The sequence below is a fragment of the Garra rufa genome, chromosome 22 (assembly GCF_049309525.1).
Source record: "Garra rufa chromosome 22, GarRuf1.0, whole genome shotgun sequence".
NCBI lineage: Eukaryota > Metazoa > Chordata > Actinopteri > Cypriniformes > Cyprinidae > Garra > Garra rufa.
The window spans coordinates 41,553,771-41,616,600 of record NC_133382.1 but is presented as its reverse complement, the minus strand read 5'-3'; the positions used below and the strand labels follow the sequence as shown (position 1 = coordinate 41,616,600).

The window sequence follows — 62,830 nt, the reverse complement described above, 5'->3', positions numbered from 1 at the left end:
TAACCAAAAATACATTGTACAGATCAAAAATCATAAGGATATTAAGTAAAGATCATGTTCCATGAAGATATTGTATACATTTCCTACAGTAAATATATCAAAACCTTATTTTGACTGGTAACATGCATCACTAAGAACTTCATTTGAACAAATTTAAAGGCAATTTCCTCAATATTTAGATTTTTCCAGCCTAGGATTGCAGATTTTCAAATAGTTGCATCTCAGCGAAATATTGTCCTATCCTAACAAACCATACATCAATGGATTTATTTATCAATTTATGACTGGTTTTGTGGTCCAGGGGTTAAAAGGGTTAATCTCAGTCTGGAGTATTCCGGTCAAACGGGCATCTTCCCCAAAACACCGCCACTGACGCCCACCGGAGGAGAAGCAAGTGGGCAAACACTGAAATCAGTTTCACGCTTCCACATTACGAAACCTCCAGCTGTGCGCCAACAATATTCATGCCAATTTCAGCTTCCATCCATGCCATAATGCATTCATTTCCTTTGGGTTTTTTTTTTAGGACTAGTTTGCTGAGTAAATTGCTGTAGGTGTTGGTTGATAGCTCATAATTTTCGGGAATGCACAGATATGATTCAGCGTGTTTGACACATCGGTTCGGCTTAGAACCTTTTTAGCGGCAGCGAAGGCGTCTTCACAGACTCCGAGCTGATTTTAGGTCAGTGATTAAGGCTTTTGGAAACGTGAGGGTTAAAAATAGAGCTCCACGCCCGACTGACTGAGCGGATGGACAGCAGAGTTAATCATCTATGATGGATGCAAAACAAACAGGATGTTGGTGCAACTGCATTATATATATTAAGGCTTTTACAAGATGAAACATTGGTTTTGTTTGTTGTTTTTGGAATAGTTAATGAGATTCTTAACAACTGTGTGAATCTGGGGAGAACTCACTCATACATCCAACTATAAAAAACAAAACACTAATACAAATGAAGTTAGTTCTTATAAACACATAAACAGAGGACAAAACTGATGGAAAGATGTGCATTTTTAAACAATATACTTTAAACATTTATATTTTAACAAATGCATTTTTTTTTTTAACTAAGCAATTTAGGAATGTATAATATATATATATAATTTACAAAAAAAGAATTATAATAATAATAAACACAACATATATTATAAAATAATTGTATATAAATATTAATATATGATATTTATTTATATAAAATTAATATATATATATATATATATATATAAACAAAAAATATAACGAATATAAAAAATTAGAAAATTGACAGCAATATTTTGTATGTGTGTGTGTGTGTATGTATATATATATATATATATATATATATATATATATATATATGTATACACACATGCATGTATTTATATATATATATATTGTAGTGGACCACGCATTCCAGGGCCCAGTTTATGGCGAGGGCCCCTCCCTGGCCACAATAGTGGACAAAGGTTTGCTACATTTTGATTGGATCTTGGTGGACTAACATAAGCAAACTGTCCAACGCCATCAGATAAGGATGCCAGGACAACTGCCAGACACCTCTTAGAGGGCAAGAAGAGACCTTTGGGACAAAAACCCAGGAAGAACAGAACTTCCTATTGGTCAAGACGCAGTTTCTGCCCTTCACCCACCTTGATACTGTTTCCTAAGTTTTGGCCTGTGGTGGCCATAAAAATTCCTTAGGATCTCCAGACGCAGCACGCAGTGGGGGAAACAAAGAGAGATCACAAAGATCCATCCAAATCCATTCATAACTATGTTTTCAAACCTTGAACTGATGCGAACCATAACACACACATCTTATACTTATTCAGAGAAATAAGTATTCTCACTGACAGCGATGTGTAGTGCAACATCTTACACAAACTCAGCTGTTAATGGACAAATGAATGCATGCATGACAGTTCAATCTTTTCCCATCATGTTTGGACTTAATGTGTTCATTACATGACCAAATGTTTTCTGATTGTGTTTTGGAAAATGAGAAATGCACCAGTAAAACATTATTGACACCTTTTTTAACTTTGTATTTGGACTATGCAAATGACTTCCACAAGAGGAAAGAAGGGTGGGCTACCCCATGTCCCCCCGCTCTGATGGAACCAGCCAATCACAGCATGGAAATGGAGAAGCACAAAATTGCAATCTCCTCCTCATCGGAAAGTTATAATAGGTACCTCTCCAAAAGACACTCCTCGTTCTGAGTCTGCAGCCTGTGAAGGAAGAGACACTAACAGAACACCAAAAGTTCTGAGTCTGCAGCCTGTGAAGGAAGAGACACTAACAGAACACCAAAAGTTCTGAGTCTGCGGCCTGTGAAGGAAGAGACACTAACAGAGCAACAAAGTTCTGAGTCTGAGGCCCGGCAGGGTGAGACACTAACAGAGCACTAACAAAGTACTGAGTCTGAGTCCCGTCGGGGAAAGACATAACAGTTACACCAGTTCTGAGTCTTAGGCCGCAAGGGTGAGACAGTAACAGATCAAACTTCTTTCTGAGTCTGCGGCCCATTACTGGGAAGGCAGCTACAGATACCTCCATTCTGAGTCTCTAGCTCCACAAGAGAGAGACACTAACAGACACAACCATTCTGAGCCTACGGTCCAGAGAGACAGAAACAGACGCTCCACGCTTCAAGTCTCCAGCTTTGAGGCAGCAGCAGATATGACCACGTTCTGTCTGTGAAGAAAGAGATATTTTCCACGTTCAGAGTCTTCGTCCAGCGAGGCAACAACAGATGCAGCACGTCCTAAGTCTCCATCCGAGAGAGACAAAGCGGATTGAACAAGTTCTGAGTCTCTAGCCCAGAGAGGCAGAAGACCAACAGACATTTGCAACAAGGTTGAGCTCCAGCAAGCAAACCTTCACTTCAGGTACCTTTGCTTGCGTGTTCCAAGCTAAGAGCCTTCAGCACCTACACCAGGGCCACATCTGCGTGTGCCAGATCTTAGGACCCTTTGGTGCTCCAGGAGAACAGCATCCTACAGCGCTTCATGCTCAAGGCTGTCGAAACGGATTCCTGCTCCTTTTCCCACTGACTGCTCCCAGCACAACCAGTGGAAGAATTCACCGCTACCGGACTGCTCAATCAACCACAGAGAACGTAAATATCACTTCCAATCCTCTTCCAGAGACCTTGGCATCGTTGTGTACTATCAGTATATGATTTTTCTAATTTACATTAGATATTGTATAGCTGATTGCAGTTGATAACAAATAATAGCTCATTTATTTCTTTGATGCAAAATAAGGTTCTTCACCTTATTTGTTTCAGAGTAGCAACAGTTTATCTTTCCATAAGATAACATAGCTATGACATAGTAACACCCAACTGAATCACATTTTATGCATCTTATGCACTTTATTCCTTTTGCATTTATTGTATTCATTTAATAGTTGATTACTCTTGTCTATCATTTGTTAATAAATTTATTTTATTACACTTGTGTCTTCCTTGTGTTGATAATACAGTGAGAGGTTCTACAAGCTAGATATCCCACCAATCTTTCTTATGTGATGTACTCATTACCACACATTAAGTGACATGTGATCCAAGAATCATTACGTCATCTGTGACGCGAGTACCCATCACTACACTATTTCGCTTTTCTAGTGGGCGAAAGCAGAACTCACTTCATAATTGGCGTCCCTAGGTGGACCAAGTTAAAATGAGATGAGTCTCCTGTAAAATTCACTACAATATATATATATATATATATATATATATATATATATATATATAAAATAATTGTTTAGAAAAATATAATAATAATAATATACATCATAAAATTATTAAAATATATTAATTATATTAATATATTAATTAACTGAAAATTTGCATATATCATATAAAAAATATTTATTTTAAGAAAAATAAAATCAATATTCATGTATTTATAAACACACATACACACTTTATATATGTATATATAAAATATTTTAAATAAATAATAATATTAAAACTATACATAACATATATTATAAAATATTAATATATATTAATTAATCTAAAATGAATATATATCAAATCTAAAAAAAATGTAACAAATATTTTTAGGGAAAAAAAAAAATCAACGCACGCACACACACACACACACACACACACACACACACACACACACACACACACACACACACACACACACACACACACACATATAACCTTTTTAGAAAAATTAAATAATAATAATATACATAAGATATATTATAAAATAACTAATATACAGTATATAAATTATATTAAAATATTATATTAATGAATATGAAATTAATATATCAAAATAGTATATTATCAACAGTATATATTATAAAATAGTATATATTTAAACTATTTTGATTAAAATATAAAAAATACACACAAAATATACATAACATATATCATAAAATTATATATATATATATATATATAATTATTATATATCAAAATGTAAAAATATACTAAAATATATCTAATATATAAAATTATATAATCTATATAGAATATAATAATTCATATATTTAATTATTACAAAAACCATAATAATGATATGTTAAATTTACCACGATTATTCATTATTGCCCATTTTTGGACAGTTTTTAACCAAACAATATGCATTCATGTCTGTATAGTGTACTAACTCAAGAAACTTAATTGAAGAAACTTGAAGTAGAAGTTCTAGGAGTGAATTCTATTTATTTACTGCAGTTAAATCCCCGAAAAACATATACATAAATACATTTATACAAAAAGCAAGCAAAAACAAACAAAGATGTTCCATCAGTGTAGTGTGTTATGAAGCAGAGCGTCTTACAGGGGAAGGGAAAGCAGAGGCGTGGCTTAAGCTGAAGTGTCAAAGAGCCTGTCAATCATCTCCTCCACCTGCTCCGGCGAGTAGCGGTGATATTTCTCTGGGTTTTTGGTGAATGAGATGTTTGCGCATCTGTAACAGCATATAGACGTGTGGTCAGTGCATCGGTGTTCTGATCGGCTGGTGTTAAAATAGACTTGATTATATGGATGTAAGTCTGTGAATGTCTCACCGCTGAAGGAAGGCTCTGTACGCCTCTGAAACCACTCTCTTCTGAGCCTGTCTGATGGCGACACGCTGCTCTTTATCAGGAACCGCCCAGCCCTGCTGGATCTTACACAGCTCATCCAGACCATCATTAAAACCCTGCAAATACACACAAAATGGGAAGATTTTTATATGTGATAAATTAGGCTTTTATGGCTCATATAGTCTGATATAGTGAAAATATGGAGAAAAAAAAATGTAACTTGGTGCTCACCTTGAACTTGTCTTTGATGATCTGTCGTTCCTTGTCTTTTAGCTGCTCATATTAAAACATTTAGAAAGCAGGATTGAACTGAGATCATTAAGTAAAAAAAAATATTTACAACACTGTAGCTAAATGCAGAAGCTTTTATGCATCACTGTATTTCGAAAAGCATTAGAATGGCAATATAATAAAGTATTAACTGAGTGTTCGACAGCAAAAAAAATAATAACAATAATTATATTTATATATATATATATATATATATATATAATAAAAATATGAAAAATAAAGAAAAAAAAGACCAAAACTGACTAAAACTGAACTATACTACTCAATAAAAATTTAAGTAAAACAGAAAATATAAAAATAAATCCTTATTTAAAATATTACTAAAACTTAAAGGAATAAATAAATAATAAACACTATTTAGACATTAACACAAATTAAAATGACAAAAACACAATAGAATTTATAATTGTTAACTGAATTCAAATAAACAAAAATTAATCAATAAAAATCAATAAAAACTATTTAGACAAATGAAAAAAAGAGAAAAATAAAAAAAATTACTAAAACTTCACTGAACCGAATATAACTACTTAATAAAATGTTAAAAAAAACAGAAAAAAAAAAAAAAAAAAAAAAATATATATATATATATATATATATATATATATATATGTATTTATATATATATGTATATTAATTTTTTTATTTAAAATGTCCAAGTGAATACAGAAAATATAATAAAAACTAATTCTAAATATTACTAAGACTAAAAGGAATAAATTCAAATGAATAAAAACTATTCAAACATAAACACGAATAAAAATGACAAAAACACTGACTTTATAATTGTTAAATGAATTAAAATAAACTAACATTAATAAATACAAATCAATAGAAACTATTTATACAAATAATAAAAAACTAAAACTTTACTAAACTAAACAAAATAAAACTATATAAAAATTGACAAAAAAACATAAAAATGAAATCTAATTCATTTCTAATTCAAATCTAATTTTCAAATCTATTTCAAAATATGAACAAAAATAATACAGTGTATCAAAAAAATAGTATCTAACTGAAATGACTGAAATGAAAACAGTTTGTATTTGAGTAAAGTCTGTTTCTGGTCTAGTGTGTGTGTGTGTGTGTGTGTGTGTGTGTGTGTGTGTGTGTGTGTGTGTGTGTGTGTGTGTGTGTGTGTGTGTGTGTGTGTGTGTGTGTGTGTGTGTGTGTGTGTGTGTGTGTGTGTGTGTGTGTGTGATGATCTCACTTTGGTTCCAGGCTGGAATGCTGGGATGTTTCTTTCTGTCAGATGTTCTGTGACCTTCAGCCAGCTGTTGAAAAATAAAGGTCAGAAGGTCATTCAGTCATTTATTACAGGACACTTCTTGTGTTTGGATGATGGTGGTGTTACCTGCGCTGGTAATTTTGGATCTCCTGCTCGATGAGCTCTCTGTACGAACCCTCCACCTTCTTATGGGTCACAGCCACCAGCTGAATCAACTCAGACCTCAACAACAAAGACATTTTACCTCTGTAACATGACTTATTTTAAGATAATCAAAATATTCAACGAGGAAAAAAGTAATTTTATCCATAAAGGGAGTGATTATGTGGAGAGCTGTCTTCTGATTGGCCAGTACTGAGTGTGTAAGTGTGTTCTAGCTTCTGATTGGTCAATGAACTTAAGCTGTGCAAAGTATCAAAATAAATTATGTAAATGATGTGAATCAACTCACTTCTCCAGGGATTTGAGGATGTAGTTGTAGTTGTTGTGAAGGAAGACGGCGCGCAGAGCCGGATCTTCATACACTTTAGCTTTGTTTGACAGATTCAGCTGCAGGTTACCAAGGACTTTATCTGAAAACACAGCGGCACAATTTATTTAATAATAAATCTAACATAATTTATTACAAATTAGCTTTGAATTTTAGATTTTTTTTTTCATTTTAATTTAAGTTTAATGTGTTTTTTACATTTAAATGTATATATTTTACATTTAATTTAAATGTTAAAAAAATATTTATATTTCTGATTATTTTCTATTTAGATTTAGTCATTTTAGTACTTCAAATTAAATATTTAATTTACTATTTCAGTTACTTGCCAAAGCAACATTTCTAACTTTTAAGTTTTCAATCAAATATTTATTTTACATTTCAGTTTTTCAATTTTATTTTAGCTGTTCAATTACAATCACAGCTTTGTTTGACAGATTCAGCTGCAGAACTTTATCTGCAAAACACAGCAGCACAAAATGATCATAAACTTATTTAATAATAAATCTAATATAATTTATTCCAAATTAGCTTTAAATTTTAGATTTTTTGTTTTCATTTGAATTTAAGTTTAATGTGCTTTTTTTATTTTTTACATTAATTTTTTTTTTACATTTAATTTTAAATGTCTTTCAAATTATTTTCTATTTAGATTTAGTCATTTTAGTACTTCAGAATAAATATTCAATTTACTATTTCAGTTAATTGCCAAAGCAACATTTCTAACTTTTAAGTTTTCAGTTTTTAATCAAATATTTATTTATTTTTTTAACAGTGTACAGTATATGAGGAATGCTTGAGGAAACAAATTTAAAATGTTTGATGACTACAAAACATACAGTAACTTTCAGGACTCAAAACTTCCTTCTCAAAAATCTCAAATGAGCTGCAAAAGTGACTGAAGTTCTGAACTTCTGCAACTTTCTATACCATATCAGACAGTAAAAATTATCATTTAGACTGCAAAAAATTATTTTCTTACTTAGATTTTTTGTCTTGTTTCCAGCCAAATATCTAAAAATCAAATCAATAAGGACTTTCTAGACAAGTAAAAATATTAGTCTTGTTTTCAGACAAAACAAGTCAAAATTAAGTGCATTTTTGCTTGAAACAAGCAAAAGAATCTGCTAATGGGGTAAGAAAAATAATCTTGTTTTCTGTTTGAAATAATTTTTGCTTTGCTTACCCCAATGGCAGATTATTTAGCTTGTTCTGGAAAACTTAGTTTTGACTTGTTTTTTTTTTCTGAAAACAAGAAAATAATTTTGATTAAAGAATTTTTAGATTTTTGGCTTGAAATTCTAAGTAAGAAAAGCATTTTTTGCAGTGTAAAAATTAAAATAACACTGATTTAGCACAAAAAGAGCACTTTATGAAAAGCTTATACAAAATGCACATTATGACTGTTTTTGTGTGTCTCTTACAGATGTATGTGCTCAGGAGCCTCCGGCTGAACTCTGAACTGTAGCTGCTTGCGGATGAGCTGCTCTCTGAAAACCAAAAGAGACATGTTTCAACAACTTTTCATTTGTTTAACATACAATACACTCTTACTTTAGTCCATCGGAGTCATTCTGACAACTTCTGAATATAATAAACTCATGCTTTGATTTGGTTTTGCCAACAGCTCCTATACTATGCTGTAATATCCTACAGATCTCAGAGAGGAATAAAGATGGCATCTGAGGATTGTTTCATATCCTGCTGTCTTGAGGCGACGATATAAAGAGCTCAGACCCAATAACATGAGATTAAACTCTCTATATACAGAATATTTCAATCAGGACAAGGAAAAGTTTCTGGTAATCATCAGAAAATCATATTTAAAGCCTGTAACTTTCAGAAACATCTGCATGTCTAAAAACAAGTACAGTAAGTGATTCAAAGAGACAGTTTAAAGTCAACATGAAACCAAATTGGCCCTGTTTACTTTCTTAATACATGTTCCTGGTCTTATTGTGAATGACTGAATGCATTCAAGTGATTTAGCAACATTTACATTTATTACATTTGAATATAATATACTATTACTAAATAACAATATAATATATAAAAAATTAATAAACAAATAGAAAAAAAAGTATATATATTTATCTCCAGGCAAAAGTTTGGACACACTTGACTTAATTTTTTTTTTTTACATTTTTTTTTTTTTTAGTTAAATATTAATTAATTAGTTAATTTTAATTTTCTTTTCTTTTATTTGATTGTATTTAATTTTATTTTTAAATACAAATTGTGCCAAGGAATGATTTCTTAAAAACAAACTGAGAATTATTCCTTGGCACAATTTGTATTTAAAAATAAAATAAAATATATATTGTATTATTATTATTTTTTTTATAATTTATATTTTACTAAAAAAAAAAAAAAAAAACATTAAGTCAAGTGTGGCTCAGAAAAGCAAAAACAAAAATGCAATTAAATTAAACAAAACTTTTAAATTTTTTTTTGGAAAACAACAACTTAAAGCAGTATTACACTTATTGTTTTTATGCTTAAGCCCTTTTTATATATATATACACATATATAAATAATTTATATCTGAAATGATATTAATAATAATACTATTACTAATAATTATGTTTATATCTGAATGTGCAAAACAATTTTAAAAATATTAATTACAATAAAATATGATAAATTAATAATAATAATTCATAAAATAACGCATTAAAATTATTAATTATTATTAATTATAATTAAAAATAAATATTAACTATAATAAAATTACGTAAATTTATGAATTTTCAGTATATACAATTACTCTGCTTATATATTAATGAATAATACTTGCAATACATGCAATAATAATAATAATAATAATATAAAAATAATACACTAAAATGAAAAATAAATACATTTTCTTTTATAAATATTATATGAATAAAATTATAGAATTAAATGAAAATACAGAACATATTATATTAATAACAGTAGAATTAATTAGTAATAATTTCAATAAAAAAATTAACATTATAAAAAAATTAAATATCATAAATATTAATAATAATACAATTTTAGAAATGAATAAATAATACAATTCTGTAACTGGGGTCAAAACAGAAAAGCCGTCCATTATACTTCTACAATTTGAAGTATTTCAGCGTGAAACATGTTTGTAAACTTTATTCTTTAGTATCAGGTGCATAGACGAATCATTACCAACATGTATTAAGTCAGTAAATGTAGTCAGCATTGGTTTCACGTTGTCTGTAAAGTCAGAGCCGTGAGTGGCGCTCTACTCATCCGCACCAGCGCTTACCTCGGGGGTCTAAAGGAATATTGTAAGTGTCCCCGAGTACTACAGGACAGAAGCAAAGCAGAACAGAGAGAGAAAGAGAACAAGAGAAAGAGGCAGAGGGCAAGAAGTTAAAATAGTTCTGTTAGTGAAGAGCTTCACCACTAATAGCCAGCCAGGACGGGAGAGCAAGATCATGTGACAGAGAAGCAGAGTGAGTGGGCGGAGCTGAAAACACAGTGGGAGGAGCTACAGAGGGGCATGCACTGCTGTGAACATGAGCGTACAGAACATAATAATGATAATGCTAATAATAATAATGGTTTAAAATGAAAAACAAAAAAACAAAACAAATATATATATATACTGCTGCTTCAAAGTTTGGGATCACTATTTTTAATGTTTTTAAAAAAAGCATTTTTTACTTACCCAGGCTGCGTTTATTTAATTACAAATACAGAAACAAATAGTTATAATATCAAATATTATTGTACTTTAAAATTGTGGTTTTCTATTTTAATATACTTTAAAATATAATTTAGTCACGCAAATCTGAATTTTTGAATTAAAGTCTTTACTATCACTTTTTTAAATTAATTTAACACATCCTTGCTGAATAAAAGTATTCATTTCTTTCAAATGAAAGAATTATAATTAATTATAATATTAATTATTATACATGCATATTAATTAATGAATATACAGAACATAATATTACTTATTGACATACTTTAATAATTTTAATAATAATAATAATAATAATAATAATAATAATAATAAATGGAGAAAAATAAATATTAACTAATAAATTACGGAAATTAACAAATTGTTTGTATATAAAATTACTTTGATTTATTATCAATTAATAATATTTATGTTAAATATTATGTAATAATAAAAAATGTAAAACTAATTAAATAATTATTTGAATAAGATACAATTTAAAAAATAATAAAATTACTTTCTGATTTAATATTTAACTTAATATATATATTTTATTTAAGGCTAAATTAATAAATATTTAGAGCCCCCTCTGCAGAATAGAAGAAGATGCTGCAGGAAAAAACAACAGCTGAGAAGCTTTGCTGAACGTTAGTCTCGAGCAATTTCAGGAAAACCAAAGGAAAAGGAAATGCAGACCACAGGAATTGTGAACAGATGACAAATAAGGAGACAGGAGAACGGCGGTCTGTGTGTTATGAACACGAATGTGATAAAAAACAGACATCTCAGATGTCCTTAATGAAGCTTACATCTGCTTTTGAATTACTTTTGAAATCTTTGGTTCATTGCAGAATGAGAGATTTATAAACACAGAAAATCTGTTGGATCTATCTGCTAGTGTCTGTTTTTTATTTGTCTATGATTTAGTTTCTGCTTTACCCTGAGAGGCCAACATGGCCCCCGCTGTTTCCTGGAAATCCAACAGCTGCTGCAGGAACAGGATGGCCTGAGGAGAAAGAACGAGAGAAAGAGTGTCTTTGTGTGCTTTAATAACAAATCTCTATTATTGTTTTTTTTTTTTTTTTTATGAAATGGGCAATGAAGCGATCTTACATTGCTTGTGAGCTCATGCACGGTTCCGTCTTTCGGCATGTTGTACTCTTTATCTGGATCATTCTGTTGAAGTAGAGAACATAATGACTATAATATAATATATGTATATATATAATATATATATATATATATATATATATATATATATATATATATATGTGTGTGTGTGTGTGTGTGTGTGTGTGTGTGTATGTGTAATATTTAAATATTGTTTTATTATAAAATAAAATACATGTAATTAATAATTCAATTGAACTATTATGAAATATTAAAATTAAGATTTTTCAAAAAATGATAAAAAAATAAAATGAAAATGAAAAACGAATGCATTTATAATATTTTATAAAAATTGTATTATTTTATAATAATAAATGTTTTTTATAAATACATACATATATTTTATTATATATTAGTAGTATAAAAATAATTATAAATGTAATTATAATTATTATAAGTATATATTTAAAATATTACAAATAATTACGTATTTTTATTATTATTAAATTATTAATATTGATAATACTTTAAAATATTAAAATGTATTAAAAATAACAAAAATATACCATATTTTTATTTTAAATAATGTTTTTATGATAATAATACATGTAATTATTAATTAGAAATATTATAAAATATTACGAAATATATATTTTGAAACTTATTAAAATGATCTAATAAGAAATTATCTAAATAAATAAAATAATAAAAAAATGAATGAATTTATAATATTTTATTATTCATATTCTTAAAATTATATTATTTTTAGGGCCGGGACTCGATTAAAAAAATTAATCTAATTAATTAGAGGCTTTGTAATTAATTAATCGAAATTAATCGCATTTTAATCGCATATAAATATTTGACCTGAGAACAGTGAGAAGTAAGTTTTTTCATATGGATATTTAGTATACCATTGAATAATGACTGAATACATAAACTTAAGCAACAAAATATTGTTTATTTTTGTTCAACCAAGTCCAACAGACCAGTGCAATATTGCCATTAAGTGTAGCAATAGGATACAGTGTTTCCCCTAGGTTTCCATACTTTTTTTTTCTCGGTACTTTACCCTACTTTCTGTAATAACGAAAACATTTATTTCAGTGAAAAAATAAATCCAAAACTCTCTATTTTAACATTTTGAACAATAGGGTTTTACAATCTTTTGCTATTTTTTTTTTTTTAAGAAATTCTTGTGTTTTAATTTTTCTCATAATCAAATGAAAGCATAAACATTTATTTATTTTTAATCAAATGAAAAATAAGCCTTTTTAATTTTTGGCAAACAAACAGAGGTTTGCTGTTAAAATCAATAAATAATAATAATTTAACATTTAAATAATAATCGTAGTATTTTTTTCTACAATTAAGAGGTTAATCATGTTGTTTTATTTATTTTTTATCATTGTTTTTTGTCAATTATTTAAATAGGAATATTGTTCTGTTTCATGTTAAACCGTACTTTTATTTTGACAGGTTGCCGTGAAGTTTCTGTGTGTAAAGTATGATATGATGCTAGTTTTCTCAAATGAAACGGTAAAAGTGACACTGACAGTAGCTTTGGAGATTGAGTCTATCTGTTCATGTGAGATGCAAATGCCAAAAATTAACGGGAGCATCACGCGTGCAGTAAAAAAAAAAACGCGTCTCTGCCATTCTAACATACAGAGGCAAACAGTGCAGGATTCATATTAAAACGGTCTTTTTGCATTTCAGTTTTCACAGACACTAGTCCATATCGCGATTTGAATTAAGTGACAGACCAACTTTTGATTTATCAATCCAAAAATCGGCGAATTTACGTGGCATTCCGCACTATAGAATATTCGGTTTTTATGAATGGAGTCCGCGATCCAGTCCGTGTTTTCTTGGAGGAGACATTGTAAACGCGCCCCCCTAAGATAATGGTAGGGGAAACACTGGGATATTTAGAAATATACTAGCCTACATTTCAGAAATTCAGGTACCCTATAAGTAGGTAGACCTTCTGTAAAAGCATTGAGGTGATACATGAGGCTCGATGTGCTGCGGTGATATGCGCATTCCTTTGTCTGAACGCTAGTTGGTGCTCCAGTATAATTGGTCCGCTGAAACTCATCCAGTGAGAAACGTTCCGCGGTGCAAAATTAAGTGCGATTAAAATGCGTTAAAAAAAATTAACGCGTTATTTTTGTGTAATTAATTAATCTAAATTAACGCGTTAAAGTCCCGGCCCTAATTATTTTATAATAATCTAAATACTTACTATATAAATACATTAATATACATAAATATTGCAAATGAATAAATAATTGTTTTTAATTAACTTCATATAAAATTAAATATATATATATATATAATACTTTAAAAACATTTTATCATTTTAATTAATATTAAATGAAATAGTGCATAATTATTTTAAACAATGAATAACATCTATAACTGTTTTTTAATTGGTAAAAAAAATACTTTTAATATATTATTTATACACAATAAATTATTCATTAATTAATAGTAATAATCATAATATAATTATATAAATGAATAAAATAATACAATTGTGCACCTGATGTCACAATAAGAATCATTCCTGGTTGTGTGTGATCTACCTTAATGCTGTCAGCAAACTCCTCCAGCGCTTTAGCTCCGATAGTCTCCATAGAGGTGATGAGAGCTGGGAGCTTGTTCTTGGTGCTGGCCGCCGTTCCCTAGATTTAACACAGGATATGACATCATCAGCTGCGACACTGTGGCAAACATCAGAAAATCCAAAACAAACACTTTATTCTTTTTCATTTGCTCTCTTTTTTACCTGTAGTGTGGCGTCAAAGTCTGGTTTGGTCTGTTTAAGGTGGCGCAGGATGGGGAAGATGGTCAGCACAGCGGAGTAGTCGTGTCTCATGATGGCTCGACGAGCCGCTGAGACGATATTATCGCCTTCCAGCATCAGATTATCCAACGCTTCCTATAGCGAACAAACACTGATTAAATACACACAATGAACACACAAACTGCTCATAAATAGAGATTGACTGATTTCCCGAAATTTGTAATATCGGATTCACAAATAAACGTTGACTTGACTGTGCTTCTAAATGTTTTAAGTTTTAAACACATAAGTAATTTTGATATAACATACCAGTTGAGAAATGCAATAAAATAAAATGTTCTGTTTGTTATATTTCAACATACCAGAGAAGATTATTTTAGTGAACTAACAATATGCAATGAATTATTCTTCACTCTTTAGCCAACTTATAAACGTACTAAAACTGTAGTTTTTAAATAAAGTTGATATGACTCCTGCCCTTTATTTTTTTTCAATTTGAAAACATTAGACATTCTACATTTATTAGTGTTGCAGCTGATGCTTTTTAGACATAAAATGTTTTTATTATTGTAATGTGAAGATTACATTTAAAATAAAAGACTCTTCAAAACTTTTCTTTTAATGAGTATATATAATAAAATGTTATATTTTAAATATTACAAGATGTATAGACGGTTTCATCGGGCGCACGCGCCTGGACCTAAGTTAACTTCCGGTCTGTGTTTGTTTATCTGTCTGGTTCGTGTCGCGGGCTACAAACGCAGCTAATAATGAGTAATGAAGTTGGTCTCAGGTTATTGTGCTGTGGTATGTGTTTCCCAAACATTTATTTATTTGTGGCGACCTGCCACGATATAAAAACCGACTGATTTTCCAATTGGAAATTGGAATTAATAGACTAATTAATTAATCTGTTAATAGACTTCGTTGAATAAACGTAATACACGTTTAAAAATCAAACCCAGGCGTGGGTGTTTTTATATCACTGTATTTCTGAAGAAAGACTGTTTAGAAAATGTCATTTTCATTTCATCCTGCATAAGGCAGCGTTTTTAAATTAAGAGCTGCTTTGTCTATAGCCATTACCGGGGAAACCTCGTTTCTCGTGCTTAAAGCACCTCCTACTGGGAAGTAATGAGTTTGCATTTTTAATAAATCAGTCTAATTTACGCAGCCAACATATTTCGCTTGTTATTAAAAAAATAATCTACTCTAGAAGGACTTAGCTGTTGTTATTGATTCTATTTGGATGTCTACCGGAAGTTAAGTTTGGGCCACAAAAGCGCTCATGCGCAGTAACGTTTGTTTATGTTGTTGTCGTTGAAACCGTCTATATATAAAACATTTCATTTTCATTACAAATATTATAAAATATTAAAATGTATTAAAAATAACTAAAGTATATATAACGTAATTTCATTTAAATGTTTTTGTATTTACTTATTTGAAATATTATACAATATTAAAATTAAGATTTTTCTTAAAAGTTTTATTTAAATGATTCAAAAACAAATGATCTAAATAAATTTGAATACATATAATGAGTAAAAAATTAATGCATATATAATATTTTATTATTCATATTTAAAAAATTATATTATTTTATAACAATCTAAATACTATATAAATACATAAATATATTTAATTATATATTAGTATTATTATTAATAATAATAACAATAATGATACATTTTATAATAACAATTATAATAATTGTAAGTATATTATACGTTTATATTTAAAATATTACAAATAATTAAATAGTTTTTAAGTACCATAATAAAAAATTATTGATAATACTTTAAAATATAAAAATGTATAAAAATAACTACATATATATATATATATATATATATATATATATATATATATACACACACACACACACACATATATATATATATATATATATATATAAAATTTAAAATGTGTTTTTATTAAAAATTATTACAAAATGAATGCATTTATATTTTATTATTCATATTCTAAAAATTATATTATTTTATAATAATCTAAATACTATATAAATCCATAAATATATTTAATTATATATTAGTATTAATAATAAATATGATTATAATTATATATTTAAAATATTACAAATAATTAAATAGCTTTTAATTAATATAAATAATATACAAATTATTCATATTGATAATACTTAATATTAAAATGAATAAAAATAAAAACATACATAAATATATTTAATTTAAAATAATGTTTTTTATTATTAATAAAATATGTGTAATTAATAATTAATTAGAACTATAATAAAACATTTAAATGATTTTTCTTAAAAGTTTATTATTAAAATGATTTAAAAAGAAGATATCATTTATTTTGTTTAATCTAAATACATAAAATGATTTTAAAAATTAATGCATTTATAATATTTTATTATCATATTCTAAAAATTATATTATTTCATCTATTATTAGTATATATTTCAAATATCACAAATAAATAAATCATTGTTTGTAATTAACTTCGTAAGTTTAATTTTAAATGAAAGACTTATTTTTTTAAGCTGATTGAAAGGAGGGAAAGCCATAGTGAAATATGGACTTACTTCGCTCAGTCATATTTTTTACCTTTATAACAGTAAATAAATATCGGTTCTGAATATCGGTTATCGGCACATAAACATGCAAATAATTGGTATCGGAATCAGCTGTAAAATATCAATATCGGTCGCTCACTACTCATAAACACACCGCACTGACCTGTATGAGCGAGTCGAAGGTCTTCTTCTGGTGATGTTCTGGAATGATCTCAGTCAGTAGAGCGTATTCGCTCTGAGCCAGCTTCACAAAGGCGCTGATGCAGTGGATGTACGAATCGATCTCGATGTCCAACACGTCATCCTTACCTGAAACAAACACACAATCACATACACACCTGTCAGAGCTCAAGAAAACTACATTTAAATATGATCAATGTGGACCAAGAGTGATATATTAATAGTATCTTAAATTTAATGTGATTAAAGGACACCAGAAAGACACCAAACAGATTTAAAACCTATTTAATATTTGAAGACTCATTATTTTTACTATTACAGTTCTGTTTGGTGCAGCTAGTGATGCAGTAAATGAATGCTGTAGCTTTAAATATATCCGATCAATATGAGACCAAAAACCTATAAATGAGAAATAAATCAATCAGACATGCTTTTTCCAAAATGTACTGTAGCACATACTTAAATACTTATGATTTAATTGTAACATTATGAAATGATCATTAAAAATGAATGAAAAACAGAATAATCTTGCTGTTTCTTCATAACTAGACACTCCAAATTGCATTAATAATGAGTTTAATAAGTGCATATTAATAATTGCTTTCATGTTGAAATGAATCATGTGAATATTTTAAATAAAAGAACTCAATGTAGGATGTAAGAATGATGTCCTCTTGAATTTTTAAAGTCTGATTCAATGTTGAATGAACTGACAGGATCACTGACCCTTCAAACTTAAATAAACATTTTAGAATAATGAATAATATTATAATGAATTAATAATTATTTAATAATAACAACAACAATAATGCTTTAAAATGAAATGCATTAATGAATTAAAATTAATTTTAAGTAAGATATTTTATTAAAATTAATTGAATTGAAATTATAAATTATATAAATTAATAAATAATAAAATTAATGAAATCTTGAATTTTTAGGATCTGACTTAAAGTTTGATGAACTGTCAGAATCATTCACTCTTTGAAATGTATTTTTTTTTAAATTAAAATTCACCGAATTAAAATTAATTATAAATTATATAAATTAATAAATAATACAACTGTCCATTTAAAATTAATAAAATTAAATAAATCTTGAATTTTTTAGCATCTGATCCAAAGTTGGAAAAATCACTGACTTTAAAATGAAATAAATATTACAATTATATATAATAAAAGTCACAATTTAAAATTAATGCAATTAAATTGATCTTGAATTTTTAGGATTTGACTCAATGTTGGATAAACTGGAAGAATCTCTGACTCATCGAAATTAAATAAATGTAAAAATTAATTGAATAAAAAATGTATTATAAATTATATAAATAATAAAAGTCACAATTTAAAATGAATAAAATTAAGTAAATCTCTTGATTGAATAAGCTAACAGAATCACTCTTCGAAATGAAATAAATATTTTTAAAATAATTAATTACTATTACAATTAATTATTAACTACATTTAATTAGTAGATAATAATAATAATAATAATAATAATAATAATAATTTAAAATAAAATAGAATAGTAGATAACAATAACAATATAAAATAAAACTAAATAATAAATGAAGTTATATTAATTATAATAAAATTATATAAAGAAAAAATAATATGCATACATTTAATTCAAATACAAATGTTTAACTGTATTAATTTTAATTAATATAACTGAATGTAGAATGTTCTACTGAATTTTTAAGCACTAAATCACTCACTCTTTGAACTGAACCCAATATCGCTTTTAAACCTGTATTAATAACCTCTATTAAATGAATATTTATCATTTTGCATCTTTGACAATGTCGATTATGACAGATAATAATAAGTGCAGCCCCTCAGTTAGTAAACATACTAAAATCTTGTTTACAGCTGATGTTTAGTTGAGCCAATGCACCTGTGTAAATGTTAAAATTCACATTATTTTGAACATATAACAACACGATTTACACAAAATGTGTGTCCAGATAAGGCTAATGTAATAAAATCATTATCTGAATATTTTTTGTAGTTTGTTTCAAACTCAAAAAAGTCTTTAAACCTGGTTTTCTATGATAGAGTAACAGTTTTTGTTATAATCACTGAGGTCAGACTCACCTGTGGCCGCCCCATGCTTGTCGTCAGACAGGTGCTTAACCCCACGCAGGTCATGATCGAAACCTGATTGGTTAGGATATAGTCACATGACCCAGGTCACTCTCCCCAGGCTACAGAGGGAGTGCTGAACAAACTCACCCACCCACAAAGCAAGGGAAACACTCACGCGGCACGACCGAGAGCGATTCAGACGCTTGTGCTGGATGTTAGTGGGGTTTGTAAGTGCACCGATGGACCCAGCAGAGCACAGAGACTTATGGGAAACACTGATGTCACAGCAGTTTGTCCTCAGTTTGACAGAGAAAACCAATGACCACAACCTTCCTGCCGCCACACTTAACTCAAAAACTCTATACTTCTTACTTGGAAGTAGGACAAATCTGATTTCTATTAGTATTTTAGACTATTAGAATTTTTTTGTAATATTTGAATACATTTAATTACATTTTTAGTTTTCATTTTAATTTTTTGTAATATTTATATATTGCTTTTATATTTTGTTTTCATTTTGATTTCAGTTTGATTTAGTAATTTAGTTATCTTTTAATTTTTAATAGTTATTTTTTATATATTTTTTTCTTGTTTAGATTTAATTTCTATTTATTTCATTTTTAATTTTAGTCATTTTATCACTTTGACTTTATTTTATTTTTGTTGCCAAAGAATCATTTCATTTTTTTTTAAATGCAAGTTTCTTCATTATTTTAATTATTATTTCACATAATAAAATATTATTTTTAATAGTTTTAGTTAACAGTTCTAATGGTACATAAACATAACAGCACATTTAAATAATCACTTTTTAAGCAAATAAAATTAAGAAAATTAAACGAATCTTGCATTTTAAGGAACTGATTCAAAGTCGGATGAACTGACAGAATCACTGACTCTGAAAAAAAAACACTTATTAAAATGAATTGACTAATTATATTAATTAATAAATAATAAAATTCACAATTGTAAACTAATAAAATTAAATAAATCTTAAATTTTTAGGATCTGATTAAAAGTCTGAATGAAATAAATATTTTAAAATAATTATTAATATTACAATTAATTATTAATTACATTTAATTAAAGTAGACAATAATAATAATTTTAAAATAAAACAAATAATAAATTACATACTATTAATTACAATAAAATAATAAAAAATAAAATTCATAAATTTTATTTCAGTTTTAGTCATTTTATCACTTCGACTTTATTTTATTTTAGCTAATTCGCAAGGCAACATTTCAAAATTTTATATATTTTTTTTATTTATAAAATGTATTTTTTTAATAGTTTTAGTTAACAATGCTAATGCCATATAAACATACCGGCACTCAGAGAGAGGAAGAGATGCAATATATATATTTTTAAGCAAAATAAAATAAATCAATCGTTAAAGTAAATTTTTTGCATAAAATTAACCTTTTAGCAAACTCAGCTTTTGAAACACATTTTACACATAATACTGCAAAATATTTGGGCAATTGTAAAATTGTAAATTAATTTTTTTTAAGTTTCCCAATGTCACTTTAATTCACTATGACCATGTTTTTTAAAAAAAAAATATATATATATAATTTTTAAAAGTAATTCTTTTAACCTTTATTAAAAAAAAAAAGAATGCTATTAATTAGACATCAAAATTAAATATTTTTTAATTATGAATGCGTAACTTTTTTAAATAATTTAAATTTTAATAAATACATTTATATTGCACAGATGAGACAAACAGTGGCTCTCTCAGAAAGGTCGGTCTCTCTCTATTTCCGCCGAGGACGAAACTGCTGCGGCCCATAAGCATCTGTGTAATCTGACTGTTGTTTTCCAAAACCCAGGAACAACAGTTCAAAAACCCAGCAAGAATGAGCGAAAACAGAGATAGAGCTTGAGAGGAGGAAGGAAACCAGAAGACAGCGTGCTTTACCTTCCAAAGGAGTGAGGTTAGAACCCTTTTTTCCATCCAGGCCATGCTGAGAGTACTGTTTGAGCAGATTCTGAGCCTTACGGATCGTGCCTGCACCCATCAACACCCAGAGAAAGAGAGACAGAGAGACAGAGAGAGAGAGAAAGAGAGAAGGGGGAGAGTTGCAGGGATTGCAGGAGGAAAACAGAGGAAGACACCGTGAGGAAGAGAAAGAGGAAGGGCGTCTGAAACCCTGTTCACCGACACCAGAGCAACAACTGAGAGAAATCCAGATCCCTTCCAGACTACAGCGACACCACGGCTATCACACACAGCTATCACACGCACGGTCCAACATTAACCAATGACAAACCAACCTATCTCAAATCATAGCTACACTGATCAAAGTCAATCAAATGGGTCAGAATATTAGGAACCGCAACATTACAGTCAAACGGATTTTAGTACTTTGTTTTAACAACACTGTAAAAAAAAGGTTGTGATTTTAAAAGTAAAAACCTATTAATTGGTTAACTCTATGTTTCTGTACAAAAACCCACAAAATGTCTAATAAAGAAAACACCTTTTGCGACTTTTTATGTTTTATGTTTCATTTTGTTTGATTGAGCAAAGTATATATATATATATATATATATATATATACACACACACATTTAATTTAGTATGTGTTTATTTTGGAGGGAAAAATAGTATGGCAAATAATGTACTTTTATATATTTATTTATTAATTAATTTTTTCTGTGATATTATTATAATGAAGTGTTTTTTATTTCTTTTTTTTTTGGTAAAACTTTAATGCAAAATTTGACTAAAGTGTAAATGGTCAGCAGAATTTTTTTTTTTTTGCTTATTTATTTATTTATATTAAGGTCCATCAGACCTTTATATTGGAAGCCTAACATTTTGAAACTAAAAAGTTTCCGAATTATTAAAAAAAAAAAAAAAAAAAAAAGAATTTAACTTTTTTAATTTAATTTAAAATATTTTTTACTTGGTTTACTTTAAAGCATATCTGAAACATTACTTGTTTTAAATAAATGGAAAAATGTTTTTAACTAATCAAATTTTGCTTAATGTTTTCCAGAAGGTTTTATATGGTAATAAATTATTTGTTATTTATAGTATTTTATAGTATAGTATAGTTATATACAGTATTTATTTACTTCCAAATAATGTATATTTTTAAATAAATTAATATATTATTTTTATATATTAATATATTATATTTACATATATTTATATATATATTTTATTTTTGTTTATAGTTGTGATATTATTATAATTAAGTGTTTTACGTTTCATTTTTTTGTTGATATTGGGTTTTTTGGTTAAAAAGTTTTTCCTTTTAATTTACCAACATGTAAATGGTCAGTGAAAAAACAACAACTTTTATTTATTTATAGCCAGTACACTTTCTCCATCAGACCTTTATATCGGAACTTTGGAAGCCTAACATTTTAAAACTAAAAAGAAAATAAACAAATAATTAATACATACTTTAAAGTATATCTGAAATAATTTGTTTTATATAAAAGGAATTTTTTTAATTAATTAAATACTACTTTTTTAGGTTTTCTAGAATTTTTTATATTGTAATAAATAAAGTATTTGTTATTTATAGTACTTTTATTTAGGAATCTAAATGCATAATGCTTCAGTATTCAAAGTGACTTTACTGTGAAATTAATAGCGCATTTATTTACTTTTAATTGAGTTAGTATATGTTTATTTTGGAAGGAAAATTTGTATGGCAAATACTTGCGAATATATATATATATATATATATATATATATATATATATATATATATATTTTTTTTTTTTTTTTTTTTTTATAAATTATATGTTTATTTTTCCATTGTGTTTTTTATGGTTACCTTTTTATGTAAAATTTTACCAAAGTGTAATTCTTTCTCAACTGACTCTCATGACTCTCTCTGACTTTCATTAGTAAAAGTGGCAGAAAGTTAATTTTGGACCTTGCATACACACTCACAAACACATGCAGTGCACAAACATCACATCACATCAAAGTCTACATCTAAACAGACTAAAAAACACATCAAACACAAACTGAGGAGAAAATACAATGGTTAATCCATCACAGCTATTAAACTACAGCATTGTGTCACATTCAGTGAGGTTAATACAGTCATACTAGTGCTGCTTAAATGCATCAGCCAAACCACCTAAAACCATTTAACATCATAAACTCAAACACATCAGACACTCACTGTGCTACTAAAACAAAAGGCATGTGTCTTAAAGGGGCCATAACATATTTTTATATCATATTAATTCTTCCTAAAATTCATTATAACTGTTGCATGTCCTAATTTCATTTTTACACTTAAACCCTTAAACATGTAAATGTGCATGTAAATTAGCTCTGTTACGATTGGCTACAAATTAAACATGTTTTAATATGTAAATGATGACAGTCAAAAATGCATAAATAATCACGAAGATCGTTCTCGCAGATTAGTTTGCATCAATCTTTTATGTTGCAAGCATAAGCATACAGTATGTTTTCACCTAATTGTACAGTCGTGGCCAAAGGTTTTGAGAATTACATAAATATTGGAAATTGGAAAAGTTGCTGCTTAAGTTTTTATAATAGCAATTTGCATATACTCCAGAATGTTATGAAGATGAATTGCATAGTCCTTCTTTGCCATGAAAATGAACTTAATCCCGAAAAAATCTTTCCACTTCATTTCATTGCTGTCATTAAAGGACGATTAAAGGAGATCATTTCAGTAATCGTCTTGTTGATGAGCACAAGGCTGGAGATCATTATGTCAGGCTGATTGGGTTAGAATGGCAGACTTGACATGTTAAAAGGAGGGTGATGCTCAAATCATTGTTCTTCCATTGTTAACCATGGTGACCTGCAAAGAAACGCGTGCAGCCATCATTGCGTTGCATAAAAATGGCTTCACAGGCAAGGATATTGTGGCTACTAAGATTGCACCTAAATCAACAATTTATAGGATCATCAAGAACTTCAAGAAAAGAGGTTCAATTCTTGTTAAGAAGGCTTCAGGGCGTCCAAGAAAGTCCAGCAAGCGCCAGGATTGTCTCCTAAAGAGGATTCGGCTGCGGGATCGGAGTGCCACCAGTGCAGAGCTTACTCAGGAATGGCAGCAGGCAGGTGTGAGCGCATCTGAACACACAGTGAGGCCAAGACTTTTGGAAGATGGCCTGGTGTCAAGAAGGGCAGCAAAGAAGCCACTTCTATCCAAAAAAAAAACACATCAGGGACAGATTGATCTTCTGCAAAAAGTATGGCGAATGGACTGCTGAGGACTGGGGCAAAGTCATATTCTCCGATGAAGCCTCTTTCCGATTGTTTGGGGCATCTGGAAAAAGGCTTGTCCGGAGAAGAAAAGGTGAGCGCTACCATCAGTCCTGTGTCGTGCCAACAGTAAAGCATCCTGAGATCATTCATGTGTGGGGTTGCTTCTCATCCAAGGGAGTGGGCTCACTCACAATTTTGCCCAAAAACACGGCCATGAATAAAGAATGGTACCAAAACACCCTCCAACAGCAACTTCTTCCAACAATCCAACAACAGTTTGGTGAAGAACAATGCATTTTCCAGCACAATGGAGCACCGTGCCATAAGGCAAAAGTGATAACTTAGTGGCTCGGGGACCAAAACGTTGAAATTTTGGGTCCATGGCCTGGAAACTCCCCAGATCTTAATCCCATTGAGAACTTGTGGTCAATCCTCAAGAGGTGGGTGGACAAACAAAAACCCACTAATTCTGACAAACTCCAAGAAGTGATTATGAAAGAATGGGTTGCTATCAGTCAGGATTTGGCCCAGAAGTTGATTGAGAGCATGCCCAGTCCAATTGCAGAGGTCCTGAACAAGAAGGGCCAACACTGCAAATACTGACTCTTTGCGTAAATGTCATGTAATTGTCGATAAAAGCCTTTGAAACGTATGAAGTGCTTGTATTTATATTTCAGTACATCACAGAAACAACTGAAACAAAGATCTAAAAGCAGTTTAGCAGCAAACTTTGTGAAAACTAATATTTGTGTCATTCTCAAAACTTTTGGCCACGACTGTACACTGTGAAATGTTTTCACCAGTTTCAACTTAAAAACTTTAAAAAAGTGAAAATTTTAAGTTAAATCAACTCATGTGTAATAAGTTAAAGTAACTTGTAGTTTTAAGCTGATTTAACTTAAAAATTTTAAGGCAGCTGCGGAACTTAAGTTTTTAAGTTGAATCTGGTGAAAACTTTTTACAGTGTATGAATAGCAATAAATAGCAGAATGATTAAAACATCAACGAAAATGTGAGTTATCATGATATGACCCCTTTTTTAAGCAGTTAATATGCAGTACATGTTTTCTTCTGCAATATTATAAAAAAGCATTGTGTCAAACACGACCAAGACAGTGTGAGTCTGTTAGTGAGGGCAGATAGTCATAGCGCCCCCGTGTGTTGAGGAGTGGGCATGCAGTCTGTGTTAGAGTGTTAGTAGGAAACAAAGAACTTCCTTTCTCAAGTTAAGACACTAGGTATGCAATACAGAGCTGTTAGTCAACAAAATGTGCCCTCCACATCCAGAAAATACAGTAACATCACTGCGTAAGCCTGTACTTCTTTGACGGCTTCAAACTGACACACAAGTCCAACAGACAGGAAGGAGAACATCTGCTATACGGCTTAAAATATCAGTGCAACATACTTGCTATCCTGATTAATAACAACTAATTGGTAATTAACTGGTCTGGCTGAAACATCAGTCGTGTGTGTGTTCGTCTGCTATAATGTACACTCTTAAAAATAAAGGTGCTTTAAAAGGTTCTTCACAGCGATGGAAAAGAAGAACCATTTTGGTTCCACAAAGAACCATTCCTTCAAAGGTTCTTTAAAGAACTATCTCTTTCTTACCTTTTTATAATCTGAAAAACCTTCTTTCACCACAAAGAACCTTTTGTGAAACAGAAATGTTCTTCAGACGTTTAAGGTTCTTTGTGGAACCATTTAGACAAAAAAGATTCTTCTATGACATCGTGAAGCACCTTTATTTTTAAGTGTATGTGTCAATTTGTATGTGTGTAAAGGTCTCTAAATGTTTCATAAAACACTATTCAAAAGTTTTCAAGTAAAGTAAGATATTCTTTTTAAAGAAATGCATACTTTTAATCAGGAAGGATAACTTTAACTTTTTTATTTTTAAAAAAATCAGACAACATCAGACCTTTGTATTGGAAGCCTAAACATTTTAAACTCAAAAGTTTGGGGGAAAAATATGATCAAAAATTTGAATTGACTTGATTTACTTTAAAGCATATCTGAAACATTATTATCCGTTTAAATAAATGTGAAAAATCTGTGAGCTTTTTAAATGTTGCTTAAGGTTTTTTCTACTGTAATAAAATATTTGCTATTTATAGTATTTTTATTTGGGAATCTAAATGCATAATGCTTAGGTAATCAAAGTGTCTTTACTTTGAAATTAATAGTGGATTTATTTACTTTTAATTTAGTTAGAATTTGTTTTGTTTTTTAAATCAAATAAATGTCTTTAATTAAATTTAACATAGTAATCAATTAATTACATTTAACAGTAAATAATTTAATTTTAAATGGTTAATTAAAAAAAAAAAAAAAAAAAAAAAAAAAATATATATATATATATATATATATATATATATATATATATATATATATGTTAAGATTATTTACATTTTCAAAAAAATTGTGTTTTAAATTATTCACATTATTTTTATTATTTTAAAAATCTTAATGGCCCCAAACCTTTGAACTGTAATGCAATTTTTTTACTTCACCATTAAAGGATTACTCCACTTTCAGAATAAAGATTTCCTGATAATTTACTCACCCCCATGTTATCCAAGGTATCCATGTCTTTCTTTCTTCAGTCACAAAGAAATTAAGCTTTTTGAGGAAAACATTCTAGAATATTTCTCCATTTAGTGGACTTTAATGGTGCTCAATGGATTGAAGACTAAAATCAATTTCACTGCAGCTTCAAAGGGCTCCAAACAAACCCAGCCAAGGAATAAGGGTCTTATCTAGAAACGATTGGTCAGTTTTTTTTTAAATAAGTTCATTTTTATTCACTTTTTAACCACAAATGCACATTTTGTCTAGCTCTGCAATGCGCATGGGTACTCTGTGCACTCCTAGACAAGACAACCATTTAATGTTAAAAAGTATATAAATTGTACATTTTTTTTGTTTGTTTTACTAGACAAGACCCTTCTTCCTTGACTGGGATCATGCGGAGCTGCATTTAAACTGCATTTCCAATCCATTGAGCACCATTAAAGTCCACTATATGGTGAAAAATCATGGAATGTTTCCCTTTAAAAATGTAATTTCTTTGCGACCGAAGAAAGAAAGACATTTTGAATGACATGGGGATGAGTAAATTATCAGGAAATGTTTATTTTGGAAGTGGAGTAATCCTTTAAGGCCAATTTTTTTTCATACGCATTTTGTGTATTTGTGTGTGAATAATTTTTGTATTTTGCCAGCAAATTTTACATTCAAAAAATTCTATATTTCATAGCCTGTTCTGTCTGTATATGTGTGCGTTTGTGTATAATAGGAAGCTCTGGCTCTACAAACAGAAGCAAGCGATGGACGCATCACAAACACAGCTGCGACTTTACCTGGGATGTAGACTGAAATCATCAGACACGAGTGAGACAGAGAAGAGAAACGGGGAGAGGAGACGGTTAGTAAGAACACACACTAGGAATGGGAAAAGAGGAGAACTTCGATGGGAAGTGAGATACACCTGATCGTGATCCATCAGAACCACCAGGAACCCAAAGAGCCCGGTCTAATGAGGTTCAGAGCTAAAGGTCACTGACCTGGTCTTTTCGGAGGCTTCTTAGTGGGCGTCTCCTTGCGTTTAGTCTGTACCGCAGGCGAGTGGATGGCAGAGGTGGCGCTGTTCTTGCGAAAATGCTCTTTTAAACCCTTAATGGACCGATCCAACTGACTGGACCGGACCTGGAAATACACGTTCATGAAGTCTGCAGGTAAACAAACAAACATCAGATTTCAAACATTCATTTTCTCAAAAGAGAATGAAATTAAAACGCATGGATAAAAGCATTTGCGAGTCCACCTTGGTTGCGTCCGTACTCCACCAGCCAGGCCGAGATGCAGATGATGTCCTGCAGGACGGCTTCAGGCAGGTGCTCCAGCGTGACGTCCTCCTGCACCTCCATGTCCTCGTCTCCTCCGATGGCGTCCAGGATGAGGACGGGCGGCACTGGTTTGCTGTAGCGCGTCAGCAGGCTGCGAAACTCTGCCTCCAGCAGCTCCTTCCCCTTCTCGAAGCGAGCTTTCTGCAACACAACAGCCCTCGCTGAGGAGCTTTATACGGACTGAAGAAGCGTTATAGGTGTGTGAGACTGTGACATACGTACCACTGTGTTGAGCTCAGGACTGTCGGGATTGTTGTCCTGAAAATACTCCACGGCTTTCTGGATCTTTGCAATGCAGGCCAGATACTCATCCAGACGACCTGCCGGCCTGCAAGAGTAGAGACCAACGTGAGTCTGTCCATCCATCTATCTATCTATCCATCCATCCATCCATCTATAACTATCTATCTATCTATCCATCCATCCATCCATCCATCCATCCATCTATAACTATCTATCTATCTATCTATCTATCTATCTATCTATCTATCTATCTATCTATCTATCTATCCATCCATCCATCCATCCATCCATCCATCTATCTATCTATCATCTATCTATCCATCCATCCATCTATAACTATCTATCTATCTATCCATCCATCCATCCATCCATCTATATCTATCTATCTATCTATCCATCCATCCATCCATCTATCCATCTATCTATCTATCTATCTATCTATCTATCTATCTATCTATCTATCTATCTATCTATCTATCTATCTATCTATCTATCTGTCTGTCTATCTATCTATCTATCTATCTATCTATCTATCTATCTATCTATCATCTATCTATCCATCTATCTATCTATCATCTATCTATCCATCTATCTACCCATCTATCTATCTACCCATCTATCCATCTATCTATCTATCTATCATCTATCTACCCATCTATCTATCTATCATCTATCTACCCATCTATCTATCTATCATCTATCTACCCATCTATCTATCTATCCATCTATCTACCCATCTATCTATCTATCCATCTATCTATCCATCTATCTATCCATCTATCTACCCATCTATCCATCTATCTATCCATCTATCTATCCATCTATCTACCCATCTATCCATCTATCTATCTATCTATCTATCCATCTATCCATCTATCTATCCACCCATCTATCCACCCATCTATCCACCCATCTATCCACCCATCTATCCACCCATCTATCTATCTATCTATCTATCTATCTATCTATCTATCTATCCATCTATCTATCCATCTATCTACCCATCTATCCATCTATCTATCTATCTATCTATCTATCTATCTATCTATCCATCTATCTATCCATCTATCTATCCACCCATCTATCCATCTATCCATCTATCTATCCATCTATCTATCCACCCATCTATCTATCTATCTATCTATCTATCTATCTATCTATCTATCTATCTATCTATCTATCTATCTATCTATCTATCTACCCATCTATCCATCTATCTATCCATCTATCTACCCATCTATCTATCCATCTATCTATCCATCTATCTATCCATCTATCCATCTATCTATCCATCTATCCATCCATCCATCTATCCATCCATCCATCTATCTATCCATCTATCTATGTATGTTATTTAAAACTAATAATATTTCAGAAAATTAGATTTTTTACTGTATTTTTGATCAAGTGAATGCAGTCTTTATAAGGATAAATTATTACAGCAAAGTATAGTATAGTATATTATTACAGTAAATTATTATTATCAAAGCAAATTCTTAAATTATATTTGAAAGTAAATATTTTAGATAGTTTTATTCAATAATTTTAATAATTTATAATGATTAAACTATTTAATAAAATATTAAAAACATTAAATATCCTCCTATTATTGCATTTTAGTTTGATTTTTATGTGCAATCATGTATTTGTATTTTTTTAGTATTTTACTTTTTATTTCTTATTCTTTGTAGTAGTAGTAGTAGTTATTTTTGATCAAGTAAATGCAGCCTTTATGAGTATAAGAGATTTTACAAAAAAAAAAAAAAATTAAATAAGTAATTTAATTTAAACAATTTATAATATTAAAATGATTCAACTATTTTTGTTAGATTTTTGTTAGATTCATGTATTTGTATTTTTTAGTATTTTACTTTTTATATTTCTTCTTCTAGGTGTGTATATGTGTGTAAGATGCTCTGTTTTTTGCTTTAGGGTGACTTCTAAAGATAAAAAATCTATCTATTGTATAAAACTTTAATATTATTTCACAGTTAATGTTAATGCAGCCTTTATGAGGCTTATATAATAATAATGCTTAAGTATTATTATATAATTAAATAAAAATATATATTTAATAATTTACTTTATATATTGTTTTAATATTTTTTATTATTAAAATTCTAATTCAATATTAAAAAAAGAACATTATAATATATTAACAACATTTAATGAAATATTACAAATATTAAATATCATCTTCCTATTATTGTATTTTAGCTTGATTTTTATGTGCAATCATGTATTCATGACTCACCCTTCCCGGATGATCTTGTCCGTGTCTTTGGCCACGTGATAATAACTGATGACGTGATCCATGCAGGAGAGAGTTTTGTCCACGTTCTCCTGCAGTCGCTGCAGATTCTCAGTCTGCTTATGAACCGGTATGATGGAGTTCTCCAGCTGCATCAGACGGCTCTCGAACGAGGACAGGATGGACACCTTGTAGGAAACAAAACATGCTGCATTCACAACAATAACAACAAAATTATATTAAAAATGTAACAGCAGATAATGGTGTGCAGCAAACATCACTGTACAAACTGCTGAAGTCTGTTATTTCAGTTTGATCATCTTATATCTTATTCCAGTCAAAAGGTTTTGAACAGTAAAATTTGTAATGTTTTTTTTTTTTTTTTTAAAGAAGTCTCCTCTGCTCAACAAGCCTTCATTTATTTGATCCAAAGTACAGTAAAATAAATAGCTAATTTGCAATAGCTGTTTTCTATGTGAATATGTTAAAAAGTAATTTATTCCTGTGATTTCAAAGCTGAATTTTCAGCATCATTTCTCCAGTCTTCAGAGTCGTATGATTCTTCATGAACTTTCTATTCATCAAAGAAACCTAGAAATTCTACTCCGCTGTTTTCAACATAATAATAATAAACGTTTTTGACCGTTTATTATTCAAATCAAAATATTAGAATGACTTCTGAAGGACCATGTGACTGGAGTAATGATGCTAAAAATGCAGGTTTGATCATAAGAATAAATTACGTTTTAACATATATTTACATAGAAAACAGCTATTTAAAATAGTAAAAATATTTCAAAATTTTACTGTACTCTGCATCAAATAAATGCAAGCTGGTGAGCATTTTTAATAAAACATTAAAAATTGTACTGTTCAAATACTTTTGACTTGTAACGTTAGTGCAGAAATAAAACCAGAATAAAACCTCTCACCATTCCTTTAGTGAGCTGATCACTCTTCTCCAGGCTTTCACGAATAAAAGACAGAGTTTCTTGTTCCTGTAGACGAAATATGACAAATAAAACATACAAAGCTCAAGATATATGCATGCTGGAAATGATAATAACCTCTCAAGTGAATACACCCCATTAACAGCATTGAATATTTATTGAAATTATTATTATTCTTTCTTTAGGTTTTTAAAATGCTTTGTAACATTGTTATTTTATGACAATCATGCAGATTCTCCATTTAGAGATGATTAATGACATTAATAACATCCGCTCCCTGATCACGGGATTCTCATGTTATTCTTCATTCTTCCTGTTTTCTCGTCGTTTTAACGGACCTGTTTGAGTTTATCTTCGATTTCCCGCTTCCGAGCGGACGCGTCTTCGGTCGGGATCATCCTGACGGACAGAAATGTGACAGAAATGACAGCTGGATCCGTCCGAAATAATGCAACATCCACAGTAATATTACAACATTAACGTGAAGGCAGCGGAAACAGTACAAACCAAAAGGCAAAATGGCAGAATCACATATACAAAATAAAAGTCCTCGATTTTCGATAAACGTTGCTAGAATGAAATACAAAACTTGATATTATTCCAACAAGTCCAAATAGTAGTTAAATGAAGGAATACAAGAAATACATAATTTTAGTTAATCATAATTAAAAAAAAAGTGAAGTCAAAATACTTTTCCAAAGAATAAATAAATAATAATATTACACAAGGGAATCGTTAATTATAATTTAAAAAGTTAATCATCAAACTACATTTCCAAAATAAATAAATAAATAAATAAATAAATACATAAATAAAAAATATAACACAAGGGAATTGTTAATCATAATTTTAAAAAGTTAATAGTCAAAATACTTTAAATAATAATAATAATATTACACAAGGGAATTGTTAATTAAAATTTAAAAAAGTTAATCATCAAAATACATTTCCAATAAATAAATAAATAAATAATATTACACAAGGAAATCGGTAATAATAATTTTAAAAAGTTAATTGTCAAAATACATTTCCAAAAAAAGAAAAAAAATAATAATAATATTACACAAGGAAATTGTTAATTAAAATTTAAAAAAGTTAATCGTCAAAATACATTTCCAATAAATAAAAAATAAATAATATTACACAAGGAAATCGGTAATTATAATTTTAAAAAGTTAATTGTCAAAATACATTTCCAAAAAAATAAAATAATAATAATATTACACAAGGAAATCTGTATTTATCATTTTAAAAAGTTAATCGTCGAAATACATGTCCAAAAAAATAAAAATAAAATAATAATAATATTACACAAGGAAATCTGTATTTATCATTTTAAAAAGTTAATCGTCAAAATACACTTCCAAAAAAATAAAAATATAATAATAATAATATTACACAAGGAAATTGTTAATTAAAATTTAAAAAAGTTAATCGTCAAAATACATTTCCAATAAATAAAAAATAAATAATATTACACAAGGAAATCGGTAATTATAATTTTAAAAAGTTAATTGTCAAAATACATTTCCAAAAAAATAAAATAATAATAATATTACACAAGGAAATCTGTATTTATCATTTTAAAAAGTTAATCGTCGAAATACATGTCCAAAAAAATAAAAATAAAATAATAATAATATTACACAAGGAAATCTGTATTTATCATTTTAAAAAGTTAATCGTCAAAATACACTTCCAAAAAAATAAAAATATAATAATAATAATATTACACAAGGAAATTGTTAATTAAAATTTATAAAAGTTAATCGTCAAAATACGTTTCCAATAAATAAAAAATAAATAATATTACACAAGGAAATCGGTAATTATAATTTTAAAAAGTTAATTGTCAAAATACATTTCCAAAAAAATAAAATAATAATAATATTACACAAGGAAATCTGTATTTATCATTTTAAAAAGTTAATCGTCGAAATACATTTCCAAAAAAATAAAAATAAAATAATAATAATATTACACAAGGAAATCTGTATTTATCATTTTAAAAAGTTAATCGTCAAAATACACTTCCAAAAAAATAAAAATATAATAATAATAATATTACACAAGGAAATCGTTATTTAAAATTTAAAAAGTTAGTCAAAATAAATTTCCAAACAACAACAATAATAATATTTACAAAAGGGAATTGTTAATTGTAATTTTAAAAGGTTAATCGTCAAAATACATTTAAAAAAAAAAAAAAAAAAAAAATAAATAAATATAAATACTGGTCTGCAAATTTTATACTTTAAAGATCGCCAGTTCTTTTTGGAAATGCGAGGAATGTAAAATAATTGTCCAAAACCACAATATTATTAACCAACAATTTATTAACAATATTATTAATTCAACATAATTCAGCGGGGCAAAAAATCTTTAAGATTGCAGGCAGTGTAACAATATAAAATTAATGTGAGAATAACTATACACAGTTTTGTCATTATTTTAATGATCTAATTTTATTAATATGTATAGGGGACAAATATGCCATACACAAAATCACAAAAAATAAACATTTAAAATTTTAAGTGGAGAAGAATTTCTAGTGGCAACTTAAAAGGGACTCTTATTTTGCTAAATGTTTTATGTTGTGGTGTTTGAGGTTGACTTCACTGGCCAGAGATTCAGGGTGGCTCCAGTTTTACCCAAAACTCCATTTCTTCCTTAAATCCACTGAACATGAGATACAGTCAATCAATCATCAACTTTAATTTCATTAACTACAGAAAGTATACAATAATTTACAGTAGTATATAAATATGTACATCTGTTTTTTGTGTCGGCAAAATAGAAGCATAATGCATGATATCATGCAATATTATATAACAAAACACATACTCTGAATACTAAGTTAGTTAGCTATTAAACAAAAACTATAAAAATGCTAAAGGTATTTTAAAGGTCAAGCACACTATTTAACAAGTTGTGGTTGATGACCCAAAAGGAAAAAAAAGAAAAATCACACAAACCAGTAACCGTTTCTAAATCAACCACTTCCCTTCATTTCATTTCAATCAGTCTTAAAAATAAAATGCATTAAAAGTTTAATGGAAATGGCATGAATTCCGAAGGTCAGACGCTTTTTCCTAAGACTCCTCTTGTTTTGTAAAAGCCTAAAAATAATAAGACAAAATATGGAGTTACATACTGTATCATCAGATAGTATAAATGACATTAGTTAATGTTTATAAATTACAAAAACACACCTGTTTTAGAAACTGCCGTCCAAAGTAATTTGTGGCCATGTTCTTCAGGTTCGTTTTGGCTCCTACTTTACAGCGCACATATCCGTAGAGATTGGCTCCCTGTAACACCACTCCCAAAATCACCACCGCCTGAGAGACAAGACAATATCACCCTATTAAGTGTTGCATAGACACTAAACTCAAAGTCAGCACAGTGATTTGTGAAGATAGTGTTGTTCTGGACAGTGTTGAGCAAAGTTACTTTTAAAAGTAATGCATTACAATATTGAGTTACTCCCTAAAAAAGTAACTAATTACGTTACCTAGTTACTTTTTATGCAAAGTAATGTGTTAAGTTACTTTTGCGTTACTTTTTAAATCTGGGCAGGGCTTGCTTGTTTATTTTTAATATAAAATGGTCTATTTTTGGCAAATGTAAAAGCCTTTTTACACCAAAAGCCTCGGGCTTAGAGAAAATTGACGTCTGTACAGTAGACCGCAGAAGAAAAAATGTCAACTCTTCAGCAATAAAAAAAGGAAAACAAATGTTAGATTAATTTAGAGTAATTTTTGCTCATTAGTATGGATGAATTGGATCATCGAAGGTTAATAAAATGGGATTAAATACATAAAGGATATTTGTATTATTTAATATATTTAATTATTGCAGGTTTGCTTTGAGTTTCACTGATTTTGTTCATTTTGAAGAACACTGTATCTGTTCTTTAGTGAGTGAGATGAATTAATGCATGTTCACATTTATTCTAGAACTAAAGTAACATCTCACTCACAATTTCTCTCAACATGAGGACAGGAGAGCTTTTAATCAATAAATGGGGGGAAAAGTAACTCAGATATTTTCTTGTCAATTAAAAAATAATGCGTTATTTTACTAGTTACTTGTGAAAACTAATATTATTACGTAACTTGCGTTACCCACAACACTGGTTCTGGAAGACAGACTGCTGAGAACTCACCAGCCATTTAATCTTAAAGGAAATAAGTGTCGAGAAAGCAAAGATGACCCAGATGACGGGGCAGATGATCAGACCCAGCCAGAAGATACGGGATTCTGCGTTTGAGGATCGGGGCGCTGAAGACTGATTCCCACTGGCCTGCAAATATAGACATCAATGTAAATACAGTTGAGGTCAAAAGTTTACACCCCCCTTTCAGAATCTGCAAAATAAGAGAGATCATACAAAATGTTAGTGTTTATTTAGTACTGACCAGAATAAGACATTTCACATGTGTTTCTATAACAGCTGAATTTATAAAAAAAACCCTGTTCAAAAGTTTACATACACCTGATTCTTAATACTGTGTTGTTACCTGAATGATCCACAGCTGTGTTTTTTTGTTTAGTGATAGATGTTTATAAGTCCCTTGTTGGTCTTGAACAGTTCAACTGCCTGCTGTTCTTCAGAAAAATCCTTCAGGTCCCACTGATTCTTTAGTTTTCCAGCATTTTTGTGTATTTGAACCCTTTCCAACAATGACTGTATGATTTTGAGATCCATCTTTTCACACTGAGGACAACTGAGGGACTCATATGCAACTATTACAGAAGGTTCAAACACTCACTGATGCTCCAGAAGGAAAAACATGCATTAAGAGCTGGGGGTGAAAACTTTTGGAATTTGAAGAGCAGGGTAAATTTAACTTATTTTGTCTTCTGAAAAACATTTAAGTATCGTCTGTAGCTTCTGAAGGGCAAAAAAATATGATATTTTAGGCAAAATAAGAAAAATGTATACATCTTCATTCTGTTCAAAAGTTTTCACCCCCAGCTCTTAATGCATTGTTTTTCCTTCTGGAGCATCAGTGAGTGTTTGAACCTTCTGTAATAGTTGCATATGAGTCCCTCAGTTGTCCTCAGTGTGAAAAGATGGATCTCAAAATCATACAGTCATTGTTGGAAAGGGTTCAAATACACAAAAATGCTGGAAAACCAAAGAATTTGTGGGACCTGATGAACTTTTCTGAAGAACAGCAGGCAGTTTAACTGTTCAAGACAAACAAGGGACTCAAAAAACACAGCTGTGTGGATCATTCAGGTAACAACACAGTATCAAAAATCAAGGGAATGCAAACTTTTGAACAGGGTCATTTTTATAAATTCACCTATTATTTTCTCCTATGGACTATATGCAAACATCTTTTATGTGAAATATCTTACTCAGGTCAGTACTAAATAAACAAGAACATGTATTTTGTATAATCCCTCTTATTTTGCAGATTCTGAAGGGGGATGTAAACTTTTGACCAAATTTACATTTACTGAATGTCATGTACACGCACTACTATGTTTTTTAACAGAATTTTAATACTTTTATTCAGCAAAGACACATTCAATTGATCAAAAGTGCCATTTATAATATAAAAACAATTTATATTTCATATAAATGCTGTTCTTTAACTAGAAATGTTTATTGAGCAGAAAATCAGCGTATTAAAATGGTTTCTGAAGGATCATGTGACACTGAAGACTGGAGTAATGATGCTGAAAATTCAGCTTTGATCACAGAAATAAATTAGATTTTAAAATATATCTGAATAGAAATCAGTTCATTTAAATGATAGTAATATTTCACATTTTTACTGTTTATTTTGATTATATAAATACAGCCTTTGTGAGTATATGACATCAATCATGTTTTTGTGTAAATAACAAATGTGTAATAGTACCTTTCTGGACTCAAACACCCAATGGCTTTTTCCATCATCATCCACTTGATTCCACCAGCGCAAACCCACCATCAGACGCCCGGTAATATTCTAGAATAAGACAAACTGTACAAGTTACATTCTGACTTTTATTATTTAGGTTTAGAGGTTTGTAACTGTAATGATTTAATAGTAACACCTGATCAGTTAAACTCTAAACACAAACCTTCACAGTCCAGAAGTCACATGACAGGAGGAGGATGATGGTGACCATACAGGCGATGAAGGATCCACCGACTAAACCACACAGCAGGTACACCAGAATGGCAATGACCCGGAAGAACAGGTGGAAGAAGGATGCCACCGGATGCCTGGAATCACACACAGGTTTATTTAGCTCATTCATCTAAATGAGGACACACCTCATTAATAATTACTATAAACTAAACCCTGGCTGAACATACTGCATTTTTAGATTTTTTTAAATTAAAAATAAATGTAATTAATAATAATCTATTCAAATAATAATAACTGTAATTGTTAATAATGATTTATTAATTATATATCAAAATAATTGTCACAATATTAAAATGAATATAAACTAATTCCAAACCCTTCCAAACCCTAAAAACATAGCATTTTTAATAATACATTTAATTAATAACAAAACATTATTTAAATATATGTAGTAATATTATAATAATATTAAAATGCTTTATAATACATACTATCAATTAAAAAGGTATACACATTTTTTAGCATGCATTTTTAGTAATACATTTCATTAATAACACAAATGTATTTAAATAACTATAAATGCAGTAATATTATAATATTAATAATACATGTAATAAAATACTACCAATTAAAATGGTATACATATATATTTTAAAATATTTTAATTGTTTTTAAATAATTGTAATTGTTAATACTGATTTATTAACTATATAGTGAAATTATTGTCACAATATTATGATTACTAAACTAATCCCAAACCCTAAAAACATAGCATTTTTAGTAATACATTTCATTAATAACAAAAATGAATTTAAATATTTCATCAATAATATAGTAATATTAAAACTTTATAATACATGTAATAAAATACTACCATTTAAAAAAGGTACACAAATATTTTTTGGAAATATTTTAATTGTTTATTTATATTATGTTTATTTTTAATAATAGTTTTAATTAATAACACAAATGTATTTAAATATTTAAATAATAAATGTAGTAATATTATAATAATATTAAAATATCTTATATACATCTAATAAAATACTACTAATTAAAAAGGTATACATATATTTTTGGAAATATTTGAATTGTTTATTGCATTTTCAATATACATTTAATTAATAAGAAAATGTATTCAAATATTTCATTAATAATACATGTAGTAATATTATAATAATATTAAAATATTAATAAATATATATTTTAAATATATAATATAAATACATGTAATAAAATGGTACCAATTAAAACGGTATACATACATTTGTAAAATATTTTAATTATTTATAATAATGTATTAATTTATTCAAATCATTTATTATTAATAAAACCAACATTATTTGCTTCTTTTTCGTTATTTATGTTTTTTTTTGTCCTTTTTCAAATGAGGTCATTTCTGGATCTCCTCAAAATGTACGCTGTTCTACATACAGTATTATAACATAATTACAGCAAAAACTGCGTCATCGCAGAGGGAAAAACATAATGTACGATCAAAACAGACGATATAATAATGTTAATTAACAATGACAACAAACACACTTGATTTTGTTCTTTCTTGTGGCTGAATCCTCCTCAGCATCAAATAAAGACACATCGTCATCATCATTTGAGTTCTGGAAACGAGACGAGATGACAGCTGTCAGGTTCATAAACACGACTTACCAACAATAATTAAACATAAACCAATAAAAACTCAATTTTGATGTAACGTAGTGAGTTGTTTACTGTCAGAGGACTGGCTAAGCTAACGTTAAACCGGCGTTATTCGTAGATTATTAAAAACCGTTCTTATCTATTAAGTCATATTGAAGGAACCCAAGCATGCTGTACACATAAACTATGTCTAAAATGTTTTAAAAAGTATTTATAAAAATAAAAGAATGACATATTTTCACTTACCAGCTTCATTTTGACTGCTGTTGCTTGTGTTGCTGATGTTACACGACACGTCACTTCCGGGTCTGTAAGGACTGACTACTTCGCGCCTGAACAGAAAACATTTTTTTGAGATTGTTTGAGAAATAAAAATGACAATATACTAAAAATGATTTCTTAATCGATTAGTAAAAATTATTTTTATTCAATTCCTTGGCTTATATATTTGGCCGAGATACAACTATTTGAAAATCTGCAATCTGAGGGTGCGATAAAATCAAAATACTGAGAAAATCGCCTTTAAAGTTGTCCAAATGAAGTTTCTTAGCAGTGCATATTTCTAATCAAAAATGAAGTTTTGATATATTTACGAAAGGAAATGTACAAAATATCTTTATCAAACACCATCTTTACTTAATATCCTAATGATTTTTGGCGTAAAAGAAAAATCTATTATTTTGACCCATACGATGTATTTTTGGCTATTGCCACAAATATACCCGAGCTACTTAAGACTGGTTTTGTGGTCCAAGGTCACATATATATGATTCTGATACATATTTAGATTTGTATGCATTGGTTTATTGCGATTATTTGTGAAATTGTTGATGTTATGACATTTGTCACAAGTCCCTGCTGAAAAAAAACAAACAGCTAAAACCAGCCTAGGCTGGTTGGCTGGTATTAGCTGGTTTAAGCTGGAAGTAGCTGGTTTTAGCTGGTCTCCCAGCCTGGTTTTAGCTGGTGGTCAAAAAAATGGCCAAAACCCCTCTAAAACCAGCCTGCCGACCAGCTAAAACCAGGCTGGTTTCAGCTGTTTTTTTCACCAGGGGTATATATTCAATAATAAATGTATATGATTGCTTAGATGAAAGTGGCACCTACATTAGCCACCATGTGACATTAGAAATAAATGCTAAAGGATTTTTCTTTCTTTGCTTGTTTACACCTGCATTAGACGACTTATAAATATAGAATTAAGTAAAGAATAAGTAGCACTTATGTAATAAGCGTTACCCATGTGTGTCTGTAGGCTTTGTGACATTCTGTCTGCAGACTGGTGCAACCGGTTATGTCATACTTCAACAAAACACATGGACAAATACCAACATTTCACTGTAACAACATTTTTTTATTCGCAGATAATGTTTTTTTGTTTGTTTGTTGCCAAAGTTACTGTCACCCGTCACATTTGATAGAGGCACAAAATGAAAATGTAACATAAAGGAAAAACAGCAGCATACAGGCAGTGTATTTAAGGCAATGTACAGTCATTAAAGAGCCATATCTGTCCTGTTAACCCAACCCAAGTGAAATGTACCGCAATATTTAACTACGTCAAATGGGTTTGGTCACTTGTGCAACATCACTGTATAGAGAATTTTTTCACTTTCATATTTCAACATGAATGAAACTATGTTAAATAAAACCCACATATATAAATATATATACTTTATATATAATATATATAAAAATAAAATAAAATAATAAATGTAATATTTATATATGTTATCTTACTCTATATAACGTATAACATACAGTGTTAGGGGTAATGCATTACAAGTAACGCAAGTTACGTAATAATATTACTTTTTCCAAGTAACTAGTAAAATAACGCAAAATATCTGAGTTACTTTTTCCCCCATTTATTGATTAAAAGCTCTCCTGTCCCCATGTTGAGAGAAATTGTAAGATGTTAATTTAGTTCTAGAATAAATGTGAACATGCATTAATTCATCTCACTCACTAAAAAACAGATACAGTATTCCTTAAAATGAATAAAAACAGTGAAATTCAACACAAACCTGCAATAATTAAATGTTAAATAATACAAATAACCTTTATGTATTTAATCACATTTTATTAACCGATGTCTTTGCTGCCGACCTTCAACTATCCAGTTCATCCATACTAATAAGCAAAAATGACTCAAGATTATCTAACATTTGTTTTCCTTTTTTATATTGCTGAGCAGTTGACATTTTTTATTCTGCGGTCCACTGTACAGACGTGATTTTACTTTTCTCTAAGCCTGAGGCTTTTGGTGTAAAAAGGCTTTTACATTTGCCATAAATAGAACTTTTTAGTTCTTTTAGTTTTTTTAAAAGTAATGGAAAAGTAAGGTTTTTAGGGAGTAACTCAATATTGTAATGCATTACTTTAAAAGTAACTTTCCCCAACACTGATAACAAAAACCAGTCTTAAGTCGCTGGGGTATGTTTGTAGCAATAGCCAAAAATACATTGCATGGGTCAAAATTACTGATTTTTCTTTTATGCCAAAAATCATTAGGAAATTAAGTAAAGATCATGTTCCATGAAGATTTTTTGTAAAATTCCTACTGTAAATGTATCAAAAAGTAATTTTTGATTAGTAATATGCATTGTTAAGAACTTAATTTGGACAAATTTAAAGGTGATTTTCTCAGTATTTTGAATTTTTTGCACCCTCAGATTCCAGATTTTCAAATAGATGTATCTCGGCCAAATATTGTCCTATCCTAACAAACCATACATCAATAGAAAGCTATTCACTGAGCTTTCATATTATATATACATCTCAGTTTTGTAAAATTTAACCTTATGACTGGTTTTTGTGGTCCAGGGTCACATATTATATATATATATATATATATATATATATATATATATATATATATATATATATAGTTTCATTAATTTAAGACAAAAATTATACTTAAAAATTATATTTTGTGATATGTGATCAATGCACAAAACATTTTCTAATAGGTATCTTGCATAAAAGCATTGTAGCAGTCATAAAACTAATATCAGTCACAGGTTACAGCAAATCTCTTTAAGCTCTGTTTACACCATTAACATCTAAATCTGTCTTAGATAGTTTTAGGAATCAAAACCAGGTGCAAACAGGACCTTACAAGATAGAAATGATGTGGATAAAAAAGCAGTTTATTTGGGAGAGGAAACAGGAGACGGGGATGACAGGGAGGATGTTGGCCCTGGTTCCAAAAGCACGACACATTCCTTCTTGGGAAGCCAGAACGCTGGGTAAAGCGGCTCCAGAAACTCAGCCTTGTACTTGTGGATGAGCGCCATGTCAGCCTCCACGTCATAGAAAGCCAGCACGCCGCTTGAATAATCCACGTACACGCCGACCCGTGTGGCTTTCGGGCCGTTGAGAGGCGTCTCCACATCGCTGTGCCATGCGGAGAAGTTGCGTCCGTTCCACTGCAGACACCAAGAGAAGTTGTTTCCCGTGATGCAGCTGTTGCTCTCAGATCCCTTGCGGTCGATGCTCTTGTACGTCAGGCCCACGTGAGTACCTTCTCCCTTCATATCCACTTCGAAATAGTGGCGGCCCAGGTAGAAGCTCTCGACCGTCAGCACCTGTTTGAAGTGCTCGAAGCGCTCTGGAAGGTCTGGATAGCTTTGCTGCCACGGTGTTGTATTCGTCACTTTCTTTCGCTCTTCTGTCAGGCGCAGATACTGATGGGCCGTATCTGCATCTAAGGTCAGAGACGCGGTGTCTATGGGAGAAAATGGGCAAAAAGTCAATACTATAGTAATGTAAAACAAAACCAGTTGAAGAACTGTTGAATTACATAAAGTCTGGGAAGTTGGTCATAATGTACGATTATAGCTTTTACTAACATATTTTTTGTTTAAAAACTTAATTCAATGTTTATTTTTTAAGTTTATGTTTATTTCACATTTTTATTGAATTGAGTTTTTCCGCTTTCATTATAAAGCAAGAACTGCACTTATTTTGAGATTAGGCTTCTATAATGTGTCGTTTCAGACAACTGGAAAGAAAGCGTTTAACATTCATGTGTTTATCTTCTTACACTTAGCCTACAGTATTTTGCTTAAATTATAATACATTTCATTAAGGGCTACTTCCTCAAAACAATTTTTTTCCACCACTTTAGCAGCTCTTACATACACCAAAACTTACTAAACTAAATTTATATCAATATTCTAAAGGTTTTTAGTAAGGCGGTTGCTTGATTTTAGTATTGCACTTTAGCAATTTGCGTTTATAGATTTCAATTACAAAAATTTTCAAAATGATTTTTTCTCCATCACATCACTTATGTACACCAAAACTTACGTACACTGTTTATTCATATATTATTCACAGTGATTTTATTATTGTACTTTATTTATTTGCATCTGTAGATTTCAATTACAATACAAATCTTTAAAAGTTTTTCCTCCAATTCAGCAGCACTTGCATACACCAAACTTAGCAGTTTTTTTCTTATTCATATTCTGAAGACTTTTACAGAAGAATTTGTTTATATATAATTTGTCTGATTTTATTTTTGCACTTTATCTATTTGCATCTGTAGATTTCAATTACAATACAAATCTTTAAAAGTTTTTCCTCCAATTCAGCAGCACTTACAAACACCAAACTTAGCAGTTTTATTCCTATTCATATTCTGAAGACTTTTACAGAAGGATTTGTTTATATATACTTGGCCTGATTTTATTTTTGCACTTTATCTATTTGCATCAGATTTCAATTACAATACAAATCTTTAAAAGTTTTTCCTCCAATTCAGCAGCACTTGCATACACCAAACTTAGCAGTTTTTTTCTTATTCATATTCTGAAGACTTTTACAGAAGGATTTGTTTATATATAATTTGTCTGATTTTATTTTTGCACTTTATCTATTTGCATCTGTAGATTTTAATTACAATACAAATCTTTAAAAGTTTTTCCTCCAATTCAGCAGCACTTACAAACACCAAACTTAGCAGTTTTATTCCTATTCATATTCTGAAGACTTTTACAGAAGGATTTGTTTATATATACTTGGCCTGATTTTATTTTTGCACTTTATCTATTTGCGTCAGATTTCAATTACAATTCTTTAAAAGTTTTTCCTCCAATTCAGCAGCACTTGCATACACCAAACTTAGCAGTTTTTTTTCTTATTCATATTCTGAAGACTTTTACAGAAGGATTTGTTTATATATAATTTGTCTGATTTTATTTTTGGACTTTATCTATTTGCGTCTGTAGATTTCAATTACAATACAAATCTTTAAAAGTTTTTCCCTTCAATTCAGCAGCACTTGCATACACCAAACTTAGCAGTTTTTTTCTTATTCATATTCTGAAGACTTTTACAGAAGGATTTGTTTATATATAATTTGTCTTATTTTATTTTTGCACTTTATCTATTTGCGTCTGTAGATTTCAATTACAATACAAATCTTTAAAAGTTTTTCCTCCAATTCAGCAGCACTTGCATACACCAAACTTAGCAGTTTTTTTCTTATTCATATTCTGAAGACTTTTACAGAAGGATTTGTTTATATATACTTGGCCTGATTTTATTTTTGCACTTTATCTATTTGCGTCAGATTTCAATTACAATTCTTTAAAAGTTTTTTCCTCTACCATCCTTCAGCTTTTACATACATCAAACTTTACAGTGTTATTCCTATCTATAATCTGAAGGCTTTTACTAAGGGGTTAGCATTCACCTTATTTATATTACATTTCATTTTTGAAAAATAGTGGATTTTTTTTTTCTTCTGGCTGTTGACAGTTTTTTCCGATCAATTAAATGTTACAATGAGAAATCCAAAATACCCTCTGTAAAAACCACTAACTCTAATGTTCATAATTTTTTCTATAATTGATCTTTTACTTAATAATTTGCCCTATTTACCTGTACTTTTATTTGACTTTATTTCAAATAACAGAAATCTTTTTAATGGTTTTAGTTTTAATTAACAATAATAACCCTGGTGAACACTCACACTTAAGGAAGTCATTTCTGGTCACTGGGTTCGGAATAGACATGTTTTGTTTTGCAGCAATAATGGCATAAACCGTTGTCTTTATGCCAACATTATCTGTGAAATGAAACAAGATATTTGAGTAAATTAGCAGCATTTTAATCTTATTCATACAACACAAAGGTTTGATGTTTCTTAATTGATCAAATTGCTCAAAATCATCACAAGCAATATGTAGCACTTTGTATGGAGTTGTTTAATGTTCTGCATACTGACCATTCTTACATGTGTCTTTAAGTTTGCTGGTGTATGAGTTCAGCAGGTTGTCGCACATCTCTTTCGTGGACCGTGTGATAACACGACTGAACATCTGCAGTTGATCCATGAGGCCGATATAAATGCCAGGTAAAGACACATCAACAGTTTCCTTTTTCCACTGTGAGTACTCCTGGAAAACAATAGTCATATAATTAATACTGGAAAAAGTTTACATTTTTACTTCAGTTTTTATTTTTATTTATTTATTAACCAAAATGTTTTCATTTTAGTTTTATTTAACAATAATATCCCTGTTGCCAATAGAGACAGAGCGCATTTACGCTCTCCATTGGCTTTGTATTGCGGGAAGCTGCCTCCTTGTCATTTCAGACTGATAACAAAAATCAGAACAATGTCTAAAAGCTGCTATGAGACAAGGTGTACAGTAAACAAGCTAAAAAACACAGAACTATGTTTTTATAAGCTGTCAACCCAAAAAACAAGAGTTTAAGGACACAAATAGTTGTAGATGTCAACTAGATGGTTATTTCACATTGAGCCATTCAGTTGGATCATTTCTCCAACAAAAGGAAGGTAAGGAAAAGGTAAGGAAAAGTTTCTTAATGTATCTCCTCTTTTCAGGGTGGTGAAATAATCCTTTGACATGGTTAAAAATAATATATGTTTTCTGCCGCCGTTAAATTTCCCTCCAGCGGGCGTAGTTCTCGTTTTTTTAGGGTTGACAGCTTATAAAAACGTAGTGTTTTTTAGCTTGTTTACTGTACACCTTGTCACATAGCAGCTTTTAGACATTGTTCTGTTTTTTGTTATAAGTCAGAAATGAGAAGGAGGCAGCTTCCCGCAATACAAAGTCAATGGAGAGCGTTGGTTTGCGTGGTCTTTAGATTATGACGTGTGGCGCTCTGTCTCTACGCATTACAGCTTTTTAATATTAATGCATTTTTACATCACACATCACCTTTAAACGGATGTAACAGATACTTTAAGGTCATGAACAACCCATCAGGAAACATGAAATAACTTCCGTACCTGCAGGAAGTCAATGTCATTTTTGTTCTTGGTGATTTTCTCGACCTGACTCTGAGTTTTCTTCAGCTCGGTGCAGCGTTGTTCCAGATGAACTCGGATTCCTTCGGCCTGCTTCAGCGCCTGTCGCTCCTCCACCTCTAAGATCTCGCTCACTTCCTTCTTCGCCTGCTCCACGGCTGCCAGCAGTATGTTGAACTGCTCCTCGATCACTCCCCGAACCTCCTTCACAGATGCCTGCAGCCAGACAGAAAGAGTCAGACACTTCAAAGTCAAAAAGACAACCGGAAAAGTCACTACCAAAGAAAAAGGGTTATTCTTTGAAAAGCCCAGAGGAAATGCCTTTTGCATGACAAAGAAAGGTTGATCAAATCGCTCTCACGTCAATCTGAATACACAGAAGGAATTCAAATGAATTCCAGTTTCTAATTAATATGTAAACTTTTACAAACTCTTAAAACAAATCTAGCGTTGTGATTTTGTACATCTAAAATGTACACTATACAGCAGAAACATGTAAGTAATGATTCTAGGTGTCAGCTTAATCTAAATTCGGTTTCACTTTAAAATATCTCATGTAACAGCATTACGGCATTTCATATTGATTCAAAAACAGTAAACAGTGAAGTTAAAGTAGTATTAGTTCTTTAAATGTGGTATGTCACCTCTATAGATACTGTGTTGACCTGTAGCTTGTTAATGGCGTTTTCCGCCGCTGTAACCGTCTTCACCATGTCTGTCTGTTTATCTTGAAGCTCTTTCTGTAAACACACACAGAATTTTGTTGACATATGACAAAATAAATGACATTAATGTTTATTCTTACACTTTTTTACTCAAAATGTCCTCAAATCAGTCACTAGTAAAATATTCTTTAATGCAATTAAACATTTACAGGTTACACTGTATATAATGAAATGAATATGCATAGTTATTGAACACATTTACACTTATATACACTGCTGTTCAAAAGTTTAGGATCAATAAGACTTGTAATTTTTTTTTTAAATAAGCCTAAGGCAAATATATTTGATCAAAAATACAGAAAAAAAACTGTAATATACAACAAAATGTTTTTACAATATAAGATAATGGTTTTTATTTTATTATACTTTAAAATATAATTTATTCCTGTGATGCAAAGCTGAATTTTGATCAGCTGTTACTCCAGTCTTGAGTGTCACATGATCCTTCAGAGATCATTTTAATATGCTGATTTATTATTAAAATGATCAGTTCGGAAACAGTTGCGCTTCCAAATATTTTTTGGAACCTGTGACTCTTTTTTTGGGATTTTTTAATGAATAACAAGTTAAAAAGAACAGAACGTATTCAAAATATAAATCTTTTCTAACAATGTAAATCTATGTTATCACTTTTTATTAACTGAATGCATCCTTGGTGAATAAAAGTATTAATTTAATAAAAAAAAGAAAGAATAAAAATGTACTGACCCTTAACGTTTGAACAGTAGTGTATATTGTTAGAAAACCTTTCTATTTTCAACAGATGCAGTTCTTTTTAACTTTTAATTGATCAAAGAATCCTGTATTACAGAAGTAATAATTAACAAAAGTATTACAGGTTCCAAAAAATATTAAGCAACTGTTTTCAACATTGACCTTATATAAATACTTATATCTCATATGTTTAATGCACATTAATATACAGTCACTAGTACAGTATATCAAGAGGTTATATTATGCATCATAAACAATAAGAGGTTATACTGCATTATACAAATTAATGTAACCAAAACCAGCATCCCTTTGCATTAGTAATCGGATAGGCATCAGTCTCTTTGTTCAGCTTTTGCTTTGCATTCCACAGACAGGTTCAGACAAAACCATCCTCAGCTCATGTTCAGCAGGAGTCACTGTTATTCAGTGTACAGGCTTGCTAAAGGGAGCATCCCAAACAATAGAGCTTGTGACTCTCGCATAAATGCAAAAAGAGTGAGCCTCCCTCCACCCTGACCACCCAATAGTCCCAGAATAGCTCTGATCTCTAGTGATACCTTCCATTGCACTGATGTCAATGAGAACCCCTCCCCGCACTCCAGTTAAAACACGCTCAGATACTCACACATATATGTTTGTTCACTCATCCTGAGTTGAACGCATGCTCAGCATTTCAAATAAAAAGGGTGTGTTAAAAGTTCTATTTTTATGTTTTTAATGCATGGAATGCATGGAATGATGCTATATGCCCTACAAAAAAAAAATTACACTTATAAACCAAACAAGTAAACTTTAAAAGGAGTCTTTATGGGAGAAATTTTTTAAATTGCACATTTAGAGTTTCTTCACGTAAAGAACCACCTAGAAATGTACTAAACCCATCCGTTAGACTTTAGAAACATCCCTGATGATGTAATATAAGACCTAAAGTTATTATGCATATCTACACTATTCAATAGTGGTTAAACTGGATATGTAAAGGCCATATGCGTGTGTGATAGCTTCTCTGTTAATCAGTGGATAGGAGGTTTCTCTTAAGATAACAGGACCGAACTGTTAGTTCTGTCTAGAAACGCAGTCAGGCAGGATTTGTGCTATGACTGTTTTGTAATCTAATGCTCATGTCAGTACGGCTTTAAGATTCACGAAGAGACCCGGACACACCCTGCTCTGCACACGAGAACAACACATCAAACTCATTCTCCTTATGGTTGTATGCACTTGACAGGGAACACCCTAACAAGCACACACACATGCAGGATGGATAGTTTTAGTTCATTGCATTTAGAGTAAAACAGTTTGCCTAACTAATAATAGTTTTTGTCTTCAACCTATTTTTTTTCTGTAGAACACAAAATAGTGACATTTTGGTGAATGCATTTGAAAGCATACAATGACTGTCAAAAGTATTATAAAATGGTCCATGTATACAGTGCCTTGTGAAATTATTCATACCCCTTCATTTTTTCACATTTTGTTATGTTGCTGCCTTATGTTAAACTACGGTACTTTAAATTGCTTTTTTTCCCCCCACATCAATCTACACTCCCTACTCCATAATGGCAAAGCAAAAATAGGTTTTTAACATTTGTGCAAATTTATTACAAATAAAAAACTGAGAAGATCCCGTTGCATAAGTATTCATACCCTTTTCTGGGACACTCGAAATTTAGCTCAGGAGCATTCATATTGCTTCTAGATGTTACTACACTTGGAGTGGAGATAAACTGTGGCAAATTCATTTGAATGAGTCTGATTTAGAAAGGCACACACCTCTCAGAAATAGTCTAACAGCTGAAAATGCATATCAGAGCAAAAACCAAGATAACTGCCTGTAGAGCTCAGTGACAGACTTGCGTTAAGGCGATGATCTAGGGAAGAGTTCAGAAAAAAATCTGCTGCATTGAAGGTTGACAGAAGCATTATCCATAATGGAAGACGAGTGGAACAACTAGGACTCTAGAAAATGTCTGCCAGCCCCCATCCAAGCTGAAAGAGCTTGAGAGGTGAAAAGGTGAGGCAAAGAATGACAGATAATTGCCAAATGCAGATGTGCAAAGCTTGTCACATCAGACCCAAAAAGACTTGAGGCTGTAAAGGTGCTTCAACTATGTACTGAGTTAAGGGTATGAATACTTATGCAATCTACTTATTTCAGTATTTTTTTTTTTTTTAAATAAATTTGTAAAATTTGCAAATCTGGTTTTTGCTTTGTCATTATTATGGTGTACGGAGTGTAAATTGATGTGGGGAAAAAATAATTTAAAGCAGTTTAACATAATGCTGCAACAAAACAAAATGTGAAAAAATGAAGGGGTATGAATCCTTTCACAAGGCACTGTATGTATTATTAAAATTCCAATGTCTTCTGAAAACATACAGCGGTTTTATGCAAGGTTAATATGCACTGAAAATTATTAAATGATCTTATATTTAGTAAAAAACTAAACAATTTCACATAAGGTATTGCTTTCTTTCAGTAGACTTGAAATATTGTCAAATGGTCAACTGTTATGATAGTTTTAGGGTGATTTTGTAATATTTTGAGCTTTTTATAATGTTATAAAAGACTTGTATTTCAAATAAAGGTTCTTTTAAACTTTCTATTTATCAAAGAAACTGAAAATAACAATGCATCATGGTGTCCACAAAAATATGAAGCACAAATGCTTCTTGAGCAACAAATCAGCATATTAGAATACATATTAGATACTGAAGACTGGATTAATGGTGCTGAAAATTCAGCATTGCATTCACAAAAAAGACAATGGTTTCCACTACTGACTAAAAAAGGTAATTGCGACTTTTTATCTCACAATTCTGACTTTTTTTCTCAGAATTGCACGAAAAAAACTCGCAATTTTGACATTTTTCTCAAAACGGCATGATATAAACTTACAATTGCAAGAAATAAAGACTTTTTTTTCTCACAATTGCGAGTTTGTATCTCACAATTCTGACTTTTCTTCTTGTAATTGTGTTTCTATCTGGCAATTCTGACTTTTTTCTCATTATTGCGTGATATAAACTCACAATTGCGAGAAATAAAGTCAAATTTTAAAGCGAAAAAAATAATATGTTCTCAGATTTGTGAGTATATATCTCACAATTCTGACTTAACACAAAACTGTGTCAGTTTGTCACAAAAAAAGTCAGTTTGTGAGTTTATTTCTCGCAATTCTGACTTGATAACTTGCAATTGTGAGTTTGTATCTGGCAATTCTGACTTTTTTCTCATTATTGCGTGATATAAACTCACAATTGCGAGAAATAAAGTCAGAATTGCGAGATTAAAAACGTGCAATTCTGACTTCTTTTCTTGCAATTGCAAGTTTGTATCTCATAATTGTGACTTTTTATTGCAATTGTGAGTTTGTATGTCGCAATTCTGACTTTTTTCTCATTACTGCGCTGATATAAACTCACAATTGCGAGATTAAAAACGTGCAATTCAGACTTTTTTTCTTGCAATTGCGAGTTTGAATCTGGCAATTCTGACTTTTTTCTCAGAATTGTGAGATATAAACTAGCAATTGTGAGTTATAAAGTCGAGTTTTGAAGGTGAAAAAAGACTGATATGTTCTCAGAATTGTGAGTTTATATATTACAATTCTGACTTAATAACACAACTGTTATAAAGTCAGAATTGCGAGATATAAGCTCACAATTCTTAGAAAAAAGTCAGAATTGTGAGTTTATATCTTGAAATTTTGACTTTGTTTTTCAAAATTGCGAGTTTACGTCTCGCACTTGTGACTCTATAACTCGCAATTGTGAGTTTATATCTCATAATTCTGAGAAAAAAGTCAATAGCGAGATGTAAACTGGCAATCGTGAGAAAAAGTCACAATTACAATTTTTTTTTTATTCAGTGGCAGAAATGGGCTTCCATTGAAAAGCCTTACAGTATTTTACACTGTAATAATATTTTACAATATTACTGTATTTTTAACCAAATAAATGCAACTTTAGTGTCATTGAAAAAGAGCATCATGAAGGAAAGACAGGTTTGAATTGGCATAAAGGTGAGTAAATACTGACAAATATGGTAATTTTTGAGTAAATCTTGTTTTTCTAGTTTCTTGTGACGTGCACGCTCATGCTGGCTGCTTTTAACCAGAAGCAGATGAAACCATCTATTTGTTTAGCATGCAAATATGCCAGAGAGTCTGACTGTAAATAACCCAACAGCGTTTATACGCAGCCACAGCAAAAACCATTTAGAAGTGACATAAAGTAGCTTTTACAGCATTTTAAAGACACCTTTTAAAGTGTTACATCATCATGCAAACATGTCACATGGCACGAAAAGTGTTTGAACTTTGGTTCCGGTTACATTGTGAAACCTCTTTGTAGAAAATACCATAAAGGTTTTTCTGCTTACTAATGCTTCGTGTTTGTTAGCTGGTTTATTGGTAAGTGCAGTCATGCCAGTTTTCACTTTGGTTTTCATTCTCACTGAGATGATTTCACACAGACGGTATGAACTGACGTCTACAAGTTGATGGAGAACCAGTTTCAGATTAAAGGGCAGCGCAATTTTATCGGAAGTGCATTAACAGATTATACCACGTCAATGAAAGAAGAAATTATTGGAGATCTTTCAAATCTTACTTCTCACACTTAGTGAGCAATTCGATTTAATAGAGAGCAAATGAGTCAAACTCAACACTGTACACCCTAAATACATAATTTGCCCATCTTAACTAAATTACCGTGGATTCAGTGATAAATTCTTGATATTTGAGTTTTGAGAAGTACACTCGCTCTCTGATTTTGTCGAAAAGACACATGATTTGAACAAACATTTATATCTAAAACACAAATTGTTAATGGTCATTGTATCAAGTTGATCACATCACAAACCCTCAGTAAAAGCAAGAGGAATATCCATTGATGATTAATCATGATCACATGGTCTCATTGTCAGGCCTTTGTTACAGTATGTGCAACCAGAGAGAGAAATAGCATGCGTTCTGATATGATTTTGTACTATTTGATCTAACAATAGTCAGAGTATGTAAAAGAGGAAACATTCTGTTCCATATTTGACTAAAAAGCTTAATTCGATTTAAGGAACAGTTTGCATGCTTGAGGCTAAAATTGCCCTTTAAGGTAAAGTGTCAGCTGTTAAATAGGTAAAGCAAATAAGTTGAGTGCAAGCAGTGTGTAAACTATTTCTGCTGTATATTTATATAAAGTATCTTATGCATGCTTATATGTGACCCTGGACCACAAAACCAGTCTTAAGTCGCTGGGGTATGTTTGTAGCAATAGCCAAAAATACATTGTATGGGTCAAAATTATTGATTTTTCTTTTATGCCAAAAATCATTAGGAAATTAAGTAAAGATCATGTTCCATGAAGATTTTTTGTAAAATTCCTACTGTAAATGTATCAAAATGTAATTTTTGATTAGTAATATGCATTGTTAAGAACCTAATTTGGACAACTTTAAAGGTGATTTTCTCAGTATTTTGATTTTTTGCACCCTCAGATTCTAGATTTTCAAATAGATGTATCTCGGCCAAATATTGTCCTATCCTAACAAACCATACATCAATAGAAAGCTTATTTACTGATCTTTCATATTATCTATACATCTCAGTTTTGTAAAATTTAACCTTATGACTGGTTTTGTGGTCCAGGGTCACATATGTGATTCTGAATGCTATCATGACTATCTTACATTCGTCTGAGCATCTTGAAAGAGCAACATTGGCCCAAGGGCATGATTTTGGAGCTGGACTATCTGTTTGACTGACCATGGCAGGGCATTTTTGGGAAATCTAGTTCTAGTGGCTCAAAAATGTCAAAAATTATTTTTTTTTCTGGTTCCAAAATACTATCATTTTTATTATCATTTCAAAGTAGCAGAGCATTGTCACCATCATTTCACAAAAACTGTTCAATTTTAACCCCTTTAATTAAAATGTAACACTATCATTTAAAAGATTGGGGTTAATAAGATTTTCACCAACACTTTCATTCATCAAGGATGCATTAAATTGATCAGACGTGACAGCAGATACATTATAATGTTGCAAAAGATTTCTATTTCAAATAAATGCTGAAATCCTGAAAAATAAAATGTATCACCTTTCCACAAAAATATGAGTTTTTCAGCGCTAATAATGATTAGAAATGCTTCTTGATTATGCCCATGTGATCATGTGACACTGAAGACTGGAGTAATAATGCTGAAAATTCACATAAATTACATTTTAATATATATATTCAAATATAAATGAGTTATTTTAACGTGTAAAAATATTTCAGTATTTTACAGTATTTTTGAAGAATTAAATGCAGCCTTGATGAGCATAAGAAGCTACTTTTTGTTATACACATATAGTTCAAAAGTTTGGGGTCAGTAAGATTTTATTAACATGGATGCCTTAAAATTGATTAAAAGTGACAGTAAATACATTTATAATCAGTGTTGGGGAAAGTTATGCATTACAGTATTGAGTTTCTCCCTAAAAAAGTAACTAATTACGTTACTTAGTTACTTTTTATGAAAAGTAATGCGTTACATTACTTTTGCATTACATTTTAAATCTGGGCAGGGCTTGCTTGTTTGTTTTTAATATAAAAAGTTTTATTTTTGTCAAATGTAAAAGCCTTTTCACACCAAAAGCCTCACGCTTAGAGAAAAGTAGATTGACGTCTGTACAGTAGACCGCAGAAGAAAAAATGTCAACTCCTCAGCAATAATAAAAGAAAACAAATGTTAGATTATCTTGAGTCATTTTTGCTTATTAGTATGGATGAATTGGATCATCGAAGGTTGGCAGCAAAGACATTGGTTAATAAAATGGGATTAAATACATAAAGGATATTTGTATTATTTAACATATTTAATTATTGCAGGTTTGCGAACTGTTTTTATTCATCTTGAGGAATACTGTATCTGATTTTTTAGTTAATGAGATTATTACCCTCAACACTGTTTATAATGTTACAAAAATTATTATTATTATTTTTTTTTAAATAAAAACTGTTCTTCTGAACATTCTATTTATTAAAGAATCCTGAAAAATAAAATGTATCACATTTCCACAAAAGTATTCCGCAGTACAACTGTTCCTTGATTATTCCCATGTGATCATGTGACACTGAAGACTAGAGTAATGATGCTGAAAATTCTGCATTGCTTCACAGAAATAAAATACATTTTAAAATATAGAAATCAGTAATTTGAAACTGTAAAAATATTTCAAAATTTTCCTGTATTTTTAAATAATTAAATTCAGCCTTGATGAGCATTAGAAACGTCTTTAAAACTTAAGTCTTTTAGTCCGTACGATTTTCCTGAAAAATAAATGTATCACGTTTTCACAAAAATATTTGGCAGTACAACTGTTCCTTGGTTGTGTGAAGACTGGAGTAATGATGCTGAAAATGCAGCTTTGCTTCACAGAAATAAATTACATTTTAAAATATATTCAAATATAAATTAGTTATTTTAAACTGTAAAAAATATTTTAGTACTTTACTGTATTTTTGAAGAATTAAACATTTATTTGAGCAGAAACACCTTTCAAACTTAAGTCTTTTGGTTCAAACGTTTGGGATCAGTAAGATTTTCCTGAAAAATAAAAATCTTGTTTCACACAAAAATATTCGGCAGCACAACTGTTCCTTGATTATGTCCATGTGATCATGTGACACTGAAGACTGGAGTAATAATGCTGAAAATTCAGCTTTGCTTCACAGAAATAAATTACATTTTAAAATATATTAAACGAGAAGTCAGTAATTTGAAACTGTAAAAATATTTCAAAATTTTCCTGTATTTTTAAAGAATTAAATGCAGCCTTGGTGAGCATAATTAACGTCTTTTAAAAATCCCAAAACTTTTGAAAGCATAATTTTCATTACTGTTATACGTAAATATGCACCATTAAAAGATATTAAGTTAGAAATTAAGTACATTAACAAACGTACCTCTATCTTCTTGCGTGCCTCGGTGATGGGTATGGCTTTGTGTCCGCGGTGTTCCTCCTTCAAGCACTCCTGACAGACGCAGTACGCGTCGGCGCAGCAGTAAAGCTCCAGCGGGCAGCGGTGCGTCTCACACGTCCGTCTCTCGATGTCCCTCAGCGGCTCCACCAGCCTGTGGCTCTGAAACTTGACGTTCTCCAGGTGGGGCCTCAGGTGAGCCTCACAATACGACACCATGCAGGTTAAACACGACTTCTTTGCGCGGCACGGCCGGTCAATGCAGGAGTCACAGGTGACATCGTTTGGCCCCAGCACCTCTTCCTCTTCATCCTCCTGAGGCTTCTGAGGGTCCTCCGACTCCTCGAGGTCTTCCTGAATCTTGCTTTCCTCAATGGTCTTGCTGTCTTTTTCTCCTCCGTTCTGGTGTTCTGTCTCTGGAGATCCATTGATCTTCTCCTCTGTGGACTTCAGATTGCTCTCCTCAGGGGTCTTCTTGAGTTTATCTGAATCTAAGCTGCTTGCTGGCAGATCTGCTGTCAGCACCACGTCGCCCATGATTGCTCTCTCCTCCTGCTGTCTTGAGCTTTGACTTCAGTTTAAAGTTGAAGCCAAGCCCAAACTTATGAGTAGTGAGTTGGATCTGAGCCACGCCCCCTGAAACTCAACTATTTCCTCATATTCTTCTCATACTGATTGCCTGCAGTCAGAGGGAGTGGGCGGGGCCACACTGTAAAGTGGGCGGAGTCCGTATGCAGATCAACAAGGCATGCGGTTGCTGTTATGATAGTGTTTTGGTGATAATTTGATCATTTACATTACGTATTTTCTGAGGCTTAGAGAAATTTCTAGATGTCCTTGCTGTTTTTTTTTTATTGTGAGAGCTGTGTTTTTAAGATGTTAAAAGTAGTCAATCTGCCCCAGCTGTCAAACTCAATTATCATTTGATATATTCAAAATAAGTGTTTTTTTAAATTTTTTTTATTAGAAGTGCAAAACATACAACATGGTAAACACAAAACACAAAAAATGATTATAACATCAATGAAAATAATCAGAAATGACAATCTGAACAGTAGTATTTAAGTAGTATTAGCATGTATATTTATTAATAATAACAACAACAACAATAATACTAAAGATGGTGATGATAACGATAATATTTTGTGATGTCGGTAACAGAGTAACAGTAATATCAATAATCAGTAATAATAATAGCCTAATGATGTAATCACAATAGTAGTTAATGTAAATGTAATAATGATGACCCATACCCAATACACACCACACTTATCCTAGCTTCTGTGTCAGTGTTCATGTTTTTTTTTTTTTTTTTAATAATTTTATATATTCAAAATAAGTGTTTATGGTCATTGTCCCTATAATAAGTGTACTGTAAGTTCGTCCAAAGCAATATTAAATCTGTTCTGAGTTTGTCACACCACAGAAAAATGCGTTATCAACCACCCAGCCAAATTTGAATAATAAAAAATCGCCAAGTAAACAAAATAAGCTATCAAAATATTGAAAAAATAAGAAGTAGGGAACGCTGGGGGCGTGTCCGCTTGCGGCGCTAAAACCACGCCCACTCGCGGAAAAGCTGTCGCCTCCTCAAATGTCAAATACAAATAAATTTAAATAAGGAGACCAAGCTGTTTTGTAAATTATAAGCTTTTTCGTGACAAAGAACTACGTGACATAACTAGCGAGCAAACTGTATGTTTTAGTAACTAATGGTAATGACAGCAACTCACGATTTTGAGCGAGCGAATCACTTATGCTAATGAGCTTTAGTTAGCCTATTATAGTGTTGAGGGAGGGGCCATGCGCAGTAGCTCCAGTGGGTCATCGATACGTAATTTCAGACCCGCCCAAAAATCCTGAACACAATAATTGTAAAAAACTGTTCACACTTCAGTCTTTGTAACGTGTCTTTAGCGATACATTTCTAACATTTATGTGTTTAGAAACAATTATCTGAATTGCCTTTACACAGATTTTAAATGTAGTAAATTCTAATAGCTGTATTTAATGCAAATCTTGGTGTCTGCCATAGCTATCAAAGTTATTTATGCTTTATAATATATATATTTATTATAAAGTATGATAGAGTGATTGTTCCTATCATAAGTAGGTTACTTTAAATGAATCACATGTCAACAGCTGATCTCAGTGTTTATCTGAGATAAAGGTCATTGCTTCCACCTGCTGGACAAGAACTGCAACATGATCCAAAGCCAGATTTTTTTTTCTTTTACAGAACATAAAATACATTAGTTAGCAAAGTTAGCAAGGTTGTAACTTCATTCATTTATACTTTTTTGTGAATTGTCAATTTTTTTATGCTACACAATTTACATATTGCATTAAACTATATAATTAAATTAAATATATATATATATATATATTTTTAAATATTACTTCATTTTTAATTTAAACATTATATTAAATTAATTAAATATTACATTGCATTAGATAGTTTACTTACTTACTTACTTACTTACTACATAGTTACATTACCAGTCAAAAGTTTTCAAACAGTAAGATTTAAAAAAAATATTTTTTTTTAAAGGAGAGTCCTCTGGTCACTAAATTACAACAAAAATGATAAAATTCCAAACTATTTTTACTATTAAAAAAAAAATTCTATTTAAATATATTTCAAAATGTAATTTATTCCTGTGATTTCAAAGCTGAACTTTTAGCATCACTACTCCAGTCACATGATCCTTCAGAAATCATATTAATATTCTGATTTACTGTTCAAAAACATATATTGACATAATTTGTTTAAAACAGCTGAGTAGAATATTTTCTTCGATTTTGTTCAATTTAAAGCATCCTTGCTAGAAAAAAAAAGATAATTTCTATAATTTACAAAATAAAAAGCTTTTGCATTATAGTAGTTACAAAAGCTTTTTATATCATATGAATGCTGATCTTTGGATCTTTCTGTACATCAAAGAAAATGTACTCAACTGTTTTAAATACTGATAATAATAGTAATAATAATAGTACAACTTGTTTCTTGAGCAGAAAATCAGCATGTTAGAATGATTTCTGAAGGATCCTGTGACACTAAAGACTGGAGTAATGATGCTGAAAATTCAGCTTTGAAATCACAGAAATAAATTACATTTTAAAATATATTCAAATAGAAAACATTTTTTAAATAGCAAAAATATTTCAAAATTTGAATGCTTTTGCTGTACTTTGGATCAAATAAATGCAGACTAAGTGAGCAAAAGAGACTTCTTACTGTTTAAAAACTTTTGACTGATTGTCATTTGAGTGTATTTGGCTGTTCATTTATCAGCTTTAATCTATAATGTTTTTCTTTTAAATTAAACTTATTTGACTAATATTACTTTATTAATTTATAAATTTTTGGGAATTGTATTTCTACTGTGTTTGTTAATGCTGCAACTTAATCTAATACATTTAATAATTTAATCTAATGAAAATATTTAACTAAATATTAATATTTCAAACAAATAGATAATAAATGAAATGACTTTAAGTAAACAATGTAATTATTTTAATTATATGAATATATTATATATAAATTATAAACAAATAGTTATATTATAATACTTACATTTTTTTTAAATAATTTAATTTAATCCTTTATTTAAAAATATTACTTTAATATTATTTTTTACTCACCCTCATGTTGTTCCAATCTGGTCAGACTTTCTATCATCTATGGATCGCAGGAAAACATGCTATTTACATACAATGCAAGATAAAATTGGCCATACAATAACACACCATAAAAGCAACATGAAAGGCATCTATATGAATTGTCTTTTGAATTCATACAATAGCCTTGCATTGTGGGAAAACCTTCCAGAATCATTGTAACACTACATCAAAAGAGTTGAATATCTACTTCAATTTATTTGGTCAGTAAAATCAATGCAACGCTCATTTTAAATGAAAGAGGAGAGCAACATTCACACACTCATCTCAGTATCACACACTTACATTCATGAACATTCAGCAAAAGCAAGTCAGAGATGAATGATTTTGGTTAAAATCACTGAATCATAAACAAAAACTCCTCCCAAATCAGTGCATAAGTACAACTGTAGCACTGTGAATATGATTATTATGTGTAGCTCATATAAATGCAATGCATTTCACACATATTCATTAGTTACATGTACTCATCTCTACTGTGTGCTGCATTAATATTGTACAGAGATTACAGGATTGTTGTTAGCAGATTTAAATGTCAACCTACATCTTGTTTCTGTCTCCTATATTTGATTTAACATAGTGAGACAGCATTTTAAGACATCATAGTCATTATGCCCTCAAGATACCTTCATTTGGCCAACATTTTAAAAGCAGCATCACATATAACCTTGGCTGAGAAGACAATCGTATAATGCATTGCAAGCTCCATTAGAATCAATTGTCTCCTGTAGAGTTGCAGCTCATCAAAAGTCTCTTAAAGGGACAGTTCACCCAAAAATGCTAATTCTGTCATCATTTATTCATTCTCCACTTGTTCCAGACCTGTATTGAGTTTTTGTTCTTCTTCTGAACACAAAAGAAAATATTTTTAAGAATGCTGGTAAGCAAACAGTTGACGGTACCCACTGACTTCTGTAGTATGGAAGAAAATACAATGGAAGTCAATGGGTACCGTCAACTTTTTGGCTACAAACATTCTTTAAATTACTTTTTTGTGTGTTCAACAGCTGAAAGACATACAGGTTTTCTCATTTTTAAGTATATCTTAATGCATTTTCATCTTTTTTAAAAGATGCTCTCTTTGCATGACGTTGCTTGTTGTAAAGCCAACACAAATTTACTTTTATGGGAATGCAAATACAACAAAAGTATGCAACGTTTTTTTTTAGTTTTGCTAAAGATAATAAAATAGTGTCAATAATTTAAATGAATATAATGTATATTTTTTGAGAATGAAAAAAACAACTATAGCATGAAAAAATGGCCATATTTTATTTTTTCTGAATTTAAAAGTGTAAATAATGTAATTTTTTGAGCATGCAAAAACATTTTTACATTTTTTTAAGATGAGTGGAAGTCAATGGGTACCGTCAACTGTTTGGCTACAAACATTTTTTAAATGTCTTTTTTTGTCTGTGTTCAACAGCTGAAAGACATTCATACAGGTTTTCTCCTTTTTAAGTATATCTTAATTGCATTTTCATCTTTTTTAAATGAAAACATACTCTCTTTGCATGACATTGCTTGTTATAAAGTTAACATGAATTCAAAATCAATTCTGTTTACTTTTCTGAGAATGCAAATACAACGAAAGCATGCAAAACAAGGTTTTTTTTTATTTTTGCTGAAGAAAATAAAATATTATAAATTATTTAAATGAATATAATGTATATTTTCTGAAGATGCAAAAAACAACTATAGCATGAAAAACTGCCATATTTAATTTTTTCTGAATATAAAAGTGTAAATAATGTTATGTTTGAGCATGCAAAATTTTTTTTTTTTAAGATGAGTGGTAGTCAATGGGTACTGTCAACTGTTTGTTTACAAACATTCTTTAAATGTCTTTTTTTGTCTGTGTTTGCCAGCTGAAAGACATTTAGTCTTTTTTAAATGAAAAGATGCTCTCTTTGCATGACGTTGCTTGTTATGAAGCCAACACAAATTTACTTTTATGAGAATGCAAATACAACAAAAGCATTTTTTTTAGTTTTGCTGAAGATAATAAAAGTGTCAATAATTTAAATAAATTTAATGTATATTTTTTTGAGGATGCAAAAACAACTATAGCATGAAAAAATGGCCATATTTAATATTTTCTTAATATGAAAGTGTAAATAATGTAATGAATGCAAAAAAATTTAAACTTTTTTTTTTTTTTTAGATGAGTGGAAGTCAATGGGTACCATCAACTGTTTGTTAACAAACATTCTTTAAATGTCTTTTTTGTGTGTGTTCGCCAGCTGAAAGACATCCATACAGGTTTGGATCAACTTGAGGGTGAGTAAATGATTAAATTATTCATTTTTAACCGAACTGTCCCTTTAAGTGACAGCAAAAGCAGCTCACTAAACTTTGGAACAAAGCTAAAGTGTGTCCTGTATAGATTAGGTGAAGTTTTATGCATATTTGAGTCTTCATACAGCTGCGTGTTGAAGCTAAGAGCTGATCTGGGGTCACAGGTCGCACACGGTAAGAGCTACAGTGCTGTATTATTATTAAGGCAATGATCTTTACATTCAATAATGTCATTTAGCAAAGCGAATAGGAAGCGCTAAATAGGAGTTCCTCCTTTGTACGTATATCTTAATGCATTTTCATCTTTTTTAAAGATGGCGTTGCTTGTCAAAATCAATT

General features: G+C 30.4%; 4 protein-coding genes across 14 annotated transcripts in view; all 4 read right to left on the bottom strand.

Moving 5' to 3' along the window:
- Positions 1-4,653: 4,653 nt before the first annotated feature.
- On the bottom strand, positions 4,654-32,552 carry LOC141298401 (exocyst complex component 7). Of its 11 annotated transcripts, XM_073828923.1 has the most exons (22): positions 32,405-32,542; positions 32,049-32,114; positions 31,120-31,304; positions 28,845-28,950; positions 28,541-28,763; positions 28,281-28,445; positions 28,077-28,088; positions 21,412-21,501; positions 19,494-19,556; positions 17,381-17,526; positions 14,640-14,792; positions 14,437-14,535; positions 11,849-11,911; positions 11,675-11,741; positions 10,316-10,354; positions 8,475-8,540; positions 7,012-7,132; positions 6,687-6,782; positions 6,543-6,606; positions 5,270-5,311; positions 5,021-5,154; positions 4,654-4,920 (listed from the first exon to the last, which is right to left on the bottom strand). In XM_073828923.1, exons 1-22 carry the CDS (start codon positions 32,462-32,464, stop codon positions 4,818-4,820), a joined length of 2,163 nt encoding a protein of 720 aa, XP_073685024.1. In that variant the 5' UTR covers positions 32,465-32,542; the 3' UTR covers positions 4,654-4,817. The 11 variants fall into 11 exon arrangements, with proteins under 11 accessions (XP_073685024.1, XP_073685016.1, XP_073685025.1 ...); XM_073828915.1 differs by lacking the exon at positions 19,494-19,556 and having other exon boundaries at positions 32,405-32,552; XM_073828924.1 differs by lacking the exon at positions 28,077-28,088 and having other exon boundaries at positions 32,405-32,552.
- A 1,832-nt stretch (positions 32,553-34,384) lies between these two features.
- Positions 34,385-40,116, bottom strand: tvp23b (trans-golgi network vesicle protein 23 homolog B (S. cerevisiae)). The gene is made up of 7 exons (XM_073828931.1): positions 40,067-40,116; positions 39,707-39,780; positions 38,151-38,295; positions 37,946-38,035; positions 36,235-36,372; positions 35,279-35,407; positions 34,385-35,185 (listed from the first exon to the last, which is right to left on the bottom strand). The coding sequence occupies exons 1-7, from the start codon at positions 40,073-40,075 to the stop codon at positions 35,159-35,161; spliced, it is 612 nt and encodes a 203-aa protein (XP_073685032.1). The 5' UTR covers positions 40,076-40,116; the 3' UTR covers positions 34,385-35,158.
- Positions 40,117-42,689: 2,573 nt separating this feature from the next.
- trim16 (tripartite motif containing 16) lies at positions 42,690-57,071 on the bottom strand. The gene is made up of 6 exons (XM_073828926.1): positions 56,498-57,071; positions 47,753-47,848; positions 47,091-47,324; positions 46,059-46,230; positions 45,804-45,899; positions 42,690-43,550 (listed from the first exon to the last, which is right to left on the bottom strand). Exons 1-6 carry the CDS (start codon positions 57,047-57,049, stop codon positions 42,973-42,975), a joined length of 1,728 nt encoding a protein of 575 aa, XP_073685027.1. The 5' UTR covers positions 57,050-57,071; the 3' UTR covers positions 42,690-42,972.
- A 3,300-nt stretch (positions 57,072-60,371) lies between these two features.
- Positions 60,372-62,830, bottom strand: part of fads6 (fatty acid desaturase 6) — a 7,876-nt gene continuing 5,417 nt past the window's right edge. The window contains exon 4 of the mRNA XM_073828929.1: positions 60,372-62,830. This exon is cut by the window's right edge and continues 487 nt beyond it. The gene's annotated coding sequence lies outside the window, so the exon portion shown is untranslated.

Excerpts from the sequence above, each read along its gene's own strand:
- trim16 (XM_073828926.1), bottom strand. The coding sequence starts at position 57,049 with ATGGGCGACGTGGTGCTGACAGCAGATCTGCCAGCAAGCAGCTTAGAT. Across the intron at positions 47,849-56,497 it reads AGGCACGCAAGAAGATAGAG|AAAGAGCTTCAAGATAAACA; the intron begins GTACGTTTGTTA and ends GTGTGTTTACAG. Across the intron at positions 46,231-47,090 it reads ATGACATTGACTTCCTGCAG|GAGTACTCACAGTGGAAAAA; the intron begins GTACGGAAGTTA and ends ATTGTTTTCCAG.
- LOC141298401 (XM_073828925.1), bottom strand. The coding sequence starts at position 32,464 with ATGATCCCGACCGAAGACGCGTCCGCTCGGAAGCGGGAAATCGAAGAT. Across the intron at positions 28,951-31,119 it reads GACAAGATCATCCGGGAAGG|GCCGGCAGGTCGTCTGGATG; the intron begins GTGAGTCATGAA and ends CTACTCTTGCAG. Across the intron at positions 17,527-19,493 it reads CAAGCATGGGGCGGCCACAG|GTAAGGATGACGTGTTGGAC; the intron begins GTGAGTCTGACC and ends TGTTTGTTTCAG.
- tvp23b (XM_073828931.1), bottom strand. Across the intron at positions 38,296-39,706 it reads ACAAGAAAGAACAAAATCAA|GCATCCGGTGGCATCCTTCT; the intron begins GTGTGTTTGTTG and ends GTGTGATTCCAG. Across the intron at positions 35,408-36,234 it reads CCTTTAAGATTAAATGGCTG|GCGGTGGTGATTTTGGGAGT; the intron begins GTGAGTTCTCAG and ends CTTGTCTCTCAG.